The sequence below is a fragment of the Polypterus senegalus genome, chromosome 10 (genome assembly GCF_016835505.1).
Source record: "Polypterus senegalus isolate Bchr_013 chromosome 10, ASM1683550v1, whole genome shotgun sequence".
Lineage (NCBI taxonomy): Eukaryota > Metazoa > Chordata > Cladistia > Polypteriformes > Polypteridae > Polypterus > Polypterus senegalus.
This window is the reverse complement of record NC_053163.1, coordinates 29504238-29576326: the sequence shown is the minus strand read 5'-3', so window position 1 is coordinate 29576326 and position 72089 is coordinate 29504238. Positions and strand designations below refer to the sequence as shown.

Below are 72089 nucleotides of genomic sequence, written 5' to 3'. Positions count from 1 at the left end.
TGTGCCGTGGGTGTCGCCAGGGGGAGCTGTCGAAGGACCTGGGGACTCATCCTTTCCATATAGCCCAGAAGTACGAGGTAGTCACAAGGACGGAAGCCCTGAAGTACTTCCAGGCTGAAGAAAAAGTCAGTTCTTCATTAGACCAAGGAAGTGCCAGCCAGTCATGTGGTCGCAAGGAGAGAAGCACCTCCAGGTCAAGGACTATTTAAAAGACTGATGGGAACCCAGCAAGCTGGAGCTGGAGTTGGGAGGAGTGTGACAGAGCTTGCTGAGTGGTGTGGAGGAGAAAATTGTGTGTATTGTGAATATTATTGTATTGATTTGCTTGTTTAGTGGTGGCAGTGGTGCTTGAAGGGAACTATTTAAAAGAAGATAACATTTAAAACAACCTCTTATTGCTTTTAACCTGAGTCCAGTGTATCTGTCTGTTGGGGATACAGGGGTGATAGCGACCCCTAGCATCTTACAATAGATGTGCACATTGTCTCAGTCTATCGAGTAAGCAATTAATAAAACAGTTCACTCGTTTTTAAACTTTTCTACTACCATTACTTCACATAAAACATCACATTATCTCACTCTGAATATGCATAGCTCAATTATTTCCTCCAATCATCTAGTTCCACCAGTATTTTCAAACTCCTGTAGACTCTCCCATTTACCTGAATGCTGCCTTGTTGAAAGGGGGGATAGGGGCGGGTCCTACGGATTTTTCCATTGAGTTAGTGCTGTTTCTAACCGTCCTAAAGGGAACTAAAATAGAGTCTATGCATCATAGTCATCTTTTTTGAGATGTAATATGTGTGTCACATCAATGTACATTATAATAACAGCTCAGTGATAAATTATTAAACATATGAGTTGTTATTTAGCTGGTTTGTCTGCATTTCTCTGCTTGATTGACAGTGTCATAATTTTTCAGTTTCTCTGAATATTGAACACCCAGTTACACCCAGAGTTACCATAAATATATTATGTTTTCTTTTTTAAATGCTGATGTTTGAATTTGAAGTGGTGTATGCACATTTCAAGCCTCTTTTTATTTGTACGGAAGGTTTATAAATGAAGCCCCTGTGTACTTTGATCTCCTTTTTAGTGAAAGCTAAAAGTATAAAACTAATTTGATAATAATCCTTATGCTTTTCTTATTCTTTCTTTCTTTCTTTCACTATAGTTGGCCTTTTTTAAAATTTTCTACAAATTTAGTAAAACAAAAACACCTATACCACTCACATGTTTAACTAGAAAACTAACTGTTAGATTTACTTGTAAGTACTGTACCAGACTACACTGTGGTGGAGTCACAGGAATAGATTGATAATACGACAATAGAGAAAGAGGAATCATTTGTGTCAAAAACAGAGAGAAAGTCGGACAGAAGAAAAAGTATACTCTGTCATTATATTTTTTATTTCCAAATAATTTTAGGAACTTTTTTACTTGAGCATTATGCGGTACATGTTTAGTTGACAAATAAAAAAAACATAAATGAAAGTGGACTTTTAACATACATTTATTAATTTTAGTTAAAACTTTATCTTTAGAAATTGATTTATTATAATAAAAATTGTATCTACTGCATAGTTTATTGGTTATTTCTTCAGCTTGTAAAAGCTTTACCTTTACAAATTGTAAAATTACACTGTACCTGAAGTAACATACAATATTTTATTATAGGACCTTCAACTGTAATAGTACTGATTGGAAACACTGGCAATGGAAAGAGTGCCACAGGAAACACAATACTGGGAAAACAAGCATTCATATCCGAAGTTAGCCCCTTTCCTTTGACAAAAAAAATTGAGCTTGCAGAGGGTCATGTGGCTGGAAGACATTTTACTGTTTTAGATACTCCAGATTTATTACAGATACCAAATGCTCTCTGTGAAATCAAACAAAAGATTGCTGAACTCTCACTCTCAGGACCTCAAGTTTATCTTCTAGTCATTAGGTTGGGTTGCTTTACAGAGACTGAAAGAAAAACTGCTGAGAAAATGCAAGAAGTGCTTGGAACTGAAGCTCTTGAAAATGCAATTGTTCTCTTCACCTTTGGAGACAGGCTAGAAGGCAAAACAGTTGAAGAATTAATAGAAAGTAACGTAGAACTCCAAAAACTTTTGGAACAGTGTGGGAAAAGGTTTAACATATTCAACAATCTGAATATGTATGATGACAAACAAGTCAAAAAACTAATAATAAGCATTGAAAAAATGCAGATAGCGAAAGATGTAACAGTGCATACAATACAATCAAATGTTAAATCCTTGCCCAGTCAGATGTCACAACTAAATGAAAATGATCAAAATGTAAATACAGACACAAGGGGCTTAAAAATAACTGCGACCGATTCAGATTTAAACCCTACATATTCATCTCAGGATTCCACAATAAGAATAGTACTTATTGGTAATGCTGGAACTGGAAAGAGTGCATCGGGAAACACAATTTTGGGAAGGAAGGAGTTTTTATCTGAAGTCAGCCCATGCCCAGTAACACAGGTATGTCAAAGTGCAGTAGGTAACGTGGCTGGGAAGCATGTAACTGTGGTCGACACTCCTGATTTACTGGACACTGATCTTTCTGTGAATGAGGTTAGAAAGAGTTGTGGTGAAATTTTTTCTTGTGAAGTTCATGTTTACCTTCTAGTTATTCAGCTGGGACGCTTTACAGAGGAGGAGAGGAACGCTGTTGAGAGAATACAAGATATCTTAGGAGTACAAGCCTTAAAGAAAATTTTGGTTCTCTTCAGTTTTGGGGATAGGCTGAAGGGCAAGAAAGTGGAGGAGTTTCTTCAGATAAGTAAGGACCTTCAACGGCTCATAAAGCAATGTGGGAACAGATATCACGTGTTCAATAATCTTGACAGTCATGATAAACAGGTAAAAGAACTATTTGTGAAGCTAGACAAAATGCTGACTCCGAATGAAATGGGAGCTGGCAAACAAAACACTACTTTACAATTATCATGCCAACAAGAATTAAATGAAGAAAACCAAGCAAAAGGTGACAAAATGCTGAATAAAAGATTATCAGAACAAGCATTTCCAGAGACAACTCAGCCATCTACAATTCAGATAGTACTTATTGGACATGCAGGCACCGGAAAGAGTGCCTCTGGAAATTTAATCATGGGAAGAGAAGTATTTTTCTCTGAAGTCAATCCATGTTCGGTAACGCAAGATCTTCAACAAGTTGAGGGGAATGTTTCTGGAAGACATATTATTGTGGTTGATACTCCAGATTTATTACATTTAGAGAGGTCCTTCACCAAAATCAAGCAAAACTGCACCACTCTTTCAGCTCCGGGATGTCGTGCTTACCTTCTAGTCATTCAGTTGGATTGCTTTACACAGGAGGAGAGGAAAGCTGCTGAGAAAATACAGGAGATTTTTGGAGCTGATGCTTTGGATAATACCATTGTTCTATTCACCTTTGGAGACAGGCTGAAAGACAAGACAATTGAAGAATTTCTAAAAACCAACAAGGGGCTCCTTCAGCTTGTTAAAAAGTGTGGCAACAGGTACCATGTCTTTAACAATCTCAATATGCATGATCACACTCAAGTCGAACATCTAAATTTCAAAGATTGAAAAATGTCTGTTTGTGAAAGCAGATATGTATACAAAAGACCCAAAGCCTTCAACTGTACCCATACTTAGTATGCAACCAGAATTATGTAAAAAACAAGAAGAGCAAGTTGAAGAAGGAAGTGAAAATAAAATAACTGCAAACGATTCAGAGGCAAACTTTACACATTTTCATCAAGAACCCGCAATAAGGATAGTCCTGATTGGGAATACTGGAACTGGAAAGAGTGCATCGGGAAACACAATTTTGGGAAGGAAGGAGTTTTTATCTGAAGTCAGCCCATGCCCAGTAACACAGGTATGTCAAAGTGCAGTAGGTAACGTGGCTGGGAAGCATGTTGCTGTGGTCGACACTCCTGATTTACTGGACACTGATCTCTCCGTGAATGAGGTTAAAAAAAGGTATGGTGAACTTTTTTTTTCTGAAATTCATGTTTACCTTCTAGTTATTCAGCTGGGACGCTTCACAGAGGAGGAGAGAAACACTTTTGAGAGAATACAAGATATCTTTGGAGTTGAAGCCTTAAAGAAAATTATGGTTCTCTTCAGTTTTGGGGATAGGCTGAAGGGCAAGAAAGTGGAGGAGTTTCTACAGACAAATAAGGACCTTCAATGGCTCATAAAGCAATGTGGGGAAAGGTATCATGTGTTCAATAATCTTGACAATAATGATAAACAGGTCAAAGAACTATTTGTGAAGCTAGACAAAATGTTGACTGTGAATGAAATGGGAACTGGCAAACAAAACACTGCTTTACAATTATCATGTCAACTAGAATTAAATCAAGAAAACCAAGCAGAAGGTGACAAAATGCTGAGTAAAAGGTTATCAGAGCAAACGTTTCCAGTGACAACTCAGCCTTCTACAATTCAGATATTACTTATTGGACGTGCAGGTACTGGAAAGAGTGCCTCAGGAAATTTAATCATGGGAAGAGAAGTGTTTTTGCCTGAAGTCAATCCTTGTTCGGTAATGCAAGATCTTCAACAAGTCGAGGGGAATGTTTCAGGAAGACATATTATTGTAGTTGATACTCCAGATTTATTACATTTAGAGAGGTCTTTCACCAAAATCAAACAAAAGTGCACTGCGCTTTCAGCTCCGGGATGTCGTGCTTACCTTCTAGTCATTCAGTTGGATTGCTTTACACAGGAGGAGATGAAAGCTGCTGAGAAAGTACAGGAGATATTTGGAGCTGATGCTTTGGATAATACCATTGTTCTGTTCACCTTTGGAGACAGGCTGAAAGACAAGACAATTGAAGAATTTCTCAAAACCAACAAGGGGCTCCTTCAGCTTGTTAAAAAGTGTGGCAACAGGTACCATGTCTTTAACAATCTCGATGTGCATGATCACACACAAGTCGAACATCTAATGTCAAAGATTGAAAAATATCTATCTGTGAATATGTGCATAGAAGAATCAAAGCCTGCAACCATACCCGTACTTAGTCAAAAACCAGAATTATATGAAAAACAAGAAGAGCAAGTTGAAGAAACTAAAATAATTGCAGACGATTCAGAGGCAAGATTGACACTTTATCATCAAGAACCCGCAGTAAGGATAGTCCTGATTGGGAATACTGGAACTGGAAAGAGTGCATCGGGAAACACAATTTTGGGAAGGAAGGAGTTTTTATCTGAAGTCAGCCCATGCCCAGTAACACAGGTATGTCAAAGTGCAGTAGGTAACGTGGCTGGGAAGCATGTTGCTGTGGTTGACACTCCTGATTTACTGGACACTGATCTCTCCGTGAATGAGGTTAAAAAGAGGTATGGTGAACTTTTTTCTTGCAAAGCTCATGTTTACCTTCTAGTTATTCAGCTGGGGCGCTTCACAGAGGAGGAGAGGAACGCTATTGAGAGAATACAAGATATCTTTGGAGTTCAAGCCTTAAAGAAAATTTTGGTTCTCTTCAGTTTTGGGGACAGGCTGAAGGGCAAGAAAGTGGAGGAGTTTCTAGAGACAAATAAGGACCTTCAATGGCTCATAAAGCAATGTGGGGAAAGGTATCATGTGTTTAATAACCTCCAGAATCATGATGACAAGCAGGTTAAAGAACTTTTTATGAAGATAGATAAAACATTGACTTTGAATAAACAGGTAGCTGGAAAACAAAATACTGATTTGCAGATATCTCAATTAGGATTAAATGAAGATTATCAAGAAGAAGAAGAAATTTCCATTAAAAGGCTACCGGCAGACACTTTTCTAGTGTCTCCATTACAGCCTTCAGCAATCCATATAGTATTGATTGGAAGCACAGGGACTGGAAAGAGTGCCTCAGGAAATACAATCATGGGAAGGAAAGTGTTCTTATCTGAAATCAGCTCATGTCCAGTGACACAAAAGTTTCAAAAGGCTGAGGGGAATGTGGCAGGAAGACATACCATTGTGGTTGATACTCCAGATTTATTAGATTCAGAGAGTCCGTTAACTGAAAGCATTGGATTTTTGATTCCTGAACCTTGTGTATACCTTCTTGTCATGAAATTAGGTCGCTTTACACAGAATGACATGAAAGCTGCAGAAAAAGTACAAGATATATTTGGAACTGATTCTCTGAAGAATACTATTGTCCTTTTCACCTTTGGAGATAGGCTGAATGGCAAGAGAGTTGAAGATGTTCTGGGAAGGAACACAAACCTCAGATTGCTTGTGGAAAAGTGTGGAAACAGGTACCATGTCTTCAACAATCTCATTGCTCATGATAACGCACAAGTCAAAGACCTTCTGCAGAAGATTGAGTATATGCTTGTAGTGAAAAATGGAGAGCATAAATCAGACTTAATTATTTCACCAGTACAAGAAACAAATGACATCTCAAAAAATGTGGGTAAAAAACAAGGAAGTAAAGATGTGACCAACAGACAACAACAACCTATTCTTGTTGGGGGAAGATATAAATTTTCCTCTAAGGTTCCTGCAATACAGATAGTTTTGATTGGTAATATTGGTAATGGCAAGAGTGCTTCGGGAAATACAATCCTTGGAAAAGATGTGTTCTTATCTGAGGTCAGCTCAAGCTCAGTAACACAGAAATGTCAACGCAAAGCAGGAAATGTAGCTGGAAGACGTGTTATTGTGATCGATACTCCAGCTTTATTAGATTCAAAATATTCTTTCACTGAAGTGAAATGCATGTGTGAGGAGCTCCCTTATCCTTCCATTAATTTGTACCTTCTAGTTATTCAGCTGGGTCACATTACAGAAGCTGAGAAGAGAGCTCCTATTACAATACAAAAAATATTTGGGGGTCAGGCTCTGAAGACAACTATGGTTCTCTTTACTTTTGGAGATAAACTGAAGGGTAAAAGTATTGAAAATTTCTTAAAAGAAAACAAAGATGTCCACAAGATTGTAAAGGACTGTGGAGGAAGTTATCACGTCTTTGATAATCTCAATCAATATCATCAGACACAAGTTCCAGAATTACTGAAAAAAATACAAAACATGGAAGCATCTGATCAACAAACCCCCATACCAAGTGACATTGTGACAGTCAGACCAAGAGTAAATAATATGTTTCAGCTTTGGTGGGAAAGTCTTTGGCACTGAAATGCTTAAATATTTTAAAATAGCCTTTTATTATTTGTAGTACTTTGTTCTACTTACTTGTTCTTATCAAAATTTGTACTTGCGGTTATTTTAATAATGATAAGTCTATTTTAAGAATACTTCATAAAAGAATTAAGCAGAATCAACAATTTTTTATAGACATCATTTATATTGTGCCTTTCCTGAAGTCAGTACAACCTGAACCTTTGTGTGGTGTTTGGGTCTGTGAGACCATTTTCATTGTCTACTTAAAAAAAAAATGAACCACTGGCAATACATTGTCGAAATACTGATCAGATAAAGGGGATTAGCAGAGAAGGACTGGAACAGAAAATGTAATTATATGCAGATGACATGGTACTGTATATATCAGACCCAGAAAATTCTGTGCCTGCAGTCTTAGCAGCACTCACAGAATTTCAAAAGATCTCTGGTCTCAGAATTAATCTGAATAAAAGTGTACTCTTTCCAGCGAATTCTCAAACATATAATATTAGATTAGTTACCCTACCTTTTATCATTGCAGAACAGTTTAATTACCTCGGGGTAAACATCACAAGTAAACATAAAGCTCTTTATCAACAAAATTTCGCCGTCTGCATGGAAAAAATTAAATAAGACTTGTATAGATGGTCAACCCTTCATCTCACACTAGCTTGAAGAATTAATACTGTTAAGATGAATATTCTTCCTAAGCTCCTTTTTTATTTCAAAACATCCCAATATACATTAATAAATCATTCTTTAAGCAATTAGATTCAGCAATAACCTCATTTATTTGGAATTCAAAACATCCACGCATCAAAAGAGCGACCTTACAAAGACAAAAGGCAGAAGGCGGCATGGCTCTACCTAACTTCCAGTTTTATTACTGGGCAGCAAATATACAGGCGATAAGAACCTGGACACAAATAGAAGAACATACACAGGCTTGGACCACAATAGAAGTAAAATCCTGCAGTACTTCTTTGTATTTCTTGCTCTGTGCTCCAATAAACACACGTTATCGGCAATACACTAATAACCCAATTGTGCTCCACTCACTTAGAATCTGGAACCAATGTAGAAAGCATTTTAAGACGGAGAAGCTTCTATCTGTGGCACCCCTGCAAGAGAACCACCTCTTTCAACCTTCACAAACATATGCAGTTTTAATATCTGGAAAAATTTGGAATTAACTTGCTTAGAGATCTTTATATAGACAACGTCTTTGCATCCTATGAACAATTGCATTCCATATTTAACATTCCAGCTACACATTTCTTTCACTGTCTTCAAATCAGAAACTTTGTTAAACAAAACCTTCCAGATTTTCCTCATCTTGCACCCTCATCCATGCTGGAAAAAATATTGCTCAATCTCAAGGACTTAGACTCCATCTCTACAATATATAAAATCATTTTACAATCCCTCCTTTCAAAGATCCAAGAGGACACTGGGAAAAAGATCTCTCAATTAATATATCAGAAAAGGAGTGGAAAGTAGCAATGCAGAGAATTCACTCGAGCTCCTTATGCGCAAAGCATACAATTATACAACTTAAAATTATATATCGAGCACACCTGTCTCGACTAAAACTCTCCAAAATGTTTCCAGGGCATGATCCAACCTGCGAACGTTGCAACCAAGTCCCAGCCTCACTAGGTCACATGTTCTGGTCCTGCACCAAATTAACATTATTCTGGACAAACATTTTTAATTACCTTTCAGATAGCCTTGGACTCACAATCCCTCCTAACCCTTTAACAGCTGTGTTTGGGGTTCATCCAGATGGGTTTAAAGCGGAGAAAGGCAAACAAATTGTGATTGCATTCACTACACTGTTGGCACGCAGACTTATTCTCATAAACTGGAAGAACCCAAACTCTCCTCTTTTAAGTCAGTGGGAAACCAATGTGTTATATTATTTGAAATTGGAAAAAATCAAATACTCAGTTAGAGGATCCGTACAGACTTTTTTCAAAACATGGCAGGATCTAATCAGTAATATTTTAAAATAAGTTCATAAAGCACAGAGAATTTATTAATTTAGGTATTTTTACAAGCCTTAAATTTAACGCCATTTGGCTTGCTCTCTCTCTCAGGGGTGGGGATCGATCTGTTCTTAACTCAATTCTTCTTTTTGTAAAAACTTGATTGCTTTGTATGGATTGTAATAAAATTAATAAAAAAAAAAAAAAAAATGAAAGATGCGACAAATTCTGCAACAAATTCTGTTTTCAATGTGAGCTCTTATGTCTGTAGCTCATTTTCCTTGAAAAATATGTTAAGGGGACAAATTGTATTAGTAAATACTGTGAGACCCCACCCTCCACCCCAATAAATTAATAATACATTACTGGTGTTTAGGTCTGCTAGACCCAGGAGCAATGCAGATGTATCAACTGTCTATAAATCAATAGCTTCAGAGACAATAACACCCCTTTAGAGGCAATGCTTCCTAATACCCAAAACCTAATCCCATCAGTTTAATCATTCTAATTTGTTTGGAATTATGGAGGGATACATTAAATACATAGCTCTTCATATGTGCCTCTTTTCTAAAAACCAACCAGTATGTTAAAAACAAAAAAGAAAAAACACTGCTCAGATGCATTCAAAGGTGTTTTAGGATAGAGAAAAGCCAACATGAAAGAAGTGTCCACTTTGGAAGTTGAAGAAATGTCAGATGGTGTGTGACATCTAAACGTAAAAAAAAAACATGGAATCAAGATCTGGTCTGCCTATGATGCTACTTCATCACATGCATTTAACACCCATTTACATACTGGAAAGTCTGATGGAGGAACCCCTGGGAAAAACAAGGGAATGTGGTTTGTCCTGGATATGACACTGGAACTCCATGGTCACAAAATTGTATGTGACAATTTTTGTACTTTTATATATGACAATTTTTGTACTTCACACAATGGAACTGGACTTTCTGAAGAGAAACTTGGCAGTGGTATGAACTATAAGGAAAATAAGATGGAGTTCCCACCTCAGCTGATGAGTACAAACAAGAGGCCTATGAATTTAAGTACAGGGTGGTCTAGATCTAATTACGCAGATCCAGATCGACTGGATGACTGATTTATGCGGGGACGATTCTTCATGTCGTCAGTTCGCACAATTCTCGATGGTCTGGGATTTTTCGGGTGATTTTCTATGTAATAAACTTAATAAATTATAGCATAATGAAAATTGCATAATTAGATCTGGACCACCCTATAAATTCCATTCTATTAAAACCTGGAACATTTTATAATAAGCATTTATATTGGGGAAAAGGATTCTCTTCCCTCTTTTCTACTCTTAAAGTTTTACTCTGGCTGTTGGCCTTACTCTCTTTCTCTTGGGCCTTACTCTCTTTCTCTTGGACGGGGGTTGAATTGAATTTAGCCATAAGTTTGACTTGATTGTATGGAATGTTACTTGTTTTATATAAAATCAATAAAAAGAAGCTTGTATTCACAGCTGACACATCCCTGGTGTCTTACATCCTAAGAAAAGGAAAAAAATGTGGTACTCATGACCATGATGTATAGGGACCAGAAAATCTGTGGCAGTTAGCTTCATAAACCAGAAGTCATTATGTACTGCAATGCTACAACAGGAATAGTAGATAATTTGGACAAGTTGGTGAGTGGCTACAACTGCAAAAGAAAAAAAACCCTATAGGGGTCACTTGTAATTTTATTCAATATCTTCGATGTCTCCTCTTACACTGCATTTGTTATCTTGGTGGCAACCACAGAAACAACCACACAGACACAGTTCCCCTTGTTCAAAAGAAAGCTTTATTACAATAATAATACTTTACACAAGTTTCTTTCTCCATAATCACACAAGCCCCTGCGTACTTTGAATTCCTTTTTAGTGAATACTAAAACTATAAAGCTAAATTGATAATAGTCCTTATGCTTTTCTTATTCTTTCTTTCTTTCTTTCTTTCTTTCTTTCTTTCTTTCTTTCTTTCTTTCTTTCTTTCTTTCTCCAGTCCTTCACAAGTGAGCTTTGTCCATCCTCCATACCTAACTCACCAAGCTGAAGTGAAGCAGATTCCTTTATACCAGACCCAAGAATACTTCAGGTACTACCACAAGGCACCTAAGAAGCACTTCTGGGCCAGTTGGAACCTCTCCATAACAGGAGAGCCTACCCGCAAGCATCTCCCTCTAGTGGCATGGAAGGATTCCAGCAGGCTTTTCTTTGATACTACAATTTCCATGAAGCACTATGGATGCCCAACCAGGAGCCAAATCAGAGGGATATTGCCTCCCAGTGTACTGGTGGAACCTATGGCCCTGGAAACATAAAGGTGCCCTGAAATGGCGGTAAAGGTACCACTAACCAACCCAGTCTTGATATTCTTTTCCTCCTGGCCAGGTAAGGAAACAGCCATCATGGCCAGGATGCCAGCCAACCTGTGTTGTCTATGAGTATGTCCTCCTCATGCTGCCAAAACAGTTCAGTTTGCAGAAAATCCTCAAAGTCCTGTAAGTTGCAAGTTGCAACATCCATGGGTTGGACTTCTTTTTCCATCACATCTCACAGATGCTCAATAGGATTAAACTCTTTGACATTATGTTCAAACCATTCCTGAATAATATTTGCAGTGTATTGGGGCACATTATCCTGCTGAAAGAGGCCACTGCCATCAGGGAATACTGTTGCCATGAAGGAGTGTATATGGTCTGCAGCAATCTATAAGGTAGGTGTTATGTATCACAGCAACATCCACATAAACAAGAACAACCTATTCGTGTTGAAGGAAGATATATATTTTCCTCATTAAAAAATTTCCACATAAATGGCATGACCCAACGTTTCAAAGCAGACCTTTGCCTAGAGCATCATACTTTCTCTGCCAGCTTGCCTTCTTCAATAGTGCATTTCTTCCCCAGATAAACAACACAAGATCTGAAAGAAAATGTGATCCATCAGGCCAGGCTACCAAAAGCCAATAATCCAGGGTCTAGTTCTTATGCTCACATTCCTATATCAGGTGATTTCAGCAATGGACAGGGGTCAGCATTGGCACTCTGACCCATCTGTGCTTGCGCACACCCATACACAGCAAGCTGTGTTGCCCAGTGTGTTCTGATAACTTTCTCTCATGGCCAGCATTACGATTTTCAACATTTTGTGTTACAGTGGCTCTTCTCAGGGATTGGACAAGATGGGATAGCTTTCGCTCTCCATATGAATCACTGAGCCTTGGGCACCCATGACCTTGTCACCAGTTCACTGGTTGTCCTTCTTTGGACCACCGCATACCAGGAACAAACTACAAAACCTGCCATTGTGTGAATGCTCTGACTCAGTCATCTAACCATCACAAATTGGTCCTTGTCAAAGTCGGTCAGATCCTTAGGCTTGCCCATTTTTTCTTCTTCCAACACATCACCTTCAAGTACTGACTGTCTTGCTGCCTAATCCTGATAGGTGCCATTGTAACAAGATAATCAATGTTAATCACATCAATGATTTTAATGTTGAATTTAATCATATTGTAGGAACCATACAGAATGGATGGGCATCCCCGGCCAGGAGTCAGGAAGATCCCTTGCTTGGAGGGGAAGCCTTGAGGTAACATAAAGGCACCCTGGTTGGATTTAACACCTTCCCTCGCCTTGAAAGAAGAGGACAATGAAGGACTGTCCCTGGAGAACGTTCATTCCCCCCAGAGGGGACTAGGTGGTCTCATGGTCTGGAATCCCTACAGATTTTATTTTTTTCTCAAGCCGTCTGGAGTTTTTTTTTTGTTTGTTTTTTCTGTCCCCCCTGACCATTGGACCTTACTCTTATTCAATGTTAATTAATGTTGATTTATTTTGTTTTTCTTATTGTGTCTTTTATTTTTCTATTCTTTATTATGCAAAGCACTTTGAGCTACTGTTCGTATGAAAATGTGCTATATAAATAAATGTTGTTGTTGTGCTAAATGGCAGCAACCCTCCCTATTCAGGAAGCAGAAGGGAATGCCAGGAGTTGTAGTTCAGCAGCACTGTAAATTGTTCAAATTTAGCATTTCAAATTAGAATTGATCTCTCACAACTGCAGTCAAATGTAAATAATAGTCTTTATCAGGATACAAAACCAAGTGGACAGGACCATACAATTAAAGTTTGTTTTATACAGCTGCCTATGTACTTTTGCAACTGAAAGAATAAAGATAGATAGATAGATAGATAGATAGATAGATAGATAGATACTTTATTAATCCCCAAGGGGAAATTCACATACTCCAGCAGCAGCATAATGATAAAAACAATATTAATTAAAGAGCAATAAAAGCACAGTGCAAGTTTAAAAATGCAAGGTGGAGAGTGTGAGGCAGGTATAACAGTCTATAATCTTGTATAGTGTTAACGTTTACCCACCCAGGTGGAACTTAAGAATCGCATAGTGTGGGGGAGGACCGATCTCCTCAGTCTGTCAGTGGAGCAGGACAGTGACAGTAGTCTGTTGCTGAAGCTGCTCCTCTGTCTGGAGATGACACTGTTCAGTCAATGCAGTGTATTCTTCATGATTGACAGGAGCCTGCTCAGCACCCGTCGCTCTGCCACAGATGTCAAACTGTCCAGCTCCGTGCCTACAATAGAGCCTGCCTTCCTCACCAGTTTGTCCAGGCATGGGGTGATATGATTTTATCATATCATATGATTTTATCACCATCTTTACATCTTTGATTTGTTCTTGTTTCTACAAAATAATAGTAAAGACTTCAAGAATGTATGGTGGACTGTATGAATTTTCAAATGTTAAACCAAATTGTTACAAAAGTCATTTTTTACTGTAACAAACTAATAATACAAAAACATGCTCTTTATCCATTAGTTGTAGTGGATTACTATCTTAAACTGCACAGCCTCTGGTTAAAGGCTTCAATTATCTAATTTTATTCTTTACATCTACTGTATATGCTGTGGACTTGTATTTAGCTTATATATATGGATTTTGCAGGGTTTGAGTGTTTTTGTGATAACAAACAGTATCCCAACAGTTTATTTAGGACTTTAACCTAATCATTCAAAGACAGCATATTCATACTTTTCCCTTTTCCTTCCTAGCTTTTTGAAATGTGAAGGAAAGCCAACTAGATAAAACCTACTTGTGTACAAGAAAGACACTCGGTACAATCAAGGACACAGACATTAATGATAAACAAATAAATATACAAAATAAACAATTTAGTCTCCTATTTTCCCTATTTTTATTTTCTATTTTAATTACATAAACTCTTTGTAAGTGGCTCTTTGGTGTCACAGCTATACATCAGTGACTTCACATAAACTCACTTTCTGACTCTACATCCATCCATCCATTATCCAGCCTGCAATTTTCTAACTACAGGGTCATGGGGGTCTGCTGGAGCCAATCCCAGCCAACACAGGGCGCAAGGCAGGAAACAAACCCCGGTGCAGGGCGCTAGCCCACTGCAGGGCACACACACACCCAGTACAAACTAGGGACAATTTAGGACCACCAATGCACCTAACCTGCATGTCTTTGGACTGTGGGAGGAAACCGGAGTACCTGGAGGAAACCCATCCAGACACGGGGAGAACATGCAAACTCCACGCAGGGAGGACCCGGGAAGCAAACCCAGGTCTCCTTACGGCAAGGCAGCAGTGCTACCACTGTGCCACTGTGCCGCCCTGACTCTACACCACAATGTATAATATTTATCTAAGTGATAGTTGACCTGGGTTGTGGAGAAAGATTCATTCCCATTTGGAATAAAAAAGTTTCTGAATAAACAATCAGAATTTAGACTTTATTGCATAAAGTACAAAGCTGACCCAGTTCAATGAAGTTAGTCCCGTTAGTCCAGCAGTACCTTGTTTTAATAAATCTCCTATCATGAGATTACCTCACTCTGTATATTTTTCTCATTATTATCTGACTCCTACATTCCTGTGTTTTTGCCTAGTCACCAATATTTTTAATACCTAACAAACATCAATAAGGTTCTAATGGATATAATTGCCCCATTATTGGCTGCCATTACCTTGACAAAAAAGGCATATCAGGCCAAAGGAGTGACCCCAACTTCTATTTACCTGTCTGGCTTGTAAATTCTATCAGTTTTTCTTCTGCTTAATAGGCATACATAATCTCCTAATGGACATGATTACATTTCAACCCTTATCTTATTACCTAAGAATTTTTTGAGCCATCTGGCCAAAGTAATCACTATATCTTATCACTTGGCTCATTCCAAGACCCCACTTTTGTAAATAATGGTGGCCTTCCAGATTTCTTTAGAGAAAAGGTATGGGCATTTCCTTTAATGCTTAACTCTTACACAGCCTGAGGGTATTGATTACCCTCTTTACATGCTGAAGCTTCCTATTGCAATATATGATTCATTTTTTAATTTAATTAAGACTTTCATTACCTATAGTTTTAATTTCTATACCTGAGAAAAATATTTGCTATTCCAGTAATTATGTGTTTAAGGTTTAGATTCCTTAATTTTTTTAGAGATGTGAATTCTACTTAACGTTTGGGCTCAAAGGCAAAAATCTGCATACAGAATATTTTGTGCATACAGAAGATATTCGCAGTTTGAAAGCTCTGACCTCAATCAAGGTATGCGCATACATTTTCAATACGTTAACTGTCAGGAAAACAACATAATAAATATTCATGGGGCATTATTTATTTTAAGTGAGTCTAATAAGCACCCTATTAGCACTCAAGAAAAGTTATAATAACTTTTGACTATCATTACATCTAAGCCTTTATTAGTTAATCACTCGCCTCGCATCGAATCTTTCCTGAATGAACAAAGAACAGCACATGGAGAAACAGTCCAAAGATCGATCTTATCTGAGCTGCCAAGACTAGAAGATGAAGTATATTTAAGGTTTAGATGTGCTTTAAGGTTTAGATATCCATATAGCCACGCCTCCCCAAATCGACTATTTTTATGGGCTCAACGTGCTGTAATCAGCGCAAGCTCCCAACCCCTCTCTCTCTAAAAGTAAATTGATTGGTCCGTTTGTATTGCTCGACCACACTGAGTAATTTTCCTAATGGATAGATTGATCGATCGCTCGCTGCTTGTTCCTCCTATGCGAAAGGTGTCGCTAATGCAGTGCCAAGACACTCACTGTGCAGAAGCGTGCGCTTTGCATTCCCATGATGCTCTTCTTCATGACAGCTACCGGTGACCTCCGGTGTAGTAAATCAGGATTTTTAGCTTGCACGTTGTTGCCGTGTCATTCACGACAGAGAGAGGGGTGGAGGTTTTTTCTAGTCAACAGCGGCTTTTCCAGTTTGGACATTTTTGACATTTGAAGTAGCTTCCTAGTAAGTCGCTGTGTGTTGGTTGTGATGGCAGAAATAGAAGAGCAACCTCAAGTTGCAGGCCCAGTAGAGAAAAGGGCACCTGAAGGCGAAATCGAAGGAGAAGAGGACGATGACGAGGTGAGCACAGTTTAACCTATAGACGTCACATGAATTCCTAACATTTTGTATTTGGATGTTTTAAATAATCTTACAGTATGCTCACAGATTTGATAGGCTGTTTGGTTCTACTAATGTGAAGATAGATGACAGTCATGGTTGTCCAAAAAATTATAATTATTAGGGGTTGTGTGTGTGTATATATGGTCTGCATATTTTGTTTGTCTGATGTCGAGTTTATTTCTTTGCAAAGAGGAATGTGAGCTTTAAATTCCTCAGTGTCACATTTGCTCACCGGGTACAATTATTTTAGTAAATGTAAACGCATCAGCACTGGAAAAGTAATCGAAATTGAATTAAGTATACATAATTACACTGCTGCATGAAGACTTTTTTTTCCTAGGAGTTTAATCGTGATTGTTGTTAACGCATATAAAATTCGTAAGTTTAAAAAAAAAAAAGCTTGTGTATCAAAGTTTAACAAATCCCACATTGGGCTCTTATGATTTACTTAAGCATTTTTATCAAGCTGCTTGTTCGGTATGCCATTACTGATTTTTATTGATTACAACAGTGGCATATATAAAACTAGATGTAGTATTTAAAAATAACTTTCATTTGCCAGTATCGCATGTATAGAAACTTAGCTGGGAGGGAGGCTTTGAAGGTGGTTATAACAAAACTCAGACATTACATACATATAAGTGGAACAGCATAGATAATAAACAGTTGCAGTATCGTTCATTTTGAAAGTGTGTGTGTAGTGAGTATACATACATGCTCACATAAAGTCCATTTACTGTTCATACACTTGCCTTAATACATACAGTAGCCTATATGCAAGTCCACACAAATGAGCAAAGAGGACTGGATAAATGACTGGATTGCTAAGGCTGTGGGAATGAAATTTGACTAAAAAACATCATAACATCTGCTCCTATTATTGGGTATTTTATTGTTTTATGTATGTTAATGATCATGTGGTGTTTTTGCATGTTAATGGATCTGCAGTAATGGTTACCTGGTTAGCATTTATAAAGTAAAAGCACTAAGGTGCTTAATGACATTACTGTTATTTGCGCACATCTAGTGAATTTAACTAAGCTGTATATTTCAGAAAACAGCTTTTTGTTCATTGACAGTCACCAAATTTGATCCTCCACAAAAGTACATGAACAAGCACACTTAAATAGGCAAATGTCAAGCTCTAAAGGAACAAGGTAAAAGATTGCGTTGGAGGAGCATACTTGCTAAGACTGCACAACAGAGGAGGTTTTAGGTTTTTTTTAAGTAGTTGTGTGGCCTGAAAATAAAGGTTGCTTTAAATGCCTTAACAGTTACTGCAGAGGTAAAAGAAAAACACATGTTTAACTCCCTACAACATTCATTCATCATATATCATATTATTTAAATGCACAAACACAAAACTGATTTCACAGTATTATACTATTGATATGCATTTAAAATACAATGTGGAAAAAATATTTGGTAAGGTGACTCTTCGTCTCTGAGAAGTAAAGATGTCATTTTCTGCCCATAGTGTTCCTGTAGCCAAAAATGGTGTTGAGATTTAATGGAACATCTTTCCAAAAGAAGGAAAATATAAATCATGTTACCCAAACCCATCCCCAGCCTGCTATCTGTATACCATGTTTTTAAAAATGATTTCCAATTTAAGATGTGTTGATGTTTCACTGTATTGAATTGTGTGTGTGCATATATATATATATATTTTTTTTTTTTATTAACTTCCAGTTAGATGAGACCCTTTCAGAAAGGCTTTGGGGGCTAACAGAAATGTTTCCAGATGGTATGCGGAATGCAGTGGGTGTCACGCTAAACTGTTCTGTCACCGTTGCAAAGAAGCTGTACAGGTAACTGAACAAAACCTGCTTAAATATTGGTGTTTTTATAAGGGCCTGCTGTGATAACAAAACTTCCACTGACCCAAGATTATAGCACTGAATGATTAAAGATGGCAAAAAGATTTGTGGTGTGATAACTTGTATAACCAAATCTTGAATGTATTTGATAAATGCATTTTAAATGTGTCTACTTGTTTTAATTTGAACAAAAATAGTATCGGTATAATTCCCTAAATAATTTTGTTGGAAAATGGTTTAACAGCGTTTTTATTTCAGTGCTGTTCTTCCAGACCTTTAATGACCGCTTGGGCACAGCCATCAGCAGTGTGTCTTTTTGCGGAGAGAGTGTCAACCTCGTCTAGAGGTTTTCTTAGCTTGGCAGTGACATTCATGTCTCTGGTGACTCTTCCTCTGAAGTCAGTAGATGGATTGGGAGAGTATGGGGGTCATGAGGTCGCTGGTGTGGTGCTCCCGATATCTATGCAGAAGGACGAAGGTCCAAGTCTTTAGAGTCCTGGTGCTTCCTGTCTTGCTATATGGTTGCGAGACATGGACGCTATCCAGTGACCCGTGATGAAGACTGGACTCCTTTGGAACTGTGTCTCTCCGGAAAATCCTTGAGTACCGTTGGTTTGACTTTGTGTCGAATGAGCTGTTGCTCATGGAGTCCCAAATGAGGCACATTACATGCATCGTGAGGGAGCATTAATTACAGCACTACAGCCATGTGTCGCGATTCCCTGAGGGTGGTAATCCAGCTCATAAGATCCTTATTGTTGGGGATCCGAGTGGCTGGACCAGGCCAAGGGGTCGCCCACGTAACACCTGGCTGCGGCAGATAGAGGGTCATTTCTGGAAGGTGGGACTGGACTGGGGGGGTTGTAAACCGGGATCCTGGGTTGTTTTGTCGTGTAGTGGGTGCGGCAACGTGCTGTACCAGTGCATGCTCCCCAACTTGACTTGACTTGCTGTTCTTACATATTCTAGCTTTGCTCACTCTGCTTTCTGGATTGGCACTACCTCATTTCACTGCAGATTGAAAGACATGTCACTGTCTTACACATGACACACAAATAAATTAATCATTGTACTGTATAGCTTTATTTATGGTTATTGGTTATACAGTTGGCTTACCTACTCCTGCTGTTCTTACATATTTTAGTTTTACTCGTTCTGCTCTCTGGATTGGCACCACCTCTTTCATGATCCTAGTCCTGCCTGTTGTCTTTGAAACAGAAAAATTACAGCTGGAGCAACAGCAGTTGCAGCAACAGAGACAGGTAAGTACCAATTCAATTCAAATAATTTTTTTCTTATACGGTGACCTCCAGAAACATTGGCCTGCTTTGAAAATGTGAGCAAAATATGCTATGAAAAATGCTTTTATTGTGCATTAGCTTGATCTTCTCTAAACTTTCACTGATGTAAAATTGTTGGAAGAACAAAAGTCATCAACATTTAATTAATATAATTAAACTGAAATCTAACATTTTTATTTTAAATTTTCCAATTTGACAGACTTAGTTTTCCCTTTAGATATAGGTATCTCACTGGAAACTAATTGGGTCCTAGGCTAGGGTAGATCTGCAATATGCAGTAAGATATGATAAGTAATTAAATAGGGTAGCTGACATATAAAATTACTTATTTTATTCCTTTGTTATCTTTTAAATATATGAACTTCTTAATAAACACCAAAAAGAAACTGGAATTAAATACAGGTCTTTTTGCTTATATTTAGAGGTGTAGAAGGTAGTATCATAAAAATAACCAGTACATAACATTTCAGAAACAACCTGACCGAGATCATACTCTTTATTTATATATAGATACAATAGGTGCAGTTGAATTGATATGTAATATACCATGTTGCTATATAATAAAGTAATTTTAAAGCCCACTTAAGTCAATGCAGGATGTGAGGAGCCTGGAGTCTGCCCCATCAGTATTGGCCACTACAAAAAAAAGTAGCTTAGGACAGAATTTCAGTCCTTTGCAGAGCACAAGCATGCTCGCACAGGCAAATTTATATTTCTCATTTAACCTAACACACATATTTTTGGAGTATGGAGGAAATAATTAAGTTCTTGGGTGGGGGTGGGGGAGTCCTACACAAGCATGGAAAAATATGCATACTCTACTCCGACAACTAGCAGTCTATCAAAGTTTGGGAGTCTAACTCTGGACGCTGAATCGTTGAGTCAGCAGTGTTAACCTCTCCACAGAGTGAAAGACGCATCCAAAATATGTATAGAAGCTAAAAAAAACTTACAAAAAATCTACAGAAATACTTGTTTCAGTTCTATACACACTGCCTTTTAGTGTCAATTTAAGTGTTAACAATTTATTTTTAACTAAAGTTGAAACATTCTTCTTTGTTTGTACCCCATCACACCCCCAACTGTAGAAGCACTCACATTGAAGGAGGATGTGAATGTATCATAGTATTCCCACGTATACCTGTACAAGGATGGTTTACATCTAAAGATCATTTTCCCTTGAATATAGATAAGAAACAGATTAGTTCATAAACTGGAGTGTTGTTTAAGTACTTCTAAGCTATTATATGCTAAGCTGGTCATCAAATGATTACCACTTTAACAGACAGGTTCCTGCTTCCTGGTGGGTTAGCATGTTAATTAGTAGTGCATTGACTTGGAATGAAATTGCAAACTGCCTTTAGTCAGATAAGATTGAATTTTTAAGCATTAATTAAAGGTTATGCTTTTTGCTTTCTTTTATTCCCCCTTGCATTTCTGACCAGTCACATAAAAAAGTGTCAACATACCCTACTACAGTTACTTTATTTCTACAGTGGGCTGGCGCCCTGCCCAGGGTTTGTTTCCTTGCGCCCTATGTTGGCTGGGATTGGCTTCAGCAGAACCCTGTGACCCTGTAGTTAGGATATAGCGGGTTGGATAATGGATGGATGGATGGACAGTTACTTTGTTTTATGGTTCTGGATCGGAAATGACTTCTTTAATTACCCTTTGAAAGCCATATATGTTTCTGGGATAATTTGATATTTGAAGATTCAACTAAATAATTTTTTTTCTCTTTTGGTTTGCCCTGATTTAGACTTTTAGTCTTCTCACATTTAAGTGTTTTAAATGCAGATGTGAATTACTTGATAAACCTATTACTTAACATTTTTAATTGATAAAAGCACAAGTATCAGCATTGTAACGATAAACTGGACAAGCAGGTTAGAAAACTGATAGATGGATAATTATAATAATATAAAAGTAATAACTTTAGTAACCATAGTAATACCGTTTTAGATTGTTTTTTAAATTTATTTTTATTTGATTATTTAAAGTGCTTGGAGCATGGAAAAGGCTCTTTGAAGCAATATTAAATAACAATACATTTTATGTGTAATAGTAGTTAGATATAAGACACCTTAAAGATCTGAAATAGTTACTTAGATATTTAATGTAGAAAGGATGGGAAAATACAACACTTAAATTTGCATATACTGATAAAGACCAAAGATGCAGTGGCAAGTATGCTTCATAACTCTGAAACTCGCAGGCAAATTAAGTAGTAATTGAGCAAGCTCTCTTAAGTAGAATCTGTAAGGTGTAAAAATGATAACACTTTATTTTCTGTGAACAATATATAGTTTAAAAATTAACTATACAATTAGCCCTGATAAATTGTATTGGTAATGATATTTAAATAACCTTGGTTTGATTACCAGCCTGATTAATTTGACTGTTTGCACTTTTCCCCATGAATCCTTGTGTGTGCTGTAGGGAACACTAGCTCCTTGGATGAATCACGTTTGATGTTGAGAATCATACTCTGGAAAAGTTTTATGTTTACAATGACTGAGCAAAGCCACAATGACAACAAAATAACTACATCATCAACACACCGTTTTAAAATTAGCTTGTACATTTGCACAGCATACAAATCTACAAAAAGACAATATAGGGAGATCCAATTTAGAAGTCAACAGAGAAGAATGCTGCAGTTTCGAGGAAGGACTGTTAGTGCTCTGGCTGCTATCTTCTCAAGAGTGTGCAGAAGTTTGTAGTGTGAAAGTGTAAAGGGAACAGATATCATGGAGTTTGGCAGAGCAGCAGCTTTGGTACTCCAGTGAGTCCAAGATCCAGTGATTTTAGGGTCACAAAATGCCAGGGATTTTGCAATGTTAGGATAATGTTTTGCTATGATAAACCAATTGATGTCTAAGTACAGATTTTGCTTCTCCTTTTCTAGACGTCTAGAAGAAAACAATGAGCTTTCTCAATTTTTCTCCTGACAGTGCTCCAGAAATGCATTTTCACCTATTCACAGATTAAGAAGGAAAAGCAAGCAATGGATAACAAAAAGGAAAAGCATGTACTAGAGCATAGTGATGATTATAATATAGTAATGGAAATAAAATATTGCATATGAAAGAGTAATATATCTCAAGTTGGCTATTTATAGGAGTGCAACAGTTTATTAACTAAACAGTATACAAATCTTCAGAAAGACACTATAGGGAGATCCAAGATGAGATCCAACTGTATATTCCTAATCTTCTCTGCTGACATTGCCTACACCTTGCATGTTAGATTATTGGACACCTCTAAATTCTGGTATACTGTTGTAGTAGTAGTAGTGCTGTGACATATATAGAGTACAGTGAATTCATAATTGCATGCCCAGCCGATATTTAACACATGTTAAAATAATGATTGCAAATGTAGCTTGATTAAATATTTTATAAATTAATTGAAATTTTAAATTTATACGTAATATGCAAAAGAATTTTCACAAATTGATGAATGGTTTTGATATTGTTTAATGATTCTATTACACATATAAGACATTGCTTGCTGATCATTGGGCAATTTTGTAATTGTTTAATTATTTGTTTTTGTTTTGTTTAGATCCTTCTTGGACCAAATACGGGAATGTCTGGTGCAATGCCAGGAATGCTACCACCTGGAAAAATATGATTGAACCCTTCATATTTTTGTTCTGCTTCAACAGTAGAAGAATATAATTAAATTTAAGGCTTCAAAATTTGCTGCAGGAAGGACTAAGTTGACTCTGATCATTGTTGGGCCATTGTTACCCAAAGGTTTATTCCTTTTGACTTTTGTTATCAAATTAAGGACAGCAGTTACACAAATCAAGAAGTCATGTTTGCATCCACTGCTTTTTGACCTGCAAAAAGCACACAGGATAATAGTAAAACTTTTGACACATGTTTATTTTATATTGTCTTAAATAAGTCATGTATGCTGGCAACAGGGCGTGGATGTTTTTGAAATTAAAACATCAGTGTTTTGTGAAGTAAATAATTGGTTTTGTAAAAATAAGGTTGTCTTGAGTCTAAAATATGTTTTTTCTCTTCTGTGAGTAAGAATTTATTTTACTATCATTTGAGCACGTTTTTTTTTTTAAAACACCTTTTTGGCATCACAATTTATTATTTCCATTTTTTTATTACTACTGTGTCTTGTTTCACCAATTTTTTTAATAATCAATTTATTAACTATCAAATCCACATATTAACAGCCCTAAAAAAAAATTACATTATAGTTGCTGTTTAAATGTAACCATTTAAGCCTGGTAGTTAATTATGTGAAAATGATTCCTGCAATGCAACAAAGTTTCATTTTCATTTATAGTTTTATTTTGTTCTTACAATGAAGACAAAAAAGGATGACATGTTAAATTTACATTTTGAATATTTATGTATTAACCTTTTAAACAAAGGCAGCATTTCCTTTAATTAACATGACTGCTAATTTGTAGATGGAAATAACCCAATTTTCTTATATGGCTGTTTTTAGACAAGCTATGAAGATGGTTTACATGTTTACAATTGTTTGAAAATCACTGTCATTTGAGCCCTCCAGTCCGTGTATGTTAAGAAAGCAAATATTTTTCATTGTTAAACACTTTGCAAAAAATTGACTTCTTGTTGCATTTGTGCAGGGTTATCAGCATTAAACTAATAAACCAATGAGATTATTGCGAAAATATATAAAAGTAGCCCGAAGGTCCTCAACATATGGACACATAATTGTTAACCTGAAATTTATTTGGGCCGTACAGAAAGATGTTTATTTTTTTTCTTATCTTCCAAATAAAGAGCAAATTAACTGAGCATAGATGTTTCTTGGAATGTGATATTTTATGACAGAAATGTTAAACAGCGTGTAGTCATTGTCACTAGAAAAGTTGTTAAGATGGTAACAGCCCCTATGAAATAGAAATGTTCTCAGGTTTGTAAAGCTAAGATCAATTGCATACAAGTCAGTCATTTAATATTTCACTAAAAAAGACATACATATTATTGTGTAATTATTTACACAGCAATATGATACAGTTGTGCACCACTTTTACATACAATTGTATAGTAGTTTCTTTTTTAGGTGTGTTCACGTCTAATGCAAAACACGTCTGTCTGTACATCTGTCCTCATAAAACAACTCGTGTGACACCCTTATTTTTAAGGAAATTTGTAGAGGCAGTTCTGTTTTCATTGAAATATCTCAAACAGATTGCCTTGTACTAAGTTTTGAAATTCCAAAAATTTCCAATTGAAAAGTTTTTGCGAATCTAAGAACTTGTCTATCTTAAAACAGAGAAATATTCTGTGTAACTTAAACTTGTATATTTTCTTTTTCACTTTTGATTGCTGCTAGTGATGGTGAACAGATCCCCAGTACAAGTTACTGAAACTCCACCAAACAGCTTGAGCATGTAGAAAGTTACTTGCTGTCACTGGCTGTCTGAGCAGGTGGACATCCAGCATCTGCAAGTCCAACTGGGCATGCAGGTAAAACTGTCCATCAGCAAGTTGTTCCTGGTTTATGAAGTCTTCCCCTCAGTTTGAGTGCAAAAGGAAAAGAATCGGTGCATCTGCATTTCACTCCTCACAATGCTTTAACCCATTGTTTCCCATGGACTGGCACCGGTCCGTACAAATTTTACATTGGTCTTCAAGAAGGGAGGCATGGCTAGTATTATTGAATGCTGTTATTGCTTATTGTTGGTCCACATAAAGCTGAATATAAATTGTTGCTGTTTTGCTGAGCTACAGCACTAGTAACCCCAGAAAAAAGACATTACTTTTTGTTCTTTATTTCACCTTATACAATTTCTCGTATTAGGAATTTGTTATTTTTCGCATACCCCTTGTGGTCAGACTGTAGGGTCAGCCATTGTACAGCACCCCTGCATCAATTGAAGGTTAGGGGCCTTGCTCAAGGGCTCAGCAGAGTAGGATCTCTTTTGGCAGTGATGAGGATTCGATCTGGCAACCTTCGGGATACCAGCACAGATCCTTAGCCTCAGAGCCACCACTCCACCTTGTATTGCTAAATGATTGAGCTGCTCATAACCCTACAAGGGATCCCCGCTTTTTGATCGAATATTAATCTGTCAAGCTACTTGAACCTCCATGGAGAATCTGCTGAATCAAAAATAAATTCTCTAACTAAAAATGATAACACTTGTTCGAAAAGGTTGAAAACCACTGTACATTAAATGATCTTCCAAAATATAAAATTATAACATACAAGCAAGGAAAGCAAAAGGATATCTAGGTATGAAGTGCCTTATGGCATGACTGTTTTACTGACTATAATTTACTAGGGTGACCAGATGTCCCAGTGACAGAGACAGTTCAAATTTCAGGCTGTGTGCCCCAATAAATAACTGAAGAGCATCAAAATGACCTGGTTTTAACAGGCTGCCGATCTAATAGTTCTTCAGGGCTTCCAACATTGCTTCACCAAGACAAACTTTGAAACAATATATTTATAAAAGATTGCACAAAACTCCAAGAAGAAATTCTGCTTGATTAGCAACTTGTTTTATATTCAAACAACATTGCAATAAGGAACAAGAAACGGACAAAGACGGAGTGGTGGCATTTATTTGTATACACTGCTATGCACTGTGTGGATTTCTATGTGTTCACTTTTTCTTTTTTTTTTTCCTGTCTCCTGGTCACACTGATGATAATGAGATAAAGCAAGCATTAACAAATGAGGATGGGCTTCATGTGTGGGCATACATGCTACCCAAGTGTCCCAGTTTGGGACTTTAAAAATTTGGTCACCCCATAATTTACCATGAGAATGACTCATTCATCTGATCTCCATAGTGATCACTTGCTGTAATAAAGTTTGCCTTTAACTTCTGTTATTCCCTAACATTTGTCATAACTGCCAGTCCCATTTCATGAAAATTACTATGGACTGACATGCTCAAGCACAGAAGGAATTAATTATAAAATGTGTTTATTTAGGCAAAGTTAACTAGCTTTTGATGTTTGGAACACCTTTTAAATATGGGGTGTATATGTGTGTGTTTAGACAATGTTAATTAGCTCTTACAATTTGTCACAGTATATTAATATGGGGTGTATACAGTATGTATGTGTGTGTGTGTGTGTGCCCCTGTGATGGACTACAGTCCAGCCTAGGCTTGTTTTCATGCTTTTGCTCAGTCCCTTTGGGTTAGCCTTTGGCCACCACAATCCTAAAATGGATGGAGAATGTTTTAGAACCCACCTACTGAACTTAGCCTATTAAAGACTACAGTTCCTGAATAACCTCAAACACACTCGAGTGTTACAAATCGCTTACATTTTTTTTAACTTGTTATACTTTTAGCACTGCAATGATTGAAATCAATATGGTAATTACAACCTTGTTCAATATTGATCCATTTGTGCTATCTTCAAGCACTGACTATGTTATTATGTTGTAAAGCCTATCTTTCAAATCAGCGTCAATGGGAAGAAAGCTCGGGTGCACAGTGTTTGAGTCATCACACGCACGCTTTTAGTCGAAAATTTTAGTCAGAAATATCGCGGCTTAGGTTGTTTTTTTTAGCCCTCTTCAAAACTAGTTAAAACATTTGCCATTCTTCCAATGTCAAATGCCTCGGTGGAAATGCCATCGTCAAAGCTAAAGCTGGTGAAGTCTAACTTTTGTTATATTTACTTTTAATGCAACATGTAATATTGTCCTTTGGGAAAGTCAGTATTTAAGAAAGTGATGCATTTTGAGGTAAAGTATCCTGAAAATGAATTTTGTCCGTTTTTGTGGTAGGTGCTGTAAAACCGCTGTATCAGTTTGTTGTCCCAACCTCTCCACACCCCAACACTGAAAATTAATGGATGTCAAGATGAATTACGTTGGCATATGCTATGTACACAGTAAACGAACGCAACTTTCTTCACGGCGTTAATTATATTTATTAAAGTCTGAATGATGGAAACATGTACGCACATATACTGAATACTCAATTACATTTTTGTTTTAACACGTCGCTAAGCGCAAACCTAACACGTAAAGAGTACATTTGGATGTCGACTCGAATGGTACGCCCGCCTGTTCTACAAGCGCTTCTAAAGGCTATTAAACGTGATGGACTGTTTTATAAACCAATAGGACTCGAGAGGCTAGCCGGGCGGGAGTCCTTCGGATTCAGATTGGCTCGCGCTCACTCGTCTCTCAAGCGTCTATCAAATTCGTTCTCAAAGCATCGACGAGGCCCTTTGGATAATTTGTTTTTAGTGTTAGCATTTTTCTAATTGAAGCATAGTAAGTACTCTTTAAATATTTGTTTGTCGACAGAGCAGAAAGATTTTGTTATTCTGTAAATGCACTTTGAAGTGCTCATTGGTTTAATTATAAAGCCTAAATAAGCCATTTTTACTGTTGTGATTATCGGTTTCATCAATGGCAATTATTTGTAGTATTAGTATTACTGAAAAAAGGTGTTAATGACAACAGATTTTAAATGATCGCATTAACGCCATCCAACCCTACAAATAATTGATTGACTTTACGTTGTATTGCTTTGTTATTAAGATTTGGTATTTGTTTTATTTATATATCTATTTAGTTAGTTAGTAACTTCGTACTCTAAATATAGCATTCGATACGGCATTAGTTTACTTCGGCCTTCGGTTTTTTTTAAGAAGTGATACCATAAGTTGCAAAAAAGCCTATCGTTATCGTTGAATATTTTTCTGCAAGACTAATTCTAGCATTAATATCTGGTGTTTTTCAGTACTATTCATTGAATCAGAATGTCCAATAAATGATCAGATTTAGGCATAGTGAAGTGTATTTAATATAGACAAGATGCAGTGCTCATCGGATAAACATTAACGAATTGACAGGCTTGGGCCAGTTGAAGAACGGCGAATGGATGGACATTAGTAGCAACCCATTGGGCAAGAAATACTTCTGAGACCAGAAACAAAAATATTAACTATTGTAGAACTATGATTAAAGCAAATTATTCGTGTAAATATTCAGTACAACACCTACAAATGATCAAACTATATAATATAGAATGTAAGGGAAGCAGTTTTCAAATTTGAAACAGTTGCAGATTACACAGTTTATAACAACAAAAATATCCACACATTTTGTATATTTAAGAATATAATACAGTACATGAAAATAAGGATCTTAACCAACACTAGTAATACAATAATAAAACAAATCAGAAAATAAATGCTATAGCCAAAGGAAACATAATATAGATGTTTGAGAGAAGTATGTAGCTTGGGATAAATGCTCCAGTTTGCAGTGATTTTTCTTTTTTACTTTCTGAAGGTTTATCAAATTATTATTTTTTAGCCAGCTGTGTTCAGATTTACATATTTTCTGCTTATAGAATATCCTATTTCCTTGTAATTAACTGTTACTTCTAAAAAAATGTCCCCAAGTGAAAGGAATTGAAGCTGACTTGTTTAAATAGCGACACTAGCAAAATCAGTGGAATCCATCCATTATCCAACCCACTATATCCTAACTAGAGGGTCACAGGGGTCTGCTGGAGCCAGTCCCAGCCAACACAGGGCGCAAGGCAGGAAACAAACCCCGGGCAGGGCTCCAGCCTACCGCAGGGCACACACACACACACACCCCAAGGGACACACACACTAGGGACAATTTAGAATCGCCAATGCGGCTAACCTGCATGTCTTTGGGAGGAAACCCATGCAGACATGGGGAGAACATCCAAACTCCACGCAGGGAGGACCCGGGAAGCGAACCCAGGTCTCCTTACGGTGAGGCAGCAGTGCTACCACTGTGCCACCGTGCCGCTCAGATCAGTGGAATTTAATAGGGAAAATACTGGCTTTCCCAAAGATTTGGGCTAATGGCAAAACCCACAGGTCCCCTTGGTGACTGCTAAAACTAATGGTAAAAATGGACATCAAAAGATATCCTTCTGCGGTAGGCTGGCGATTGGTAATGCTGCTCAGTGGATCTCTGACTCAGATAAAAAAATCAAAACATTTCTTATACATTTTGACAATATCTTTGAGTAAAAAATAAAACAAATCAACTATTAATGAATTTGGACAGTTACTAATATAAAAATCAAACGTGCATAAGTGAAAAGGGCAAAAACATTATAGCAGGGGTCCTCAATCACAGTCCTGGAGGGCCGCAGTGGCTGCATGTTTTTATTCCAACTAGTTTCCTAATTAGAAAGCAATCCATGCTGTTAATGAAAGCTTGGTATTGAACTATTTCACTTTTTAATGCTTGCATTCATCCAAGAGGAATTGTAATAGCACTGTAGTTTCTTTCTGTGTGAGCATTATCCATGTGTTTTGTGGACCAGAACAGATTTAAACTTAATGGTCCTTCCAATTCCCGACTCATTTCTAAACTTTTTTATCACAGATACTTCAATGTAAGTACGTTAGCTGGAGAGCTGCTGCTTTATTGGTTATCTACATCTCATTATTAACTAATGTCTGATTAAGAAAACAGGCAACAATTAAAACTTAAATACAGCTGCTAAAATCTAAAATAGGCAGTTAAGGGTTCTGAATGATAAAAGACAAAAGAACTAAAATTAAGCCCAAAAAACATATTGTTTTAGTAGTAAATAAAAGGTTTCTAATTAAGAAATTGGTTAAATTGAAAACCTGCAGCCATTGCAGACCCCCAAGACTGTAATTGAGGACCACTGATATATAAACTTTTTTTTTTTATTTGTCTTTGATGACTAAAGGAACGGGGCGGCATGGTGGCGCAGTGGTAGCGCTGATGCCTCGCAGTTAGGAGACCCGGGTCCGCTTCCCGGGTCCTCCCTGCGTGGAGTTTGCATGTTCTCCCCGTGTCTGCGTGGGTTTCCTCCGTGCGCTCCGGTTTCCTCCCACAATCCAAAGACATGCAGGTTAGGTGGATTGGCGATTCTAAATTGGCCCTAGTGTGTACTTGGTGTGTGGGTGTGTTTGTGTGTGTCCTGTGGTGGGTTGGCACCCTGCCCGGGATTGGTTCCTGCCTTGTGCCCTGTGTTGGCTGGGATTGGCTCCAGCAGACCCCCGTGACCCTGTATTCGGATTCAGCAGGTTAGAAAATGGATGGATGGACTAAAGGAACTAACAAGGCATAGATTTAAACACCAACTTCCATTATCAGCAAGGACTGAGTTCTAATTAGGACACTGGCTGGAGTGAAAACCTTTAGCCACTGCGGCCCTCCAGGGCTGTGATTGAGGACACCTGCATTAGAGTGGCATTGCAACATAAGTGTCATTAAATAGTTAAATCCCAGAAGCATTGAAACCCTACTTTACAACAAATAATTTAAACAACAGGTTTGCGTTAGAGGGTTCATTATTAGTCTTTCAAAAGTTATTTTGACATTTGCTAACAATAACCAAGGAGATGAAAATGATTATTATTAGATATGGTTATCAGTCAATTATTGCTGAAAAATGCTCCGATCTTGTTCTGATTAAGGAAGACCCATAGTCTCATTCATAAATGTGCACACTTACTTGTATGTTGGGCAAGAGTTTGTACATTTCATAAAAAAACAGCATCTTCTTCTGTTCTTTGGAAAGAAGTATTAGGGAAAACAAGTTTAAGTGAGTGGGTTGCTCATTTACCATGAACAGAGCTGAAAGCTGGACTGACTTTTTTTTTTTAAATTGCTATTTCAGGGAATTTTGTAAGAGGGTGTTATTTTTCAACAGGGGAGGATTTATAATATTTTACCAAGTTTTGCACATTAGACATGTTAGAGCTTTCATGACTGAATTGGAATTTCTTATTGAAACAGTTGTCCATTGATTTTTGTTTCCTGTAGACTTTCACAGATCACTTTAAACTGTATATGGTATATCTCAACAACAACTGCCAAACTGTGCAGAAGCAGTGTTATCGAGGGATAAGGTATAAGAGAGTAAGACCAATTTGGTCACTTAAAAATTATATTAAAAAAAAATATTTGGGTAGACTTTCAAGATTCTCTCAGCTAGGACTGCAGTGTCTAGTAGCATAAAGTTCTTTCGTAGCCTTCAAGTAAGTAGCAATTCATGAAATATCATTAAGGATTTAGAGAATCTAAAGTAAGAGTAAACTACAATGCAATACGAATTATAATAACATCAATGAATCCTAACAAAATTATTCAAAGTACAAATAGAAAGGTATGATGAGTATGCTTGAAGATTTTGGTTTCTGAAAACAAAAAGCAAAAACCCAAGAAGAATATATATGGCAGAAAAAGGCACAGATATTATTTTAGACAAATGAGATGAGCCGAAAGGTTTAGTTTTAGATATCTTAGTTAATTATTTAGAGCCTGTCATTAAAGCTAAACAGATGTTGATTTTCATTTGTGCCAAAATGTAAATGTGAAAAAACATATTTTATTAAATGGTGCTATAAATTCTTCTAACAAACTGCATTTGGCAGACATTTGAATGTAAAATATCAAATTAAAGTGAATGGAAAGTTAATTTGTTTCAATAAAAGACAAAAATATAGTAACTGTTATATACTTTCCAACACCTAGGAATTGGATGTAAAGGAATTGCATTATATTGCAAACTGCCTGATTGATACATTTTAAAAATGTTTAGTATGTTACTTCATGCATTAGTTGCTTGATAAGTTAGTAATGTAAAATTAAATGCAGAAAAAAGTACTGAAAAGGTACATTATGTGCAGTAATTAGTGACAGTTTCTTTAAAAATGTTAAATGGATGCCCAGGTTTCTTTTTCTTTTCTCTTTTATGTTTTATTGAATTTATTAACAGCATGTAACATTACTTACAATCAAGTCAAACTTAGGAAAACTAAATTTGATTCAACCCCCATTCATGAGAAAGATAGGAAGGCTAACAGCCAAAACTATTGAGAGTAGTAAAGAGAGAAATGAGCCTTTCTCTCCAATATAAATGCTTATTCTAAAATGTTATTGATTAGATCCTGCCAGGTTTTTTAAAAGGTTTTGAACACATCCTCTAAGTGAGAATTTGATTTTTTCAAATTTCAAATAGTATGTAACATCAGTTACCCACTGACTTAAAAGAGGTGGGTTAGGATTCTTCCATTTGAGCAAGATTCAGTAAGTGTACATGCTAGTAGTGTAGTAAAGGCTATTATAGTTTGTTTGTCCTTCTGTACTTTAAGCCCATCTGAAAGTTAATCGAACACAGCTATTAATGGATTAAGAGTGATTGTGATACTAAGGCTGTCTGCTAGGCATTTACACATTTTTTCCCAGAATGATATTAATTTGGTGCATGCCCAAAACATTTGGCCTAATAAAGCTGGAGCTCGATTGCAACATTCACAGGTTTTAAAATATTTTAACTAGAGTATAATATATACAGATAAGGTTATTGTTCATTTAGCTAGGCTGTATTTGAGTCAGTGGTGTATCTGTTATGCAAGAAACCTTTATAAAAGTGGAACATTCTGTTTTTGGTAGTCTGTCCACAGTTGCCATGAAAGCTGCTGAAGACCAGGTGGTAGATAATGAATTGGGTCTGCATGAAGATGAGGTAATTAATGTGTTTTGAATAGGTTATATTTAAGTGATTTGAATATTTATTATTTTATTTTATAAAAATAAAAAATATAACTTTACAATGGCATGCTACTCAATATTAAAAAAAGCAACAGTAATTTAACAGATACAGCCATTTCCTTTAAAATGAATACAATGTAGAAGAAAGAAAAAGCAAACTTCTGCCCCCACCCAAGACAAAAAGAAATAAAGAGAGACATGACCAAGGAACCAAAAAAAAAAAATAAAAATCTAACTTTATATGGTCAAAGGACTAATAGCATGAGAGAGTTGATCACAGGTTCAACAAGTTTTTCAGCAAGCTTTTTCTAAAATAATAGTAATGAATTTTTGCCATGTTTAAAAAAAAAGTTTGGCACATATCTTTTTTCTAATTTAATATGATATAGAATGCTGCTTACCCACTGAGTTATAAATGGTGGGCTGGAATTCTGCCAGTTAAGCAAGATTATGTCTGTGTGTTAGCAGTATAGTATAAGTTATTACAATTAACCAGTTCCTATGGACCTTAATGCCATCCAGGAGTACACTATTTATTGTTTATAGTGAATTAAAAGTGATTTTAAGACTAAGACTGTCTTAGAATTATGTAAAGATGCAGTATTTGTCCAAAATGATGTTAATTTAGTGCATTCCTTAAACACATGGCATAGTGAAGCTGGAGCTAGAAGGCAGAGATCACAGGTTAGATCTTGTCCTAGGTACATTTTGGACAGTTTTAAATGAGATAAATGACAGACATTTGTTTGAATTATAAAAGGCTTATAGATGTTATGTTATGTTACCTAGAATATTTGAAATGTAAATTCTTAGAAATAATTTTATATATTGTTGAAATTATCTCTGAGTCTTCATTAAGACTAATCAGCGTTGCCTCTGTGATTGATATATGTGCACTGAATTTGTTTTAAGGTGGAAAAAGTTCTGCATCAGTTCCACATTTTAAATAACTGGTGGACAACTGGATTGCTGGTAACTTGATGATAGTCAGTATTAAATGGAGCACAACACAGGACATACAAGGAAGATTTAGAACATGATTTTGTTTTTCATTGTAAGTTAGGTGAAAGTGAATTCAGTTCTGCCAGTTTCATAGTGCCATGCCACTCTCTGCTTTAGATCTTTGTAAAGGCGTCTTTTGAATGCATGGCTTTTTTTTTCCAGATGAATGATGTCCAGTGATCTCCCTAGTGTCTTTTAGCAGGGCGCTCCACCCAGCTAATTAAGTTTAGCGCCTGGCTGTCATCTCGCATGACATTGTGAGATGACAGCTGCAGATCTGCAGGCACAGGCAGATCTAATGATCTGCAGAGATGGCAAGGGACGAGCGGGCAGGTGGGCAAATATTGTTAAAGCTAATAGCGGGGACGAGGCGGAGCAGAGTTCACAAGCAAAGAGTATGGGGAGGTGGGGTTTCGGGAGCGGGCTCTATATGGTAATAGCGGGGGTGTAGCAGCTTAATACATTAGCAAGGAGTATGGAGAGGTGGGTGGGCGAGAGGGGGCTGTACATTTTAATAGCGGGAGCGGAGTGGCAGTTCACAAGCAAAGAGGATGTGGAGGTGGGCGGGCAAGAGGAGGACTGAACAAAACAATGATTTAAAGATTTTGATTGGCTAATGGTCAAAGAAAATGTTATGTGGTGTTCATTGTGCATGACATACTCCCCCCCCAGGAGGGGTTACTTTGGGTAAACGTGCCATACACATGAATTCGAAAAGAAAGCTTGCTGAACCATGAAAAAAGTAAAATGCACATTGTATCTTCTGCTGACCTTTTAGGAAAGCGTGTACTAGAGCAAACTGGAATCGGTCAAATTGAAAGATCTGTATCTGTGTTAAATAACTTACAGAGAGATGCCTTTGTGGGAGCTTTAAGATCCATGCATTGTTTGGCAAAAATGAGCTGCTACATACAACGTTGTTTGAAATGCTGTTGTAACACTGTAAAGTAATAGGTTGTTCCTTTTTACAACATCTCAATATTGGCAAAAATACACATTACACCTCTAAAAGAATAATGCAAGAGCTCTTGGATGTCTTAGCGTCAGAAATAAAATCTAACATACTGAAAAATATACACACAGAAAAGTTTTTCAGTATTCTGTGTGATGAAACCACAGATATCTCAGATGTAAAACAATTAATTATTTACATTAAATATTTTTGCCAGGTCACCAAAGAGGTCAGAATTAGTTTTGTATCAACCCGCAAAGCAGAGACTATAACCAACACACTGAGTGAGACTATGGACACTCTAGGCTTGAAAACTGCTAATTTGGTTGGACTAGGGTCAGATGTAACGGCTGTTATGATTGGGAAACAGAAAGGTGTGGCAAAACAGCTTAGAGATAAAACATCTGGACTCTTGGTCAACTGCCACTGTGTAAACCGCCGATTAGCCCTTGCAAGTGCCCAAGCAGCAGCTGCTGTACCTTATTTAACAAAACTGAACATCTTAAGGCAGCTGTTCTATTTCTTCCAAATTTCTTCAGTTAGGATGGCTGGTTTAACGGAAATTCAAAATACTCTGAACATTCCCCAGATTAAGCAGAAAATCGCTAGTGACACTAGATAGCTGTTTGATGACTTTGCAGTATAGTCACTACGACAGTGTACGATGAGTGATCTCCTTTGCGGGCTGAGATCCTGGGGACTTTGATTATGGGAAAGCTACAGACAACTGGGCCTCTAGGAAATAAAGAAGAATAAATATTTAACTGAAGACATCTTCTGCATATGCAAGTTGGCTTTGAAGAATATTTTTTAATTTTTCTTAATTAGGTTTCCTATACTTTTTTTCATTGTTTTCACTTTTCTTCCCGACAACGACAATATTTGTGCCTCTTGGTTTATGTCATAACAATTGTTATTTAAAATTTTTGTTAGGGTTGCAGGATCCTGAATTGGATAGTTCTTAAATTTAATAAAAATATTCTGGCACAAGTATCAAACCTTAAAAAAGGAAGTCATATTGAGCTTTGGAAAATAATTAATAATAATTAACTAATAAAAATAGTGCACATTTAATTTTCCCCACCACCAAATTTCCCCATCCCGCCCCACCCGGCTACTTTTTCTTGCCACCCGCTGGAAAAAATTTCTGGATAAAACACTGATGTCATAACTGAGTTTAATTCCTTAAAGAATTATTTACTTATGTAAAGTATATTGGCATACTCTGGAACAGATAGAGCAGCTTTAGGAAGATTGGCAGTGTTCATTTTCCCTGCTAAGTCGAGTTAGAGGGTGGAACATCTGTTAACATCTTGTTTGATTTTATCCACAGTTCTTCCAAAATATATGGGAAGAGATCTTTATATTTGTTTGTGATCCCCAAATATGTAAACTAGTTTTATATTAGGAAATATGAGATATCCAGTCTAATGAGATGCGCTAGAGAGTTCACTGGGAAAAACGCACTTTTATTCAGAATAATTTTGAAACCGGAATCTTATGAAATTCTCCTAAAACGTCTAAGACTAATGGCAGGGTTTATTGTGGTTTGATAAATAGAGTATCATATCATATTTATATAGTGCTCTTTTTATGTTTGTGCCCTTTTCTGATAAACCTCTTTATCTTTGGTTTTATCCAGGCATGTAAAGCCAATGACTTAATGGCCAATGCAAAGACCATTAATGATAGTGGGCACCCTTGTCAAATACCATGTTCTAATTTGAAATAGTCTGTTTGTGTTATTAATGCAGACTCAGGCTTCTGGACTAGTATACAGTAGCATAATCCACGCAGATATATTTGGGGCGAACCCGAATCTGTGTAGTGCAGTAAATAAATAATTCCATTTGAATATCTCAAAAGCTTTTTCTGCATACAAAGACAGTAAAACCTCTGGTGAGTCAGAATTTGTGGACAACTATAGGTTTATGACATTTTTATGAAGGTTTATTAATTCCAGTAAAGTAAAATATATATTCAGAAAGATGGGTCAGTTTTTATTAATACTGAATTGATTTGCAATGCTCCCTGTATAATGAATCATTTTATTTTGCAGTGATCTTTAACCAGATCTCTAGGGACTATACAGACAAAATGTACCCAAAAATAATATTAGGCATAAACATTTTACAGTAAATTATTCATAAATAGCATGCAGTCATTTTGCTCTAAAATGATGCTGATTAAAATATGGTTAGACCAGTGATTTGAAATTGGTCCTGCATTTGGGCTTATTTATGTGGTTATAATTTTGATGTGTTCTTTATGGTGTGATAGGTGGCTTTCTGATTTATGCATATTTCTCTGTATTTAACTTTGTTCCTTTTTGTATATGTATCTCTCTTGTAGACTTAAGACTGAAAATGCTAGACTCACATAAAATGAGTTTATGAGTATATCACTGCTCAAAGAAAAGACTACAGTTTTCTTTTGCAGAGATATTGTCCTCTAGTCTAAATAGGATAGAAAGTGGAAATGGATATATTATTAATAATGCTTTTTTTGGCAGGATTCATTTTTCCAAGACATAGATCTTCTACAGAAACATGGAATTGTGAGTACTCAACCAATGCTATATTGTTGTTATGAATATAAGTTTCATGTTGGATGATGACTGAAATTTGATAAAGTAATATTTGCGAAGGTCAGTTTTAGTATAGGTAGTTAAAATTAACTCATATTTGAAAAAGATGAATAAAGTTCTAAACTTTTGGATGAAATTTATACTAAAGTGTATGGTTGCTTCTTTGTAGAACATGGCAGACATTAAAAAACTGAAAATGGTTGGAATCTGTACAATCAAAGGGATTCAGATGACAACACGAAGAGCAATGGGAAACATCAAAGGATTATCAGAAGCCAAAGTTGACAAAATCAAAGAAGCTGCTAACAAACTGATTGTAAGTAGCAGAATAGAGGAAAATGCACAAATATTAAACTTTTTAAATCCATCCACCAACCCATTGAATCCAAACACGGGTCACGGGGGTCTGCTGGAGCTAATCCCAGCCAACACAGGGCACAAGGCAGGAACCAATCCCGGGCAGGGGGTTAACTCACCACAGGACACACACAATTTAGAATCACCAATCCACCTAACCTGCATGTCTTTGGACTGCAGGAGGAAACCCACACAGACACAGGGAGAACATGCAAACTCCACACTGGGAGGACCCAGGAAGCAAACCTGGGTCTCCTAACTGCGAGGTAGCAGCACTACCACTGCGCCACCGTGCCGCCCCAACTTTTTAAATTCTTTAGTTAAATGTAAAACCTATAATTTTGTTAAAGTGAGCTCAGTGTGTACTTTATTAAATTAATGACACTTTTAAGCCTGCTTCAATCAATTCAGTGTTGCAGTGGACTGAGGCCTGCTCTGGCACAATCCAACACAGAACCAGTCCTAGGCAGGGTGTAAGTTTATTGCAGGACTCACACATTTAAGTAGTCATATTCATAAAGTGACAAAGATGGAGCAGGGCATTTTTACATGTACGAGCACTGACTTGCTCTAATTTTTCAGTGCTCTTTCCTGCTCTTTTTCTTTTTACTTCTTTTGCTGTTATTTTGTGATTCATTAAGAATATCTTAGCACATTCTCCTCACATGCTTTTTCCTTTATGTTTATATAGCAAAAAAGTTATTTGCTTAGGATATGTATGTCAAAATTCTTGCAGGAACCTGGCTTTGTCACTGCCTTTGCATACAGTGAAAAGAGGAAGATGGTGTTTCACATCTCAACTGGCAGCCAAGAGTTTGAGTAAGAGTAATTTAGTTAAAGCTTTCTTACAGTGAAGAAATTACGTAAAACACATACCCAAATGTCTTTGCATGTTATATTTATTTTTGTTCCACTGACTTCCTTTTTAATAATAAACATACAGTAAGTACAGTGGCTCAGCATCTTATACTGTACATAGGTTCAAATGGGCATAATGAGCTAATTGCTTCATACACATAGAACCCATACCTACGTTAATTTATGTTTATAGGTTTTTGTATTAGTTCTTTTTTGTCTTCTACATAAACTGTGTCATGCATCTGTATTGAAGGTGAGTTGCTTAACTTATTCATTATTTGGTTTAACAGTTTTCTATTTATGTACTATTGGGGTGCTTTTTGTGTGTAGTTTACTATTTGGACAGTGTGCAAATGCATGTGCAAATGCATTTTATATCTAACTGTCATGTTAGATATAAAAATGATGTATTAATACTTAAGTAATTAACCTTCAATAAAATGCATATAATATAATGACTGACTGACTGTGTTTGTAAAGCACATGCTTTTTTCTTTTAGCAAACTGTTAGGTGGTGGAATTGAAAGTATGGCCATTACAGAAGCTTTTGGAGGTAAGTTTAAAAAATGAAAATAATATGTTGCCATATTATTTCTAAAAAATTTAGCTTAGAGATGTTTATGGTCAGGAGGACATGGCCTGGATATAAGGAACAGGTTTCTGAACTAGATTATACATACATATGTGGGAGAGAGAAATTGATCAGATAGATAAATTATATTCCACCCCAGAGTTTGGAATGTTGCGGCACTGTGTAAAGGCAGACATTTTGGGAGTCTTACAAGACAGTTGTACAGTCCTGGTTTTATGAGACAGCCATAGAGTCATGGTTTCAAATTACAGCTGTTGATAAATATGTAGTGCTTACATGTTCTTCCTCTGCCTCTGTAGATTTTTGAGTACTTCTGTTTACTCCCACATCCCAAAGCTATGTAGCTTAGAATAGCCGTCAACTCTAAATCGGCACAGTATTGAGGGTAGATTGTAAATAAAGTGGTTGTAATTGACCCAAATATCTGCATTCCCATATAGAAGTGAAAGATTGTTAATAATTATTTATTTCGAGTCAAGTTGGCCATTTGACTGTTTAGTTTTTTGCTTAAAAAACACTTACTTTAAGAGGTTAATGTTACTAACTCTTGATCATCACAACCTTTTTATTATTTAAAGAAAATCTTATTGCTAAAATGGATAGTGGGACATATGTTTGTTGGGAATCAGAGGTCTATTGTTTTTGTTTAATTTTTATAAAAGTTTAGCTAAGAGACAATCCTGTTGTTTTTATTCATGACTAATTCAAATACTCTACTACGTGAACACATTAATTCTCAAAACTAGGGGGACAATTGTCACTAACTGAATAACCTCTAACAAAAAGGCTAAACAAAATCCCTTTTTAAGTGTTAACTGAATAACCTCTAACAAAAAGGCTAAACAAAATCCCTTTTTAAGTGTTTCTTTCATGTTCACTGTAAGGCAGTTACTGTGTTTTGAAAAAGGGCTGGCTATGTATTTCCATTTTGGAGTGATCGATAGGTAAATTTTACAGGAATACAATTCATAAGTTTACGAAATGTGGATCGCACAAATAAATTAACTATTTAAAAACAAATGTTGAAATGATTCTTTTCCAAAACAGTTGCACTTTTTACTGTAGCTTACTGGTTCAAAATGTGTTCTTGACAGACTGCAAAAGATGCCTTTGAATATATACTGCATTTAGTATGATACGATTATAGTTTTTATCATTTTATAGCTGATTAAATAATCCAGAAAACTGCCTTTTCAATATGTAAATATTGAAATTTCTTGACACAGTTTGTATTGAGAAAGTGAGGTCTTGTACTCGTCTTCTTTAGTCTTTATTTTTATTAAGTAAAATCCTTTATTAACAAATACTAGATTGCAAAAATTGCACCAGGACTTTTATTTTATTTTTTCTGATTTTCTTCCTGTTATCCAGTCTTTACATGCACATCTTTCAGAAAGGAATTACATTTTTTATGTATGTATTTATTTATTTATTTTTGTGATTTATACTTAGTAATTTGGCACAAATCCCAGATCAGTCATTTACTGTATGAAACCAATTATCTAGTTTGAGTTTGTGGAGAATTTGTATTCCTCTAAAACAAACAAATATATATAACAATAGTTTATTTCCTCTTTTAATTGTGTTAAATTGTTCCATTTAATGCTAAAATATATGACCCTGAATCAGATCTGAAGGCAGGTTTAGAGGTAAATATTTGTTTTTATAAATGGTGTCTTGGATAATAATGTTTTAAATTAGTTTTCCAGTCTGACGAACCTAAATCAACTTTTTTGCAGAGTTTAGAACTGGGAAAACACAGCTATCTCACACCCTTTGTGGTATGTAATAAAAAAAGGTCTTTGTATCTTTGTGAATCTGTCTCCTGTGCAGTAACTGAAATTTGTAAGTTGTATATTAATATTTTTCTTACTTTTTAAATTAAAAGCACAGCTAAATATATATTATTTTGCTTTAGTAACAGCACAGCTTCCTGGAGATGAGGGATACACTGGGGGAAAAGTTATATTTATAGACACAGAAAATACATTGTATCCTTTCAGAGATAAATAATCATAGTAAAATTTGTATTTTCCATGTAATGCTTGTTAATATGAGGTTATTATACTGTGTGCCGAATAAAATATATAAAAAGGATTATAGTAGATCATCTGTTATTTTGTATGGGCCAACACATTTAGATAAAAAATCATTTATGCAGGTGTTTCAAAATGTTGCATGCTTTTTTGGACTTGGTACAGCTGAGTGGCATAGTGGTGCAGTGGCAGTCACTTTTGCTCCAAATTCATGCATGTTATTTTTGTGTCTGTGTGTGTGTCTATCTGGGTATTTCAGGTTTTCTTCCATATCCCAAAGGTGTGCATGTTACTTTGTGATTCTAGATAGATAGATAGATAGATAGATAGATAGATAGATAGATAGATAGATAGATAGATAGATACTTTATTAATCCCAAGGGAAATTCACATAATCCAGCAGCAGCATACGGATACAAAAAAACAATATTAAATTAAAAACAGACAATAACTTTGAATAATGTTAACGTTTACCCCCCTGGGTGGAACTGAAGAGTCGCATAGTGTGGGGGAGGAATGATCTCCTCAGTCTGTCAGTGGAGCAGGACAGGGACAGCAGTCTGTCGCTGAAGCTGCTCCTCTGCCTGGAGATGACACTGTTCAGTGGATGCAGTGGATTCTCCATGACTGACAGGAGCCTGGTCAGCGCCGGTCACTCTGCCATGGATGCCAAACTGTCCAGCTTCATTCCTACAATAGAGCCTGCCTTCTTAACAAGTTTGTTCAGGCGTGAGGTGCCTTAATCTTTATGCTACCTCCCCAGCACACCACCGTGTAGAAGAGGGCACTCGCCACAACTGTCTGGTAGAACATCTGCAGCATCTTATTGCAGATGTTGAAGGACACCAGCCTTCTAAGGAAGTATAGTCGGCTCTGACCTTTATTACACAGAGCATCAGTATTGGCAGTCCAGTCCAATTTATCATCCAGCTGCACTCCCAGGTATTTATAGGTCTGTACCCTCTACACACAGTCTTCTCTGATGATCACGGGGTCCAAGCGGGTCCTGGTCCTCTTAAAATCCATCACCAGTTCCTTGGTCTTGCTGCTGTTCAGGTGTAAGTGGTTTGAGTTGCACCATTTAACAAAGCCCTTGATTAGCTTCCTATACTCCTCCTCCTGCCCACTCCTGATACAGCCCACGATAGAAGTGTCGTCAGTGAACTTTTGCACGTGGCAGGACTCCGAGTTGTATTGGAAGTCTAATGTATATAGGTTGAATAGGACTGGAGAAAGTACAGTCCCCTGCGGCGCTCCTGTGTTGCTGACCACAATGTCAGACCTGCAGTTCCCGAGACGCACATACTGAGGTCTGTCTGTAGGATAGTCCACAATCCATGCCACCAGGTATGAATCTACTCCCAACTCTCTCAGCTTGTCCCTAAGGAGCAGAGGTTGGATGGTGTTGAAGGCGTTAGAGAAGTCCAGGAACATAATTCTTACTGCACTACTGCCTCTGTCCAAGTGGGAGAGGGATCGGTGTAGCATATAGATGATGGCATCCTCCGTTCCTACCTTCTCCTTCTTCAGAGGGTCGAGGGCGGGGCGGACCTGTAGCCTTAGGTGGTGAAGCAGCAGTCGCTCCCTGGTCTTCATCACATGTGACGTCAGAGTGATGGGCCGGAAGTCATTCAGCTCACTAGGATGTGATACCTTTGGGACTGGGGTGATACAAGATGTTTTCCAAAGCCTCGGGACTCTCCCCTAATTTGTTTTCTTGTGAATGTGGTTTCTGCCATTAAGCTGGATGCCCTCAGGCTGTGGCTCCCCATTATTCTAAAGTAGATTAAGGGATTTCATTAATGGATGGAATACACTTGAATAATATACATATTGACAGAAACACTAATAGCAAATGTAGTTTTCCTTTTAATTCATTTGTTTATTTTCTATTATGTTAATATTTCCAAAAGTTACAGGCAGTATTTTTACCTTTTTATTTTCCTAATTATTGTCAAAGATCTATGTTTTCACAGTCTGGTCAAAATATTAGTCACTAATATGCTATGTATATATTAATGTGGAATTTAGTTTAATTTCCATACTCTGGTAATACAGTCGCCCAGATCGGCTAAAGGACATTGCTGACCGATTCAATGTGGACCACGATGCTGTGCTGGATAATGTGCTGTATGCACGTGCTTATACAAGTAAATTTAATTATTTTTACTAGTAAAATGTAAAGTATCATATAATGGATTAGGTTGTGTGAAGAACTGAACAGCAAACTGACAACATCTTTGGTTTAGAGAAATTGTAAAATGCAATTTGTCAATCATGTTAAATTATGTTTCCAGGTGAACATCAAATGGAACTGTTAGATTTTGTAGCTGCCAAGTTTCATGAGGAGGCAGGAATTTTTAAACTCCTGGTAAGTCTCAACACCTATATGAATGTTTTTTGTAATTAATTATTACTACCTAAATTATTAATTATTATTGCATTTAAATATACATTTTGTCCACTAAAGTCAATTCATGTTTTCTTTTTGGCAAAAAACATTTAAAATATTCAAACAGCAATACACACGGAAGTAAAATACATGAGTGTAAAGCAGACTACTTGTTGTTAAAACAATGATCCATTAATTAGGGTCATAAACATTCTTTTCTCAAGTTGTACAGGTGTTATCAAGTAAGCTTTTGCATGGCAGAGGCAGAAGGAACTGTTTATCGTAGTTAAGGCATTTTCAGTTTAACACTGTCACAATAACGAGACATACTCAGATAAAGATTTGGGTCAGCCACCCATATAATCTGGTATCCTGGCTGCAAAGAAGTTCTTTTATAAAAATACACAGCACTGAAGTGCATACAAACAAGTCTAAAACAAGAATGAGGATTTAGGGAAAAGGGCAGGCTTTTAAAGGGGAAGACAGGAAGTGAGGTCATAAGGATCTGGCCTGTGTTCTTTAGACATTGGTTCGGGCCCGGATGTGACATCACAGGGGCCGGAGCCGGTAAGGTCTTCTCCCATTGGCTCGGTCCCGGAAGTGACGTCAAGAGAGCCAGATGGAACCTCCCGGGAATAGTTTACAGGAAAGAGAGAAAAAGAGTCAGTGCACTCTGCCAGCTCCCGGCATGCCTCACAACTGCCGTCACTCAAGCCCTTTAGCTGCCTCCCATGCACACGTGTGTGACAACACTTACACAACTCTTCTACATGTTTTCAGATTTTGTTCATTAAGTACAAGGATCTTTCATAGAGGCCCTTCATCTATTAGGCATAATCTAGTGTAAGAATCTCCCAAGAGCTGATGTCAGTATTTTGTTGTGTGCATCATGTTGGGCATGAGAATATCTTTGGAACATTTTCTCTCTTCTGCTGCATTTGCCTTGGTTGAACTGACTGAAGACCCAATAATGAGGCTGATCCAAAGAAAGTAATAATGAATGATCATAGCTTTAAAGTTTGCAGCATCTGATTGCTCAATAATGCTAGGCAGAATTTAGTATGAAGGATGTTGTGTAGCAAGTATTGATTGTACATTTTGATTAAGGTGTCTCCTGTACTTTGCCCATGTTTCAGCTTCACAATAATTTAAGGATCACAATTTCTGGATAGAAAATAAGTTTCAATGCAGATGTCATGCTTTTCAAGCAATTGCTATGCAGGAAAAGCATTTTTTGTGTAGGTCACACAGAATACCATTGGCACTGAGCTGCCTTCTTTTCAGGACATGTACAACACTCACAGATTTAGAAAGGCAAAGAGTATAAGTAAAGATCTCAATCATCCTTTACAGCCACTTTCCTCACTCCTCCTTTCTAGCAAACAGCACAGGGTCATTGACATTCACACCGTTGAGCTCAAGTGCCATTTCATTCTACAGGTTATAAGGTAACTGGACTCTCAAATCTAAAATTTGAGACATAACAAACCGGATGCATCTATCTACTATATAATAAAACACAACTGTCTGTGCCTGTGCCTCCAAATGACAAAACTTGTAAAGCAGGATTTATGGGAATGCGACTGAGAGAGGAAACACACAAGGATACCAAAGAAAGATGTAGGATGGTACATAAGACAAAGGATATCAAATATTTTTTTTTATTACCTTTCTTCGACAGGTAATGTACCTAGTCAATATATAATACTTGCAAATATACTGTATATATTGTATATAGCACGGTGGTGCAGTGGTAGTGCTGCTGCCTCGCAGTTAGGAGACCTGGGTTCGCTTCCCGGGTCCTCCCTGCGTGGAGTTTGCATGTTCTCCCCGTGTCTGCGTGGGTTTCCTCCGGGCGCTCCGGTTTCCTCCCACAATCCAAAGACATGCAGGTTAGGTGGATTGGCGGTTCTAAATTGGCCCTAGTGTGTGCTTGGTGTGTGGGTGTGTTTGTGTGTGTCCTGCGGTGGGTTGGCACCCTGCCCAGGATTGGTTCCTGCCTTGTGCCCTGTGTTGGCTGGGATTGGCTCCAGCAGACCCCCGTGACCCTGTATTCGGATTCAGCGGGTTAGGAAATGGATGGATGGATATTGTATATAATCATACATATGTACAGTATTCTACATGATACAGTATGTATTTGTTTATTTAGTTTTTGTATTGCATTTTTGTCATTTTTCATTTTGTCATAGAAGGAGACATGCAATAAGAATTTTATTATACTACAGAATGTAGACATGACAACAAACTTGACTTGGGTACATTTTTTTTTGATGTATAGCATGAATTCCCTTGAAATCTTGCTCATCTCTCTAGATTGTAGATTCAGTCATGGCTCTCTTTAGGGTGGATTTTTCCGGCAGAGGGGAACTTGCTGAACGCCAGCAGAGGCTAGCACAAATGCTTTCCAGGCTACAGAAGATCTCTGAAGGTGTTTTTTTTTTTCTTTTCAAATTTAGCATTGTTTTACTGTCTCTCAAGTCTGTCAGCATTAATATTCATATGACATTCAAAATTCTTTAATAAAAAAACTAAAATCTATAATTTATTTTCAATTAAGAAATAAAATAGTTAATTTGCCAGCTTAATGGTACAGTGTTACCTAATGGCTCCAGAATCCTGGCATTCCAATACTTGCCTGAGCATTGTCTTTATGAGGTTTGCATGTTCACCTAGTGTCCATGTTTTTCACAAGGTACTTTTCAATTTTCATCACAAAAGTAATGTAGTTGATATTGACCAGTAACTTAAAATTATTACTATGAATAATTGTAGAAATGTGAGCTAGTGTGCAATTCACTGGCATTCTGTCCAAAATTGGTCCCAACTTTGCTCCTAATGCTTACAGGATATGGTGTGATCCCCCACAACACTGTAATGAAATAAGCAAGTTCCACTAAAAAATGAATACATTTTGTTATGGTTTTACAAATGGATGCTTTTTTTTCCATGGGTAAATAGAATATTGCTTTTTCTTTCATATATCTACTCAGAATATAATGTGGCTGTTTTTATCACCAATCAAATGACAGCTGACCCTGGAGCTGGAATGACGTAAGTACTGACAATAGAATATTTGTTAAATTTCTGAAAAGACTTAATATATAGTGACTGATTTTTAACTCAGTACATTAAGGCACCAATGAGGAAGGGAGCCTGTCTAGTTTTTGTATTTTATAATAATCACGTTAGGATACAGGGGATAGATGTGATTGAAGAATTAGTACCTAGTGATCATAATATAACACATTTCCCTGTGTTTTGGTAGAGTGCATATTCAAAAACAAAAAGTGACAAGTTTAATTTTAGCACGGCATATTTAGATGTGGAAAAGCTTAAATTAGATCAATTGGGATATTCTTTTAAATGTGGAGGACATGAGGAGATGGTTAGGCAAGTTTAAAAATGTTCCACGTATAATGCAAGACAGGTTTACACCAAAATTTTGAAGCAGTAGAGAACTGAAGAAGACTGCAGTGGACAAATATGGAGCTAAAAATGGAAGTTGCAAAGGAAAAAACAGCTATATAAGGTGTATAAGATTAATTCAATCCTACTTCAAAGCTCCGTACCCGTGGTCCCCAAAGCAACCAGGGTGGCTGCCCCCACGTGATCCGAGGTGGGCGCACACCCTCTTCCGGTCCTCCAAGGCGTTCCGGCTGGGTCATCGCCCCTGGCATCCCTGACAAAGGGTTATTGGACTGATCCATGTAGCTTTAGGCCAATAAGCTTAAAATGCATCATCGGTGAATTAATGGAAGCCATTATTAAGGAAAAGAATGAGCATTACATGTCAAGAAAAGTTGATCTGGCCACTAGTCAACATTTGTTCATATGGAGGAAATAATTTTTCAATAATATGGTGGAATTCTATGAGAAAACTGCAAAAACATTATATAACCATAGATAGTCACATAACATCTTTAACTTCATTTTCAGAATGATTTTGATAAGACACCACATGTTAATAATTTAACTTCAGTTGGCGATTAGTAATAAAACTACAAGAAACTGGCATTCAGGCCCCTGTTTGTGGAGCTGGCTTAGATGCTGATAACTAGTTGTCATGGTGAGAGAAACCCCAGGATGTATTTAATGAAATGTGATGTTCCCTCGGACATAAGTGCTGGCATCACTGTTCTCATTTAATTTCCTTCAACAATCCCAATAGGAATATAACAACAAGCTGGCCAGGTTTGTAGATGATGCTAAACTAGAAGTAAGGGCAGATTATGTAGAATGAGCTGAATCATTGTAGAGGGACCTGGACAACATAGATGCTTAGGCAGATTTGTGTCAGTTGAAATTTGATGTAAGTAAATGTAAGTTATTACATGTAGGAAATAAAAATGTTACATTTAAATACACAATGAGATATTTGACACTTGAAGGTCATGCTACAAAAAGGACCTTGGATCCATAGCAGAATTGTCATTGTCTACATTCAGGCAGTTTCAGAAGTGATCAAGGAGGCAAATAAGATGTTAGGTTACTATATATATCACAATGTGCAGGATACAAACCAAGGGAAGTTATGCTTATGCTATAGAATTCAGTAGGAAAGCTTTACTGGGAGCACTGTGTAATGTTTTGGTTTTCATTATAACATAAGAGACATAGCAGCATTAGAGAGTGTCCAGCCTATCATTAATGTGGACCCGCAAAAAGAGTTGTACCATGCTACAACCTCCACATCTACTCCCTGAGTGCTGACTGAGCAAAGATGTTCTTTGGTGCAGCGGCAGTCAATAACTAGTTCCTTTCTTTTGCTAATATTAAATTTCAGATAACTCTCTTTCCACTAAAAACAAAGTACTTATATACTCTGTCCTATGCCCTCTATCAATATGTTGTATTAGTGCAGACTCATCTGAGAATTTCTGCAAGAACATGATCTGTTGTTATTTATACTCTGGGGTATATATAGTGAAGGGAAAAGGACACAAGACTGTTCTTTGTGGTATCTCAGTGTTTCACACATCCACATCACAGACGCAGTCCTTGAGCCTTACACCCTGCTGTCTGCCCGAAAGATAGTCCATTATCAACGACACCATTGGCTAATCCATCTCCATATCTCTAAGATGACCCATTAACTGGAATGGCTGTATGGTGTTTCCCTTGTAATCTTTAAATTGCAGCTGGCAGAGGAGCATAAGCTTCACTCCAGATGAACCAGACAAGGTAAAATCAAAAAACATAATCTTCACTGTGCTGCCAGTTTTGTCCAGATAAAGTAAGTGGAATTGAGGAATTACAGGAAAAATATTAAATATGATGGGCATGTTACACACATTTTCTGAGTTTAATATTAATAATATACAAATAAAATTAATTAGTATATTATATTTCCAGGACTAATGGATTCTGTGGTGATTTAAACACTTAAGCTAGAACAATGTTGCACTCTTTAGTCTTTACTTAAAAGCAATTACCTATTTTAGAGACTTCAGTAGTCAGTAAGGCAAGTAAAGATGCAAAGGCGATGCAAAATAGAGTCAGTTTGTTCAACAGCTGAACAGTTTAATTCAACAGTTCAATCAGTCAGGGTAGATGAATAGTTAGTAAAATGCAGTGTTCATTTCCGAGACGCTGTTCAGGACAACAGGTTTAGCAAATGACTGATAGACTTCATCAAGTAACTGACTTTAGACTGCTATCCAAACAATGGACCTCCAACTAATTTCAGAACTTCTTTAGAGAAAAGTGCTGTTTAAATATATGGCAAAATGAGTTTAAGAGAAAGTACTAGAGATTTTAAATGTTTTATTTCTTGTACGAAGCTGGAAAGTGCAGTATTTCACCTTTTTAGCTGCTGCTGGCAGAGGAGCATACGCTTGACTTCAGACGAACCAGGCAAGACAATTACTGTAAGATTAAATTTCCCTTTCCTTGTCTGTCATCAATTTAAATAACTATAAAATATAATCACATAATGGCTTAAAGATTTGTTGATACTCACTTTTAAAAGTCACTAATTGGCAGAATCAATATCATTAAAATGAATATCCTACCTAAATTATTGCACCTTCATGTTTATAGTAATGTGTATATTACATAAGTAGAGATGCAGACTTTAAAAGTAATATAGCAAAGAGATGTCTGTTTTCATTTAACTTATACTTCCATCAGTAGCTGGTAATAGTCATATCTGCAGCTCAGGATGAAAGATCTGAACCCATAACAGCATGACTTTCTATGAAAACAATACCCTACTTTTCTTTGTTCTTTATATACCCTTATTTGTTCTATAACCTGTAGCTCACTTTCCTAACCTTCATCCATTACCTGCTTAAGGGTGTTTTACTTCAAATTAACATTACCAATAAAGGATATTTTATTTCAAATCTGTACTAGGTAATACAGCTTCAGATAATCTGAGACAATGTTGAGAATAGGACCTCTAAAATAAAAGCTCAGTTCGTAAAAAAGAGTGGACATTGAAAAGAATACATTCATAATTGGTTTGAAGGACACATGGTCTAATTCAGTGTAGTAGTGCATATTACATGTGTTTCTGTCAAAATTTTCCCCAGATTAGATCTTGCCTACATTAGATATTTTCGAACACCCGCCTCCCTTAAGAAAGAGATTTTACTATACCTTTGTCTTAACTTATAATAAACTTCAAAGTAGCCTTTTGTGACATTTGGCAAGATGGCATACCACTGTTTAATGTGAATCCTCAAATGTGATTATCTTCACTGAATCACAAGCTTACTCTGTCAATTTGATAAGTAAAAAGGATCCTAACTCACCTAGTATAGAGTATACTCTAACCAATATCTTATGTTACCTAAAATTGATGAGAAATATACACAATGAGAAACAATTGTTATTTTTTTTTTAATTGTATTAATTTTATTGCAATCATTCCATACAAATCAATCAATTTTTACAAAAGTAGGATTGAGAACAAGTTGACCCCCCACCCCTGAGAGAGAGAGAGAGAGAGCAAGGCCAACAGAGTAAAATTTAAGGCTTGTAAACATACCTAAATTGATAAGTTTGATAAGTCAATAGAGATGAATGGAGAAGAAAAAGAAATACAGAAATAATTGCTTCCTCTGTGCTTTAAGGGCTTATTCTAAAATATTACTGAATAGATCCTGCCATGTTTTGAAAAAAATCTGTACAGATCCTTTAACTGAGTATTTGATTTTTTCCAATTTCAAATAGTATAAAACATCGGGTTCCACTGACTTAAAAGAGGAGAGTTTGGATTCTTACAGTTTAGCAAAATTAGTCTGCTTGCCAAAAGTGTAGTGAATGCAATCACAGTTTGTTTGTCCTTCTCCACTTTAAACCCGTCTGGAAGAACCCCAAACACAGCTGTTAAAGGGTTAGCAGGGATTGTGTGACCAAGGCTGTCTGAAAGGTAATTAAAAATTTTGGTCCAGAATGATGTTAATTTGGTGCAGGCCCAAAACATGTGACCCAGTGAGGCTGGGACTTGATTGCAGTGTTCGCAGGTTGGATCTTGCCCTGGAAACAATTGTTATTTTTTAACGATATGATTACCACTGTTTAAAGCAGCGTTTCTCAACCTTTAAGTATTTGCGACTCGAGTTTTCATAACAGTTTTAATTGTGCCTCCCTAACGTTTTTTTGAAAGGAGCCTACTAATATCAATTTGTTCTTTTTTAATTAATGATATATCATAGATGCATATTTTATTATATCTACTTAACTTTTATCGACATTTATCTAACTCTATATTTATTTTTCTAGTATCAGAATGTAGTTTAAGTTAATTTATTTTGGTTTCAATACATGTATTTTTTATATTTTCGGTTCTTGTTTTCTTTTTTCACATCATTGCGCCCCCCCCCTTTTTGTTACTTTGCACCCCCCTAAGGGGGCCCGCCCCACAGTTTGAGAACCACTGGTTTAAAGTAATCATTAATCTCACTGAAACACTGTAAGCTTTATTGCAATTTGTAATTTTGACTGTCTGTTCTCTACTATGCTTCTTTTTATTCTATTCTCTGTTTTTAATTTTCTTTATACTTTATTAAATTACATTCACTATCTCTGTTTTTTTTCCATTTTCCATCATTTGTTCAATTGTTGGGGGCAGAGATTTTAATGTGGATACTTTATTGTATGCAATATATCATTATAATTAGTACAGAATTTAGTAATATGCAATTTTAATTATGGATTTTTGTGCTTACCCTAAAATCAATAAAAAATAAAAATTAATGAATATTAGGTTTTATTTTAGTCATAGATTATAAACTAAAATAAAACCTAATATTCAATAATTTTTATTTTTTATTGATTTCAGGGTACGCACAAAAATCCATAATTAAAATTTCATATTACTAAATTTCTTTGTGCCGGTCCCAAGCCGGATAATTGGGGAGGGCTATGTCAGGAAAGGCATCCGGTGTAAAATTTTGCCAAATCAATATGCGGACAACAATACAATTTCCATACCAGATCCGTCGGATGGGTTAACAACGACCACCACCAGTACTGATAGTCAACAGGGTGCTGGCGGAAATTGGGCTACTGTTGGCCGAAGAAGAAGGAGAAGAAGAGTGGGGAGACATGTCCAGAGGCAGAAGTAGAGGAGGAAAGTAAAGAGAGTGGAACTGAGGGTAGGAACTTTGAATGTGGGCAGCATGACTGGTAAGAGGAGTTTGATATATTGTGTGTACAAGAGACTAAATGGAAGGGGAGTAAGGCCAGGTGGATTGGAGGTGGATTCAAATTGTTCTATCATGGTATGGATGGGAGGAGAAATGGAGTAGGGGTTATTCTGAAGGAAGAGTATGTCAAGAGTGTTTTGGAGGTGAAAAGAGTGTCAGACAGAGTAACGATTATGAAGCTGGAAATTGGAGGTGTGATGATGAATGTTGTTAGTACATATGCCCCACAAGTTGGGTGTGCAATGGGTGAGAAAGAAGATTTTTGGAGTGAGTTGGATGAAGTGATGAACAGTGTACCCAAGGGACAGAAAGTGGTGATTGGAGGGGATTTCAGTGGACATGTTTGGTGAAGGGAACAGAGGAGACTAGGAGGTGATGGGTAGGTATGGTGTCAAGGAGAAGAATGAAGAAGGTCAGAGGATAGTGGATTTTGCCAAAAGGATGGACATGGCTGTGGTGAATACATATTTTAAGAAGAGGGAGGAACATAGGGTGACGTACAAGATTGTAGGAAGATGCACACAGGTAGATTACATCCTATGCAGAAGAGTCAATCTGAAGGAGATTGAAGACTGCAAAGTGGTGACAGGGGAAAGTGTAGTTAAGCAGCATAGGATTGTGGTCTGTAGGATGACGTTGGAGATGGGTGCTTGGCGTGACATCTGGAAAGAGGAAGGAGGAAAAGGAAACCTGGTGGTGGAATGAGGAAATACAGGAGAGTATACAGAGGAAGAGGATGGCAAAGAAGAAGTGGGACAGTCAGAGAGATGCAGAAAGTAGACAAGAGTACAAAGAGATAAGGCGCAAGGTGAAGAGAGAGGTGGCAAAGGTGAAAGAAAAGGCGTATGATGAATTGTATGAGAGGCTGGACACTAAGGAGGGAGAAAAGGACCTGTACCGATTGGCTAGACAGAGGGAGCGAGATGGGAAAGATGTGCAGCTGGTTAAGGTAATAAAGGATAAAGATGGAAACGTACTCACAAGCGAGGAGAGTGGGTTGAGCAGATGGAAAGAGAACCAGAGAGAGAAGAGGTTGGATGATGTGGAGATAATGAATCAGGAAGTGCAACGGATTAGCAAGGAGGAAGTAAGGACAGCAATGAAGAGGATGAAAAATGGAAAGGCCATTGGTCCAGATGACATACCTATGGAAGCAGGGAGGTGTTTAGGAGGGATGGTAGTGGAGTTTTTAACCAGATTGTATAATGGAATCTTGTAAAGTGAGAGGATCTCTGAGGAGTGGAGAAGAAGTGTACTGGTACCGATATTTAAGAATAAAGGGGATGTGCAGGACTGTAATAACTGCAGGGGGATGAGCCACAACATGAAATTATAGGAAAGTGTAGTGGAAGCTAGGTTAAGAAGTGAGGTGGTGATTAGTGAGCAGCAGTATGGTTTCATGCCAAGAAAGAGCACCACAGATGCAATGTTTGCTCTGAGGATGTTGATGGAGAAGTTTAGAGAAGCCTAGAAGGAGTTGCATTGCATCTTTGTGGACCTGGAGAAAGCATATGTGCCTTGAGTGGAGCTATGGTATTGTAATGAGGAAATCGGGAGTGGCAGAGAAGTAGGTAAGAGTTGTACAGGATATGTACAAGGGAAGTGTGACAGTGGTGAGGTCTGCGGTAGGAGCGATGGATGCATTCAACGTGGAGGTGGGATTACATCAGGGATCAGCTCTGAGCCCTTTCTTATTTGCAGTAGTAATTGACGGGTTGACACACAAGATTAGACAAAAGTCCCCGTGGACTATGATGTTTGCTGATGACATTGTGATCTGTAGCAATAGTAGGGAGCAGGTTTAGGAGACCCTGGAGAGGTGGAGATATGCTCTAGAGAGGAGAGGAATGAAGGTCAGTAGAACCAAGACAGAATACATGTGTGTAAATTAGGGGGAGGTCAGTGGAATGGTGAGGATGCAGGGAGTACAGTTGGCGAAGGTGGATGAGTTTAAATACTTGTGATCAACAGTACAGAGGAATGGGGATTGTGGAAGAGAGGGTGAAGAAGAGAGTGCAGGCAGGGTGGAGTGGGTGGAGAAGAGTATCAGGAGTAATTTGTGACAGACGTGTATCAGCAAGAGTGAAAGGGAAGGTCTACAGGACGGTAGTGAGACCAGCTATGCTATATGGGCTGGAGACGGTGGCACTTACCACAAAGCAGGAGACAGAGCTGGAGGTGGCAGAATTAAAGATGCTAAGATTTGCATTGGGTGTGACGAGGTTGGACAGGATTAGAAATGAGGACATTAGAGGGTCAGCCCAAATTGGACGGTTGGGAGACAAAGTCAGAGAGGCGAGATTGCGTTGGTTTGGATATATGCAGAGGAGCGACGCTGGGTATATTGGGAGAAGGATGCTGAGCTGCCTGGGAAGAGGAAAAGAGGAAGGCCTAAGCGAAGGTTTATGGATGTGGTGAGAGAGGACATGCAGGTGATGGGTGTAACAGAACAAGAAGCAGAAGACAGGACGATATGGAAGAAGATGATCTGCTGTGGCAACCCCTAACAGGAGTAGCCGAAAGAGGAAGATTTTAGTCATAGATTAACAAAAATGGAATCGCATTACCCATATCTTCAGTTATAGTGATCCACCATTATATCACTAATGTATTTGTTCTTATTTATGTATTTAGTTCTTGACGTTCAGGACTAGCATTCTGTGTGCTCTTGCCTTCCATGTACTGTATGCTGTTTTATTTTCACAGTTTCCAAGCTGATCCAAAGAAACCAATAGGGGGACACATTTTGGCACATGCTTCTACAACCAGAATCAGTCTTAGAAAAGGAAGAGGGGAAATGCGCATCGCCAAGATTTATGACAGGTTAAGATTTGTATTTGTGTATTTAATAGAATTTAGCGGGTGTTTTTTATTAAGATGATGACAACAATAATTAAGAAAAGATATACACATAAAAAGTTTCTGTATTGCTTTTAAGGCTTATTCTTAAATTTATCTATACAAATCATAGAGATAAGGCTTTTTGAGTCAGTTACTGCTGAGTACACTAGTTTCAATATACAAGATATGAACACATATGTAGATTATTAATGTGTGTATACAAGTATATATATGCAACAAGTGTCCATTTGCCATGAAAAAAATGGTTATATAAAACTAAAATATTAAAATTGTTTTTGTGTATTCTACGGCTGTACTTGCACACAGAAAATTTTCCAACAAAATTTGTTATGTGTACAAATATTCAGATGGAATCAGCTTAATTCGTTATCATTAAACTGTAGTTTACAATACACTAAAAATAATTTATTGCAATTCTAACTTTTGCAGAAAGATAAAAAATGCAGTGACAGTGCAGTAAGTGGGACATATTGTAGCATACACACTCCACTAAACAAGGCAATATCAAAAATCAAATTGCAAATCATCAAATTTAGAAAAGCTTGATTTTCTTTATCTACCAATCAGTGAAATATAAATATACAATATGTGTTATACAGAAGCAACAACTAGACAGTGCAAGTAACTGAGCTACAGAAGAGTCTGAAACATTATATTGGTCATATAAATTGATGATAAGTGTACTAGAATAACTGTATGTTGGCCAGAGGTGACTGATGACTGTATGGTAGTTAAGAGTTTAATGATCCAGGATAAAATTGTTTTTGACTCTACTAGTATGAAAGTAAATGCTATATAACATTGTTTAGAGAGACAAACAATTCATGTTGCTAGATTATTTGGGTCCTTAAATGAGGGGGTGGGGGATTTCAAAAAACTCTTGTCGGTGTCATTGCTGTACTAACAAAGAACTTTAATGATAATAAAATAACTTTTCAATTGAATGGACATGTGTGCACAGTGGTGAGGCAAGACTGTATATCCCAGCCCACTGTGCCATAAAATGCAAAATTTAAAATGTATTCTTATTAAACACATTTCCATTAATAAGCCAAATGTTATATTGTTACAACATAAATGTTATATGTTACAACACACACCCACCACCCCCATGAGTGATGCCAATTTGTTATTTTGCCATGGGTGGTGCAGTGTTGCTTATCCTTGCCATGCCTGTTTGCTGGTCACATGACTTTTGCCACTAAATCTCTCACAAGATGGCAACATCATTTTAATACATGAGGATACGCTTGTCTCTGTGTCCAGGTTTTAGATCCTTTACTATTAACTCCTTTCTTTACTTATTGCAAAAGGTGTTTTCCAAGAAGAAATTAGTTGAAGTTAATTGCTTAGTATTTCCGATTTTCATACTTGATTTTGTGACTTTCGATTAAAACCCATGACCTTCTTTTTTTCAGCTTTCCCTTTTCTTAGCCCCTGTGATTTTTCCGTTGTTTTAAGTTTCTACTAGTTTCCTTTCTGGTTACTTCCTGTACACTAGGGATGTCAAATTATACAAAAATTAGAGTTTGAATACTAAATTAAAAATAGGTAAATATTCAAATATAGTCACATGTAGATTAAAAGCTCTAAATGCTACTACATGTGTGCTTGTATTTAATGTGTCTTTGTATGCTTCATTATTATTAATGATTTTACTTTTTTCTTGGGGTGCATTTGAAAACCTTTTAGTGCTTATGTATCATGCACTGACATAGCCCTTACTTAGAAAACATGGCCCATGGCCCTTCACAAAAATAGAAATTGAAAGTGATGTATTCAAAGAGAAAGTGGACTTCACATGCCTGTAATGCATATATGACACCCATACACAATTACTCAAATATGGAGTGACTGAATTGATTAAATGTTAATAATAATAATAATAATAATAATAATAATAATTTTTATTTATTTAGTGCCTTTCATACACAACTACACTTTACATTTTAATCGAAGACAGTGGAAATTACAAATAATGAAGAATAGTACTCATTGAAGAGATGTATTTTTACCAGATGTTTGAAATTAATAATAAACTGTTCCATGCATAGGCTGAGAGGGAGAAAATTCCAAGTTTTAGGGGCTATCACTTTGAAAGCTCTGCCACCCATAGTTATTAAGCTGTATTTAGGTACAGTGAGTAACTTAGCGTCCGATGAACGTAATGCACGGGCAGGAGTGTAAGGAAGCAGCAGCTCAGACAGATAATGAGGGGCTAAACCATGAAGGGCTTTAAAAGTGAGAAGGATAATTTTATATTTTATTCCTGAAGAAACCGGTAACCCATATAACACATAGAGGACAGGAGTGATGTGAGCAGATTTTTTAGTGTGTGTAAGTAAACGAGCAGCAGAATTCTGAACATATTGTAATCTGTTGGTATATTTAGTCGGGAGGCCATAAAAAAAAGCATTGCAATAGTTCAGACGGGTAGTGATGAAAGCGTGAATAAGTAACTCAGTATCTCAGTATTTTTTTAAAAATTGTAAAAATGCTGCTTGTGGAAAGGATTTGCAAAACACATATAAAATACAGAAGTATTACAGATAGTGTGTCTGGAGTAACATGACGCCAAAATTAGTAAAAGGTAAATAAGGTGTTCTTTTACAATTTAATGTCAGTGTTTGCCTTTGAATATTTTTTTTATATGGATTTGAATTACATTTTAATAATGACATTTGACCTAACAGCCTTACTGTACACACCAAATCCCACCCTGAAGATTACAATTGCCATCCCCAAATTTAGCATTTTAGGAATTTAAATACAAGCAGTACAGTGTGACAGAATATATTTTTTCTTTTCTTACAGTCCAGATATGCCAGAAAATGAGGCAACATTCTCCATAAGTGCAGGAGGAGTAACAGATGCAAAGGAGTGAAATACAAACAAAACTGTTAGAGTAAAATTGAATGATAAATGTGTTACATAAATACTTTGAATTGGTAAAAACAGGGATTTGCAGATATTCAAAAGTAAGTAACAGTGAATGTTCTGTCTAAACTGAAGGAAAAATTCAGTTGAGAATAAAATACCAAGCAAACCCCACTTGTAATGTTACATTTCATGGTTTTCTTTATGGTTTTAACTGTTCTAGTTGTTGCAAACAAGCCTTTGCATTGTCTGATATTACTTTCATATTATTTGCTGTGTTTAAATAAAAAATGAAATGATGTGTTAGATTCTGTTGTATTTATATAATTAATAGCAATAGTAAAGTTTATCGTTGAGTATTTCTAAGAGGATGTGAAAATTACTGTAATTGTGCAAATTACAGGAGTCCACCAAATTATTTATATAACCCAATGTTTTGGTATAGCATTGTTGGGAGCAATGGCCATGGAAGAGCAGGGCTACTTGCTGTATAATTTTCCCTATCTCTAATGTATTTGCTTGAAGGTGTAAAATTTTAAAAAGCCACTGTGCAGCATCTTTTTTTACTACAACAGTGTTTTAACATACCCTAATTAGTTTGCTAATTGAATGTATTTTCCAAACAGTTTTCAGGTAAGTAAACTGCCTCTGTAAAAAGAAGTGCCTGCAAAGATAGCATTAATACAGTAGTTATACCCTAATCTACCCGTTATTTTCACACTCTACACTTATTAACCTAACTAACATCTATTGGATATGGTTATTGAATTTCACTGCATTAAAGAGCCTCTACACTCAGTCACTATTCAGGGAGTTAAATGAAGGTGGTACAAATAATAATAATAACAATAATAATAATACATCAATGACATGCTGGACTGGTCTCACAACAGAGAGGAATTATACGAGAAAGAGAACAAATTATTTTTTTCTTAAGAGACTTCATTCTTTTAATGTGGGCCACATGGGCCACATTCTCGACCCACATGAGGTAGTAGTGAAGGAAAGAATGAAGACAAAACTGATGGCCATTGTGAATATCTATCCGAGGTACTCTATCATTGAGAGCTTTTAGTCAACTAATTATTCAGCAGGGGTGTGTCAAGAAATGCTACTGGGGAAATCATCCTACCTACAGCAAAACACCTTTATAATGTCTCTCTCTGACTACTCTCTTTACCAACAGAAAATTCAGATATTCTTTCTTCTTTTTTGTAATTCTTGAGTGTGTTTGAAGGAGGATATATACTGTATATTATTATATAATATGATATTTCTAGAGTTTTTGAGTTACTGTGAAAACAAAATTTCCCCTTGGGACAAATAAAGTACAGATTTTCTATGTACAAACCTACTTTTTCTCTCACTGTAAAAAATAATCAAGTTAAATTTTATTTGTCACATACACATTATGCATACAATACAATATTTAGTGAAATGCTTACTTGCTTAACTCCAAGACTGAACATTTAAAAGGAATATAATGGACAATAACCGCTTCTGCTTTTTTCTCCCTAAGTCCACAATCAGCTCCTGCGTCTTGCTGACATTTGGGAGATGACTGTTGTTCTGATACCAGCGTGACAAACTCTCCACTTCATCTGTGTAAGCATGCTTGGTGGTGTTAAGAGATCGAGCCCACCACAGCTGTCAGTAAACTTGACAGTTATGTTACAGTAATGTGTAGCCATGCAGTCATATGTGTAATTTTAAACACACATTTTAAAATTGGAGCAATCACCTCTTCTGTATCAAAGTCCTGATTTGATCCAAAATAGGGGAGTCTTAAATACATTTTTTTCTTCACTAAGGTTCCTTGTTTCCACAATTAGGAAACATTCTATGAGGTTTTCAGGCATATCTAAATTGTAAGCTTAATGTCCCTTGCTATAAACTTGGATGCTTTCCAGAGCTTGATGTTGCCTAAACCTCAGTATGGCTTTATTACATTTAAGCTTTTCAGAGAACAATATTGCATAAGATGTCAAAAATTAATAGTTTTAAATGTATGATTTATTGTCATGAAAAGAAATGTTGCTAAGGTATTAAAACATGCAGCAAATGCAGTACTGTAGATGCAGATTTTAAGACCCTATCTCTTAATCAGAAACTTATGTGGCATATTAATTAGGCTTTATTTCCATCCATCCATTCATTATCCAACCTGCTATATCCTAACTATAGGGTCACGGGGGTCTGCTGGAGCCAGTCCCAGCCAACACAGGGCGCAAGGCAGGAAACAAACCCCGGGCAGGGTGTCAGCCCACCGTAGGGCATGCACACACACACCAGGCACAAACTAGTGACAATTTAGAATCACCAATGCACCTAACTTGCATGTCTTTGGACTGTGGGAGGAAACCCACGCAGACACGGGGAGAACATGCAAACTCCATGCAGGGAGGACCTGGGAAGCAAACCCAGGTCTCCTAACTGTGAGGCAGCAGCTCAACCCACTGCACCACTGTGCCGCCCTAAACTTGATTCAAAATACACAGTAAGCAATGATTATAATTAATTAAAATACAGACAGAAATAAACAAATGGAACCTTATTTATAAAACTTTTATTAAAGAAAATTTAAAGAAGGCCAAGGTATGTTTACATGATGTTTTTTAGTCTGAGGCAACCACACAATATATTAAACTGCAAATTTGGTAAACTGAATGCTATTTAATACTAGCATGTGTGCCTGATGCTGCCCAGCATGGAATAAAATGCTGGTGTGTTCACTAAATAAATTCCTGAGGGTAAATATTTTGCCCCCAAATCAAATTTTCACTAACTAAACCGATAGTGAAGAGGAACTTGGCATGCCTAAGCCAAATCTACAAAATTGTCTCTTAGGGGCATTTCCGTAAGTAAGCACAGGTGTTGTCACTAAATAAAGGTCCCCATGGGGAAAAATATCATAATGAAACATACACATAGTGTTCTTCCCCAGCACAAATGGGGAATCTGTGAAAAGTCTGGTGGGGATAGATTAAATAGTGTGGATTTGCAAACACACAAGCATACAGAATGCACATTCTTCCCATATCTACAAGGATGTTCCTTCTGTTTTTTCTCCCATAACCCTAACCCAGGTTAGGTTTGCCCTATGTGGTATTAAAGTATATTAGTCTGAATGGAGAATATTCCAGTTAAAATATTATTTCTAAAAATAATTTGTAAATTTAATAAAGTTACTAATTCAGGTTCCTTGTGCCATATTTTGCTTTTTTTTAAATATACAGCAATAATTGTATGCAGTTGAATCAAATGGATATAATATGATGACATTAGCCGTGTACAGTTAAAGTTTATCTTGTGATAGTGTGGCCTGGTCATTGGAGTAGAGACACCAAGACCAGGCTGTCGTGCAATCGAAGAGGACTAATTTGTCTCAATGTGTATGATTTCCCTGGCTCTCATTTTGCACCTAAAATGAATTTACTGAAGCTCGTCGTACGCAAACATACGACGGGCAGAGAAAAAGACAGCTCCCTAAAAAAGGCAAGGCAGATTATTTTAAAGTGAAACGCACCAGATGACATTGCCTGTAAATAGTGCTAGCATTTCACATGAACTGTTAATGGAACTTTCGTGCTTGAAGTCTTTCAGTTTAAGTCAGCTCAGATATTACTGGACTGCAGCAAAGGCAGCTGCTGGTTATAATATTTGATATCCAAGACACGGCATTGTACGCCCCTTGCAATTCATTCATTCGCACTTGTACACATGGATGGACCATGAACGAATTGTTTTATTATGTATTTAGTAGGGTGGCGCAGTGGTAGCGCTGCTGCCTCGCAGTTAGGAGACCTGAGTTCGCTTCCCGGGTCCTCCCTGCGTGGAATTTGCATGTTCTTCCCATGTCTGCGTGGGTTTCCTCCGGGCGCTCCAGTTTCCTCCCACAGTCCAAAGACATGCAGGTTAGGTGGACTGGTGATTCTAAATTGGCCCTAGTGTGTGCTTGGTGTGTTTGTGTGTGTCCTGCAGTGGGTTGGCACCCTGCCTGGGATTGATTCCTGCCTTGTGCCCTGGGATTGGCTCCAGCAGACCCCCATGACCCTGTGTTCAGATCTAGCGGGTTGGAAAATGGATGGATGGATGTATTTAGTACTCTTATGTAAAGCAAAGAGCCTGAGCCCCTTCTTACCTTGCGTTCTCAGGCAGTCATAGGGGGACAGGTTGTAACTGAAGTAAAACGCCCATTCTCTGACGTCACAGACGCTGCTCGCAGCGTGTGGAAAGTGCAAGAGGAGAGAAGGGCATTGTCGCAGACAGGAGACATTATGGGTGGATCTAGAGGAATATCTGTCAATCAAATTCAACTTTAGCAAATCATATTGTAATAATTCAGAACTTCAATGAATGAGATTTTTGTTACTCTATGACAATCAAAAACTCACCTGTCCAATTATCAACGTTTAAAGTTGTCTATCAAGTTTAACTTTAACCAGTCGTTTCACAGTTTGCTTACCTCTTTGAGGTTCCCCCTTATGGAGTTTCCTCTTAAATAACCTGCCATTGTACCAAGTGACGAAACTCCATTAAACGAAAGGAGACAAAAAAGAAGCAGCAGTGACGAAATATCATTTGACGAATGAAGAAGTAACGAAACTAATTGCTTGTATTTTTGGCAATGGAAGTAAGTGTGCTTCGAAATGAAAATATTTGAAATTTGCAGTTGCACAGTTTTCTTCATATTTTTTAATAACTTTGTTTTGCATGGTTATGTTTGTACCGTGAACCTTTACATTTGTATTAATAAGCATTGTCACTGTAGTAATTAATGCATATTCAGTGCTTGAAGTGGATCGGCGCTCAGTGGTTCCAGCAACTCTTCAAATTCCACATGGCAAGTTTCACGAGAACTCCTTGACTGTGCATGGAAGACATAAAAAACTTTTAGAAGCATCTTGGAAACGCTTGATCAGTTATTCTGTCGTGAAGTAGGCTTTTGATAAAGTTCAGATTCACTACAGTGGTGCACGATATTACCTTTTTTTTCTTTTCAGTGTAGTTCCTTATGTTGGAGTTCTTGGAGCGATGTGTCTAAATTGTAATACCAAGTAATCTGCCATGTTTCGGTACCACCAATTGTAATAAAATATCATGGTAGTTCATCAGCTGCGCTAAATTATACGTGAGTCAGACTGACAGTCGTGATGTTCACAAAGCCTTTTCAATTTAATTACAAGTGACATTTATATTTTTCCTTTCAGTCAGCTTGCTACAATAATATCTTCTGGAAATTTAATGTTAATGAAAAATAAGGTAAATTGCAAATAACCATTTCTTAAACTTGTAATTCACTTGTAGTGTTTGACTTTCATGTGTATTATTTTTCTTTCCTTCTTTTCCTAGGACATCCCTACTGATTCAGTAGACTGTGGAATAGACACGTTGGTGGTATTTGAATATTAACTGTAAGCTTTATGTAACCTTACATTTATTTGTGTTTAGATTGTATAGGATTTCAGTACTTTTTCTCTTATTCTCTCTCAGTATGCTCTTTATCTGACCATGGAGGAGCCCTTTGATTTTACTGTCAGTTTTTTAACGATACTGATAATATATAGATATTTTTTTCTTCATGTGTGGCATACTATTAACTGTGGCATTCATTTAACGTGCCCTCCACTATTAATGGCACCCCTTATAAAAATGTTAATTTTAAAAATATGTATTTCTTGATTTGTTTTGTTTTTCTTTGAATTAAATTGTTTCAATTAAAAGTTAGATGTTTCAGATTTTTTCAGTGCAAGATGACATTTCTTCAGCAAACAGGGATTTTTTTTTCTAACCCTTCTTACTAATTTTTACAAGGGGTGCCAATAATAATGGAGAGCACTGTATGCAGTATATCCTTTTTATCTTATGTTGAAATGCCTATGACTTGCATATTACTTTAGGTAGTGTCCAGATTGGTGTATTCATAATACTCTGAAGTAATCCATCCATCCATCCATCCATCCATTATCCAACCCACTATATCCTAGAGGTTTGCTGGAGCCAATCCCAGCCAGCACAGGGTGCAACGCAGGAACAAATCCTGGGCAGGGTGCCAGTCCACTGCAGGGCACACACACACCAAGCACACACTAGGGACAATTTAGGATCGTCAACACACCTAACCTGCATGTCTTTGGACTGTGAGAGGAAACCCATGCAGACACAGGGAGAACATGCAAACTCCACGCAGGGAGGACCCGAGAAGTCTCCTTACTGTGAGGCAGCAGCGCTACCACTGCACCACCATGCCACCTTCTGAAATAATCGATGTGTTCTAAAAAACTATTGAGATAACTATGAACAAGAATTTTTGTAGTGAACCACAGAGTAATTCTCGCAGTTTGAACTTTATTCCAAAGTGTCCACTTTTCTAAGGAAACAAGAGTGTTCAGACCAAAACCAGACAGCTTGCACAAGGTAAATACTTCATGTGACAGTCTGATGTCCTATTTGTGTGAGTCCACAGTTTAGGAGAGCAGCTGACTCGAGAACAAGGGGCCGCAGAGATCAGCAGGGCTTCCACGAGGACTTAACATGAAAAACTGTTGGAGTTCATCATAAAGGGCCATGGAGCAGATGATCAGTTGCTGGTAACTAAGTTCAGACAACAAGTAAAACTTTGTTATTGTAATCTATCTAGTAGCAAAGAGCTATGATGACTTTATAGCACCAAACTCTTGTATTTGCTTGTCCAACAGGCTGTTGTATCTGAAAAGGTGTCATCCAAATCATTTAAAAATTATGAAGATCCTAAAGGTCACCGGATAATGTCCTCTATACAGTAGAAGATGAGGAGCTGATAGGTGGCCTCTACACTTACCTGATGAAGTGCTGTCAAGAGCTGTAGGCACTTTTGAAAAGATCGACAGAGTTGGCATCATTCTGGATGTGCTGATGCCAGAGGCTCATTTGGCTTCAGTGAATCTCTAATGAGTACAGAAAGTGTCTCTATGAGTAACGTCCTCTCTTTTCTGTATTTGTCATAGGCTCTTATTAAAGCTGTATGAACAGTTGAGAGAATTTCTCTACCAGAAGCAGAAGGTCTGTTCATTGATGGACCAGTTAGATGGTCAGTGGGATGTCATGTGGTGTTGTGGGGGAGGCAGTCCTTTCTTTTTCTTTTCAGCACCATTTTACTGTTAAACAGAATAACATATTTTACTTGTAGTGAATTTAGACAAGAATATAAACTAAATATGTATAAATGTAAATATGTGTTTTAAAGTGAAATTTAAAATATGCATTAATACATTTTTAGTATTGGTGAAAGTAAATCTTTTTTTTTTTAAAGTGAGAGAGATGAGTTTGACACACTTGTTCTTCCAACTGTTGCAGTACAAGGACAGCAGCATCACTAAAGCATTTAAACTTGGGATTCCATCTCAACCCCTCCTCTAATAAACGTGTCCCTTTCTTTATTTGCCTTTTTTTATTTCTGAGTGTTAAACTGACTGTGCATAACAGAGTTGTGTATATTTCATTTAAATATTGATGTAAACAATAAAATGGTGATTAAGTTCTGTATATTTCAAATTGTCTGCATATCTGTTTTTAGCTAATTCATGCCATCTGCATTTCCTCTTTAAATTTTATAACTGCATTGTACAGTTTTATTCCTTCAATGTACATTACAAGCAAACATGTCTATCCCCATTACATTGTTCTTTTATTTCCATCCATCCATAATCCAACCTGCTATATCCTAAATACAAGGTCACGGGGGACTGCTGGAGCCAGTATCAGCTGACACAGAGTGCAAAGCAGGAAACAAACCCCGGGCTGGAGCCTATACCTCCAATAATTGGGCACAGAGCAGCGACAGCACCTAGACAGGACACAAATCTATCAAAGTGTGAACACACAAACAGACGCACACACACATACATACATGCACAAATGCATCTTAGCCCCATAATCATAATTGGAATTCTGGAGTGACCAGGTAGCAGCTATAATGTCTGTCCCACCACGAAGCACTGACTAAATATGTTTCATTGTTAATCAAAGTTTAACAATGGCGACTCAGCTAACTTTAATGACTTTGGACTTTGAAAGGAAACTGGAGCACCAGGAGGAAACTTAGGCAGGGAGAATATGCAATTCCACACTTCATATCATCCCAATCACTGTTGTTTCATGCTGTTGGAAAGGGTACTCCATCCTCAATCTATTGTTATCTAAGAGAAGGGGATTTTTGGACTTTTCTTCATGGAAGTGTGTGATTTCCTTTTATACCATGTGATCATCATTTTGTCCTATTCATTTCAGAAACAAAAGGTATTTGTGCTTATTTATATACTTTGTCTTATTTACATTTTACTTTATATTAGTTTTCATAATTTTTTTTTCATTCAACAGTAGGATTAATGCTTCAACTTACAATGAACTTTCTCCCAATGGACTGCTTTTCAGTCGTTTTTGTCAAGAACTTCAGGGGCAGGGATAACTAAGTGTACTTTATGTTCATTATTAAACAGGCTGCTTAGAAAGAGTGTCCAAAAACACACAGAAAGCATCATAAAGTGGCTCGTTAATTGTTAATATAATTATTGGGGAAATGCATCTTAGTGCCATAATCATACTTGGAATTCTGGAGTAAGCAGGTAGCAGCTGTAATGTCTGTGCCACCACACAGCACCAACTGAATATGTGTCATTGTTAATCGAAAAATATACTTGAACTTTGGTGAGAGTGTGCAGTTTATAATGTTTAGAACCCCAGTGGTGCTCCTTCCTCTTCAACATTGTACGAATTCTGAGGCTAAATAATAAAAGTGAAGGAACTCTCTAATCATTAGATATCTGAGAGATGAAATGCTTCTGTTGTTCTGTGGTATGGTATGCTATTCAAATAAATGTCCTGCCTCCATTATGTGAAATGTTCTAAAACTCACTTTGTGTGATAATGTGGATACTGAGAGCTACAGTGGCAGGTTATCATACCTCACACAAGAGACTATGTGTGCTATACTTTGAAATGCAGTCTCTCTCAAATGTCGTGGGATTTTCCTTATTGCTCAGACTTATTATTATTATTATTATAATTATTATTATTATTATTAAACCTTGCCTATAAGATTGTCAACAAGAGATTTCAAAACCCAATAAAATAAAGAAACAGTTTTTGGTTGAAAAAGATAAAACAAAGAATCAGTCATGACTCAGTGAGGATGAGGCTAGATTGCAAAATTCACACTTTGGATCCTGTCCTGGAAACATTTTGGATTGTTTTAATCGAGATATATGCGCTCGATGGAAACTTTTACTTTGAAAAACTGAGTGTGTTGCGCATATGGAGCCTGAGTGTATTCTGTACATGGCTGTCTTCCACTCCTTTTCTGAAACATTAAGTGAAAGTAATGTATCTATCAGTCAGGGCTGTCTTAACACATGGGCACACTGGGCAGTTTTCCAGGGGCCCCACCAGCATAGAGACCCCATGCTAATCCATGTATGTTGTGACTTGCTGAGTGGTTGTGTATGTAGGGGTCCCAGTGCACTGCTTTGCCCGGGGGCCTATAATGCTATTAAGACAGCCCTGGTATCAGTATGTTGCTAAAATACATGAGTTGGGCATCGTGAGCACATCAGTGAACAACTGAAATGGATTTTGCAACTCAAGTGACATGACATTTTCTCCTTAACATTTGTGATTTATTGTCACTGTTCAACATGAACCGAAATCTAGCAAATCATCTTTCAATAATGCATTACATTTATAAACGCTAAAACATTAGGAATTTGTGCACAGATTTGCTTAGAAAAAAGCTGCGTCCTCTCTATTGATTATTTAGTGCCGACTGTGATGTAAGCAATTCATCTACACCACCAGTCCAAATAAGAGGAAGGGAAGTGCCAGTTTATATCCAGAACGTTCTAGATTAGTCATCCCAATTGTTTGAATTGCACCACAAGATGGCAGCAGTGTTTCACATTTCTTAATAGAAAAATGATTTAACAGTGTGTAATGGTCCTCATCATTTAGAAGACGTATGTAATTGTAAAGTTATTTTATGTGTAAAGCGACATTTTTAAGTTGACTGAATGATATCAACATCATAGTTGCATTTAATTTGTATTAGAGCTACCGAAGCTCAGCTCATGTCCATCACTGATTTTGAGCTCTCTGCACTCCGCTCGACCAAATGCTCAACATGACTCCAAAATCTACATACAATGTTTGTTTTTAAATGCTAATAATGTATGAATTTAAAAAAGTAGACTATACAAACTTTATAAAAAATGCTAAGTTCACGTTACGCATGTGTATTTTTGATTGGTTGATGTGAAAAGGATCAAATTAAATTGCAGGACACGATAGTTTACAGATGTTTTAATGTATTGATTTCTATAACTATTTAGATAAAATATGAAATAGCATTTTTTTTTACTAGACCACTGCTTATATAGTTAACTTATGATTTTTTTCAAGTATGTGCAGACTAGCCTACTACACATTGTTATTGTTTCATGATATCTACGTTAAATTTGTAAATGGAGCTGAGCCCACTATTAAGAAAAAAGTGTTTTTTTTTTTTATTTTAATTCCTCGCTGCAATGCTTTTTCATAGGCATTACGATCCGTTACAGCCATAAAAGACGGCAGCCTGAAGTTGAAGTGGGACGTACCCCATCTGTGACGTCACACAGGAGGCTGTAGAAGGCCGTAGAAATGGCAGGAATACTCGAGAAACAGGAGACTGAGGGTATAAAAGTGCAAAAGCGCTCACATAAACAGATTACCAGGACAAGACGCCGCTGTCCTTCTACTGTCCAAGTGAAGATCTAAGCACTGCTGATTCGACATGTGGTCGTCTTCTCTCTTTCAGCCTTCGTTTAGCACACCGATGGCAGTGAGAGTTCCCGTCAGTGCGCTGTGGCCTCAGTCGCAGCTCATTTGTGTTGAAATGGAGAATGAAATGGCGAGGCAGATGGACAACATGAGGAGAAGCGCTGACCTGATGAATCAGCTCCAGCATTTCTTACGGAGAGAGACCCTTGATGCAGAGACAGCTCCCAGCTCGGCTGCACGTAGAGCACCTTCATGCAAGGTGGAGAAGGACGGACAGCACTTTTCTGCTACTCTGGAGGTGGAAGACTTCATTCCCGAGGAGCTGACAGTTAAACAGGTGGGACGGAAAGTCTTGTTGAGCGGAAAGAAAGAAAAGAAAGAGGAAAGCGAAGAGGGATCCTACAGCTACAGGTACCAGGAGTTCAGACGAGAGCTCGAGCTGCCAGAAGACGTGAACCCCGAGGAGCTGAGCTGCTCGCTAAACAACGGACAGCTGCGCATCGAAGCACCATGGATGGCACTGCCCAGTGTGCCCGAGAGAGTGGTGCCCATTAAAAGTGACAACACGGGGTGCATTAAGAGTGGAGAGGAGCAAAAGAAGGAGTGTGGGATGGAAAGGGAATGAGCAAATGTTTCAAGTGGACTTTTCATAAAAAGATGCAGAAATTGTCTGCCATCTTACTTGTTTAAAATGCTGGTTAGCTATGTAGTAAACCTTGCATTTAATTTGATATTTTGTTTTTTCTGTGGCTGTGTTTCCAACTAAAAGTTTTGCCTCTCAACTTTATAAATGGCATTAGATATGTGAGGGGGAGAAATGAAAATAAGTGTACGTTAAAATAGCCTAGTTAAGTCGTTATGCAGATAATTTGTAAAGCTCATTGTAAGAGAGAAAAGTTGATTTACTTCTTCTGATTGCATTTTTCAGAATAATTGTGTTCTCCATTCTCCTCTTAATCTTAAAAGATTGTTTTCCGTTATCCATTGATCAAGTTTATCACATGGATACAGACAGTATGCAGTAAGCCTTCCATTTCGTTTGTATTTTTTTCCATGAGGCTGTGTTTCCTATTAAAAGCCTCTTGACTTTTGTAAATGGTTTGGGATATACAAGGGGGGAAATGTTTATGTTAAAAAAATAATAATAAAGATGTTATGTGCAGTAGATATGTTTGAAAAGTTCATTGCAATAAAAAAAGTTGATTTACTTCTTTTTTGGTTGTATTTTTCAGAAAAATTCTGCCCTCTATTCTTCTCTTAATCTTAAAAACAGATTGTTTTCTGTTATACATTTCTGAAGTTCATCAGTTCATTGTATGCAAAGTTTCATATTAACTATCAATAAAAGTCAGTGCCAAACTGAAACTTGTGAACCGCATACATGACATGTGCCTAATGTTTTGTTTTTTTAGGTGAGAAACAGATGAATGACAAGTGACAAAATCCAATCTTAATTTGTATTGTCAAATGTGTGTCGAGTTTATAATTTAAAATTTGAAGACAATATTAAAATGGCCAGCAGAAAAGGGCTCGTGTTCGAGGAATTCAGCAAGAAAACTAATATTCAACCACACTGGTGTTTCAATTGCCTTTTGCAAGTCGGTGAATATGTGAACACCTTGTGAGAGGCTGCTGATGAATGGAGAGTCAACGGTCGATTCGTGGTGTGGTCATCATCTGAACGTCACTCAATGCTTCATAGTACAGGAACACCGAAGGGGAATGCACTAGTGTCTGTCACCATATCTGGTTGACTGTAAACAACTTTGCAAAAGTTTTCAGGTTCAAAAGTAGTTATGCATATATACAAAAGACCTTTAATTAGTTTAATTGGATATATTAAAATTGTATTTTTAAAAATGTTGTAAGACATAAATCAAAACCTTGGACAAGGCAGTAATTCTTCAAGGGCCCAGCATATGCACACATCAACATAGAATCTAATAGGGAGTTACAATTTAACACAGAGGCTAATTTGGAGTTATAATTTAACACAATCTGCAAGTCTCTGACCTAAAGATGGGGAGAACCAGGGCCAGATTTTCCTATAGGCTAACTAGGCTTCAGCCTAGGGCCTCAAGATCAAGAGGGGCCTACATTCAAATTGTTAGCAATTTGAACAAACTTAAAAATGGGAGGTGAAAGGGCCTCATAAGTGGAATAGCCTAGGGCCTCTTTTCATCTAAATCCGGCCCTGGGGAGAACATTCAAAGTCCACAAATCCTGTGGATCACAACATCTGATTTCAAGCAGGTCTCTGCATCTGGGTGAAAGATACATCTTGCAGCCTGCTTACACAGGATGGCAGTGTGCTTGCCAACCCTGTCTCCAGCAATCCCACAGATGCCACTGGTAATTGACCAGCTTCCTGTCAAAGTGCCCTCCATACAATCTTTCCAGGAATAATCAATTTTATTAGGGCAAGCTATTTTGTGACAGAATGAGTACTGTCAGGCGGCACGGTGGCACAGTGGGTAGCACTGCTGCCTCGCAGTTAGGAGACCCGGGTTTGCTTCCCGGGTCCTCCCTGTGTGGAGTTTGCATGTTCTCCCCGTGTCTGCGTGAGTTTCCTCCGGGCGCTCCAGTTTCCTCCCACAGTCCAAAGACATGCAGGTTAGGTGCATTGGCAATTCTACATTGTCCCTAGTGTGTGCTTGGTGTGTGGGCGTGTGTGTGTGCGTGCCCTGCCCAGGGTATGTTTCCTTCCTTGTGCCCTGTTTAGGCTCCAGCAGACGCCCATGACCCTGTAGTCAGGATATAGCGGGTTGGATAATGGATGGATTGATGGATGGATGGATGACTACTGTTTGGTCATAATGATGCTGCCATGATACATAAGTGTCCCAAACACTTAGGGGTCCTTGAAGTCTCTGTACTACACTGCTTCTCTA

The 72089-nt window shown here is 37.2% G+C and overlaps 4 protein-coding genes across 4 annotated transcripts; all 4 read left to right on the top strand.

The window, feature by feature from the left end:
* Positions 1 to 3615: 3615 nt before the first annotated feature.
* Positions 3616 to 7146, top strand: LOC120538146 (GTPase IMAP family member 8). Its single transcript, XM_039767584.1, has one exon. The coding sequence runs from the start codon at positions 3616 to 3618 to the stop codon at positions 7144 to 7146; it is 3531 nt and encodes a 1176-aa protein (XP_039623518.1).
* Positions 7147 to 16279: 9133 nt separating this feature from the next.
* On the top strand, positions 16280 to 24525 carry tomm22 (translocase of outer mitochondrial membrane 22 homolog (yeast)). Its single transcript, XM_039765594.1, has 4 exons — positions 16280 to 16566; positions 18301 to 18419; positions 19573 to 19690; positions 23297 to 24525. Exons 1-4 carry the CDS (start codon positions 16474 to 16476, stop codon positions 23363 to 23365), a joined length of 399 nt encoding a protein of 132 aa, XP_039621528.1. The 5' UTR covers positions 16280 to 16473; the 3' UTR covers positions 23366 to 24525.
* Positions 24526 to 27925: 3400 nt separating this feature from the next.
* Positions 27926 to 58483, top strand: dmc1 (DNA meiotic recombinase 1). The gene is made up of 14 exons (XM_039764551.1): positions 27926 to 27979; positions 33137 to 33209; positions 37702 to 37746; positions 37946 to 38092; positions 38870 to 38952; positions 39492 to 39544; positions 41323 to 41364; positions 41502 to 41574; positions 43678 to 43769; positions 43917 to 43990; positions 46328 to 46442; positions 47005 to 47065; positions 55375 to 55491; positions 58345 to 58483. The coding sequence occupies exons 2-14, from the start codon at positions 33153 to 33155 to the stop codon at positions 58412 to 58414; spliced, it is 1029 nt and encodes a 342-aa protein (XP_039620485.1). The 5' UTR covers positions 27926 to 27979; positions 33137 to 33152; the 3' UTR covers positions 58415 to 58483.
* A 10561-nt stretch (positions 58484 to 69044) lies between these two features.
* LOC120536212 (heat shock protein beta-11-like) lies at positions 69045 to 70576 on the top strand. The gene has a single exon (XM_039764550.1). It carries the CDS (start codon positions 69212 to 69214, stop codon positions 69821 to 69823), a length of 612 nt encoding a protein of 203 aa, XP_039620484.1. The 5' UTR covers positions 69045 to 69211; the 3' UTR covers positions 69824 to 70576.
* The last annotated feature ends 1513 nt before the right edge of the window (positions 70577 to 72089 follow it).

Bases quoted from the DNA above. Each gene is read 5' to 3' on its own strand.
- dmc1 (XM_039764551.1), top strand. From the start codon at position 33,153: ATGAAAGCTGCTGAAGACCAGGTGGTAGATAATGAATTGGGTCTGCAT. The intron at 41,575-43,677 runs GTATCCTTTCAG...CTGGTAATACAG, and splicing joins ATAGACACAGAAAATACATT to TCGCCCAGATCGGCTAAAGG. The intron at 47,066-55,374 runs GTAAGTACTGAC...TTATTTTCACAG, and splicing joins GACCCTGGAGCTGGAATGAC to TTTCCAAGCTGATCCAAAGA.
- tomm22 (XM_039765594.1), top strand. From the start codon at position 16,474: ATGGCAGAAATAGAAGAGCAACCTCAAGTTGCAGGCCCAGTAGAGAAA. The intron at 16,567-18,300 runs GTGAGCACAGTT...ATTAACTTCCAG, and splicing joins GAGAAGAGGACGATGACGAG to TTAGATGAGACCCTTTCAGA. The intron at 19,691-23,296 runs GTAAGTACCAAT...TGTTTTGTTTAG, and splicing joins AGTTGCAGCAACAGAGACAG to ATCCTTCTTGGACCAAATAC.
- LOC120538146 (XM_039767584.1), top strand. From the start codon at position 3,616: ATGTATACAAAAGACCCAAAGCCTTCAACTGTACCCATACTTAGTATG.
- LOC120536212 (XM_039764550.1), top strand. From the start codon at position 69,212: ATGTGGTCGTCTTCTCTCTTTCAGCCTTCGTTTAGCACACCGATGGCA.